We start from the raw sequence: 72,089 nt of genomic DNA, 5'->3' as shown, positions 1-72,089 counted from the left end.
TTGGTCAATTAATTTAAATTTAAATGCAGAAAATCCAGATGATTTCTACAGCGAATAATTAAACATGTAATTAAACGTGTACTTTGGAGACATGTAACCTTCAACAAGTCATCTGAGATTTACTTTGCCCTACTGTTTTATGGGTATGGGGTGGGGATGATGTCAACTGTTATTTTTTTATTATTTTTAATTACAGAAGAAGTATGTACTGCTGCAAAAATTTAACATGACATTGCAGTTTATAAGGGAAAAAGTGAAAATCTCCACCTGTTCCCTAAAAACTCTTGGTGGCAGTAGGGGAGTGGGGGGACTTAAGTAAAACTTGGGCATTAAAAGAAAGTGAGAGAAGAAGAGAGATTCAGGTGATGGCAGATACAAATTTCATTCTACAAACTCAAGTATACAAAAAATGGTAATCTTCTTTTTCTACAACCAGTTAACTCATAGTAGGAGCTCCCATACTGCTGAATAAGTTCTTCCCCTCAATCACACCCTACCTCTTTCCTCAGCTGGGCCCAAGGTTGTGAGCTTACAAAATGCCAAGGCTTCGGGCAGAGCACTGGTGACATCTTGTCCTCATCCTAATTGAACTTTGCAGTGTGGCTGCTATTGAGAAGATTTTTGTCTAACATGGTGCTGGGTGGTGGATTCATACAGGTCCCACCCAGCAGAACCTCTGAAAGTCAGATGGGTCCTGGTATTAAGTTCATCTGTCACTGAACTGATAAGAAGTCCTGTGATCTTCCTTTAGAAGTACAGGAATTCTCCTCCAACGCTTGCACCATCCTGGATGTCCTGACATTGTGAACTTGACTCAGAGCTACCTGCCCAGACACACTACACAGACATGTCTCTGGACAAGAACCCTGTCTTCATGCCTTTCAGATCTCCAAATCCAGCTACAGACTGTCATTGTCCTACTTTGCTCTTAATCTGGCTTTGCCCTGGGATGGCTGAAGGATGGGATTCTGAGTCTCTATCCCATAAACCTGATTCTATCAAGACCTTACTGCTTACCTTCTAACTCTCTTCCCCATTTGATGAAGGACGTGATCTGCATGGTGTCTTCTAACTTCACTGTCTCTTCTTCCAAATCTCTTCTCCATGTCCTGAGTTATTTCCATTTCTTCCTTCATGTTAAACTTGTGAAATTCAAAATTGACTACTTTCTCTTCTCTTGGTTGTGTCATCTCTTATGTGAGGCAGAAAGGAAAAGAGATTAGCTGATTAGAGGAAGAGTTAAGGCTTTTAAGAAATTCTGATGTGGCATAAACAGTTGCTAAATCAAAAATTTAATATGACTTATGAATTAATTATTAAATATATGAATAAATAATTATTAAACACTAGTTATTAAATATTTCAAAATATGACTTATGAATTAATTTAATATGACTTATGAGTTAATTATTAAATACACACACACATACATACACCATGCCCCTGCCACATAAACAGTAGATTTCTATTTCTTACACACACAAAAACATCATTTAAAATGATAGGTAGAATTCTGCAACTTACTGTAACTCCCTTGAACAGTATAGACAAAGATGTCTATAATTCATATGAATCAGTGTAATTCATACAAGTAAGCCCCAAATTTAAAAGCAGCTGCCTAAAATGACATATCTATGGCTGAAATCAAGATAGTATACAGCAGTATTCTAGTTCCAATTATTTATAGTTCATGTCCATTCTGATTAATCCATTCTATTTATTCAGCACCAGTATTATACTGTTGTTTATTTCTGTTAGTGTTTACTCTTCTTACTATCATTCCTCGTTGTACCTTAACTTGACCAAATAGATACTCAGGTTGTTTCTAAGTATTTGCTGTTTAAACAACATTGCTGTGAACATCTGTGTGTATCTCCACAGTATTTCTATAGCATAGGTGTCTAAAAAGTAGAATAATTGGGCTAAACTGTATGCACATTTAAAATCTTCCAAAGTTTTTACCAATTACACATCCACCAAAAGAATGGATATATCCCCTTCTCCATGCTCCTGTTAGCACTAAATATTATAACCTTTAAAAATATTTGCTAAATTTTAGGTGAAGAATATTAGCTCACTATTACTTAAATTTTTACTCATATTGCTAGTATGACATGGCTTTATTTTCTAGACACTTGTACACTTCTTCTCAAATTTACCTCTTTATTCTGTTTGTTTGACTTTTGTTATTGATTTACAGATGCTCTCTGTTAGTGATTCTAAATTTTTGGTACTTCAATGTGAGAATATTTTTCCCAAGTCTATCAATTACTTCTGTGTTTGCCTTATACAAAACTTTTATATGTCTGAAAGGTCATATCTATCTATTGTTTCCTATTTAACTATTGTATTTTCTGTGTTAAGTTAAAAAAAAATCTTTCATTATGAAACTATTTTAGAATATTTGGCTCTAAGTTTGGCTCTTTAAATCTTTACAGATTTTTTTTGGACATGATGTGAAGTGAATGCTAACATGTTTTCCCAAAGTTATCCCAACAGCTTTTCAAATCTTACACTATTTTCACAACTGATTTGAAATAATAATTAGCATGTTCTTCCAAATGAATCTATTTCTGTATTTAAGAAAAACACCAAACTGCTTGAATTACTTCTTTATAATTATTTCTTATACTCTGATATGTGTTAGGGCAAGTCAGAATTTATTACTTATTCCAAATATGCTTGGCAATTCTAGAGTATACTTGACCCTTGACCCACAAAGTTTTGAACTGTGCAGATCCACTTATACAAGGATTTTTTCTTCAATAAATCTAGTATCTGCATTTTCATTTTACACATCTTTAAGTTACAAAGCATGGGGAAAAGTTTGTGTTCAAGTAGAGACTACAATATGTGGAATCAAAAGAACTAGGGTTTGAATCCTGATTCTATCCAAACTGTTCCAGCTTCCTGCCCTTGGGTGAGTCATGTATTAACTCTTTGTTTCTGAGGCAGAGCTAGCAGTATGTGGATTTTCGACCATCTGGGGAGTAGGCACCCCTAAACTCCACGTTGTTCAAGGATCAACTGTATTTCCTTTGAGATTTGAACTTGAGAATCAGCTTCTCAGTGTTAAAGTCATAGAATGAATTTTTGGAGCGTCTATGTTTCTTCAAATGTTTGAGAGAAGCGTAAGTAACACAATTAACTGCTCCTTGAAGACCGGGGTAAAACAGCATAAAACCACTGGTGTCGAGTGCCTTTGGAGATGGAGGATATCTATGTGTTGTTTGTTTTCTCCTACGTATTCTGTGGTTGCTGAGCTGTTTGAGTCCTCTCACTCTTTTGAATCAAATACATCCTTCACAGTTTTGAAGAATACTGTCCCTTTAGTTCATAGTCTTAAATGCATCAGTAAAAGATTGCATATGCTTTTCTCTTACTACTTATTAATTTTATTTCTATGATTATCTTATTTTTATCTCTAATGTCATTTGTATTTTCTCTCTTCTTTATCACTCAGGCATGCAAGAAGCTTGCCAATTTCACCAGCATTTTCAAAACAGCAGTTCTTGTCATTTTCTGTATAAGTTTTGTAATTTCTGATTTATTCACTTCTGCTTTTGTTTCTAGTATCATTCTTATAGTTTCTTTTTGGCTTGTTTAAGAAAATAGTTTCTCATACTCAACACTTAGAGTGTTTTCAGGCTTTTTCTTTTCACAATACTAGATTAAAATGGAGGTTTATATTTAATAAAACGTACAAGGGGAAAGAGAAACCACCATCTAGAAGATTTCAATCTGGACAACAAAAAATGAGACTGCATAGTAACTAAAGACCTCATGAGAATAAAATAATACTATTTAAAATTATGAAAGTATATAAAGAAGAAACAATACGCACAAGAAAACTTGTTCAACATAGCATAGTAAACAGGGAAAATGCAAATTAAGACAAAAATGTACCCATCAAGTTGGCAAAAAATAAAAATGTCTTGAAAACACTGACTTAAGGGTTTGAGGAGCTGGGACTGCACTGCTGCACGTATCTTAGCAATTTCACAATAGCTAGCAAAGTGGAGGAAGGTTCTCTTCATTACCCTGTAATTACACTTCTAGATACAGATTCACTCTTCCAGTACAAGAAATACCTAAATAATGCCAATTCTTAAGTATAAATCGACTTTTAGGTATAGAGAAATTCTTTCACGAGTAAACAAAGAGATCAGTACAATGATCATTTTCTTGATGTTGTCTCTTATCAAAAACAGTAAGACTACCTAGAAGATTAAGCGTAGGAAAATGGATTAAATAAACAAAATGGGATATTGCATGGCAGTTAAAATGAGCGCATGTGATCTCTGTGCACGTATCAGAATGGGCTGATCCTGATGACACAACGTTAAGCGTAAAAGCAAGTTGAATTTTGTTACACAAAAGGTTTCTTATAGAAGTTTTACAGGTCTTTAAGGTTTTAAAGGTTTCTTATCATACAAATAATTATTAAGAGTATAAAAATAAGTACTTTAAACACATCAAATTTGTGATAGGGGGTAATGGACCTTAGAGGGAACTGGGAGGAAATTCAATTTTATCTGAAGTTGTTCATTTATCATAAAAAGATCTAAAGTGAATACCACAAAGTATCAACATTAGTCCAAATGTCAGTATATTTTATCTTATATATTTGAATACATTTATTTTAATTTAAAAATCCTCATGTGATACACTAAGTGTTCTAAATACCACATTTTTCCATCCAGTAGAATTTGCTTATACACTCCATACATTCAGCTTTGTGATTTTATCTTTAAAATTTATTAAGAAGTTACTTTGTGCCTTTTCCAAGTGATTAGGTAACTTTCACTGTACCATCTAGTTATTTTAGATGGTTTCCACACAATGTAGCTTTAATAGAGTCTAGTTTTAGCAGTTTATGGGGATTTTCTTTGACTCCAGCATATGACAAACTTCTGTAAGTGCCATGAATGCATCAGCAAATGATATGCGGTCCTTACTTACTGGGTCCAATGTTGTATGTGAGTATGTGTGTGTTCATATGTGTCTGTGTGTGTGTCCCTATGTGTCTGTGTGTGCACGCATGAGTATTTCCAGGATAGGTTACAGCTTTCTAGAATTAGTTATTTCAGCTTCCCCTTGTATTTCTGTCAGTCTGTCATATTTATGTTGATCTTATATTCAGTGTGTATGAGTTTATATGCCAGGAGTATTTAATGGATTGGCTTTTAATCACTATAAACTATTCCTTTTAATTAAAAATAAATTTTCCTCAAGTCCCATTTGTAAAACTTTCATATTTCTATCCTGAATTTGTTTGTTGGCATTTGTCTGTTAGGTTGTTTTCCATTTTTCTCTTTTCAATACATCTTTGTGTTTTGCCATACTATTTTTTTTAACTTCTAAAGTCAGATACACATAAAATTCCAAAAAGAGAGTGATGTTAACTTGCCAAAGTTGTTTGTCGTACACTCTCTCTGTCCATTTCCTATTGAATTTCATGAAACCCCATAACAATTAGTATTTATTTAATACCAAATCTAAACTAGCAGTATTTATTTGTGATACAGGATGTGACATAGAATAGAGGAAGGCAGTGGAGTAGGTGAGTCAACTAAAGTGTACAGTATGACCCTTGATTTTAAGGGGCACATCTCCTAGAGAAACAGAAAAACAAATAAATGCCAATAGTATGAAATTTATAATTGGTGTGATATTCAAAGAAGGAAGACAATGCTTACTGGAGTCACTGGAGCAAACTTCATGGACCTTTTTAGTTAATGAATGAAAAGAAGACCACTTTAGGTTTTTTCAATAGGGAAATAGCATAAATGAAAACATTCATTCAATCATTCATTCAATACAACAAATACTGACTGAGCAACTACTTTTTAAAGAATCGAGATAGGTGTTGGAAGTACAATCGTGTAACAATGGCCCCGTAAAATGAAGCTTAGAGTCTATCAGGAGATTATATCATCCAAGTAGGTATAAAATGAAGTTCTGTACCCAAGAAATGAAGCGCTGGATCATCAACAGGAGGGGAAATCCAGTTAGGGAGACTGAGGAAGTCTTTTCCAAAGTACAAATATTAAACTGATGTCAAAAGAAAGAATGGGTTACAACCATGCAAAAGAGGTGGGAGGGAGTTTATTAGGCAGAGGAACAGTGTGGGCAAAGGCTCAAAGGCAGAGGGAACCTGACCTGTTCTCCCTCTCTTTGAAGCTAGAATGAAAAGAGAAAAGGGTCTCATGTCATGGGAAGCAGTGAAAAGTATACCAGAGCCAGTTGTCGTAGGCATTTTAGGTTACGTTAAAGATTTTGATCATTGTCTTTAAAATGATAGGAAACCACTACTGAAATATTTAAATAGAGTAAGGATTTGAGGGTAGAATGAAGATGATTGACTTGATCAATATTTGTATTACAGGGGGGTCCCTCTAGCTGGAGAAATCTCCCTGCCTCTCCCTCCATGGAGAATGAGTTGGAGGCATAGAAGAAGCCATGGGGGAAGGGGCTTCTGCAAAAGTGCGCCTAAGAGAGAGCTCATAGTGGTTGCATTGAAATGGAAAGAACACTTTGTAATGAAACAGTATTTGAGAGGTAAAATCAATAGGGCTTTAAGATGGATTGGATATGGAATAAGAAAGAGATGGATGTGTCAAGGAAGGACTCCAGGGTCTCTGGCCTCTTCCACAGGTTGGGGAGAGCGGGGAGCAAGAGGAGGAGATCATGAGGTGTGTTCAGGACATGATCACAGTCGTTGAGAATGGAGTGTACGTGCAGGTGACGGCAATGATAACCAACGTGGCAGCAGCTGAAAATGCCTACTGGAGGTTAGTGCAAGAAAAATGAAAATTAAATGGGTTGGGAGGAGGCAGAAAAAAGGTAACTGAAATTCAGGCAGTGATGTTTATATTCATACAAAACCGCTACTTACTGGGTGATTCTTTCAGATACACAACTACTTCTCAGAGTCTTGGTTTTCTCATTTTAACAGTATCAAATTGTATCCATTCGTAGGGTTCTTGTGAGGGTTAAATGAGATAATATGGGTTAACTGTCTAGTTCAATAGTGCTTAATAACGTTTATTTTTAAGAGCACAGGGAGAGAAAAATGAGGTCCCATTTTCAACTTGAACTGCAACCTTATGTACTGCTTATTGCAGCCTCTATTTGAGATGTTTGGAAAAAGAAAGGAGATTAGATGATTTGTCTCCAGTCAAAAACTTCCATTAGTTAGGGCTGTTCTCTGAGTACTGGTGCAGCAGGCAAGCAGGCATTTTCCTAGCACGTGCTACAGTAACATAAATTTTGAGACTGAGATGAAAAAAATTGTTGACCTATTTTAAGAAAGTTGTCCAGATTGTCTTCCAACAAAACATACTTGTCGTTTTGACAATATACCCAAATATATGGCTCATGGGCTGCATGAAGGTTTCCAGGCTGTGGCAAATTGGTTTATGCCAAAGAGAGAGTCAGCTGCTTGGCTATCCCATGACAAAATACTCAGGAAAGCAAGCACTAACCAAACTAAGGCAATAAGGCCTGAATATAGTGGCTGTAATGTGACCATTCTGGGCTCTGGCTTGTCACAGAAAATCAGGAGATCTGACAACACCAGATCTGCCTTCTGCTCTCTAATTCACAAAGTTCCCAACATTTCCTGTTTGATACCTTCCAAGTGGTCCTTTGTGTTCACATGTATGACCTGTCTGGACCTTGCATTTATCCAAGTGTGTCATTCAAACTTTTCTTTCACTAACATCTGGGTTCAAATCCTGACTTATTATCTGACCATAGACAAGCTACTTAACCTCTCTAACTGTAGATTTTTCATCTGTAACATCAGGACATTAGTAATTAATTTAAAAGTTGTCATGTGGATTAAAAACACACATATCAAGTCCATAGGACAGTACATAGCAACAGATTAGTGTTCATGGCTGGGTACTGAGGAAGGGAGTGAGATTTTTCTTAAGAGTTCTTGTGAAGGTTCATACAAATGGATGTTTTCAGAGGTCCAAGTGTTCTCAGAAAGACGCTCCAGGTAAACACCACTCACTTTCTTGAGCTTCCCTTAACCACAGTTTATCAATACTCAGCTATACCTTATCAGCACATCTAGATTTCAGCACTTGCAACTCATGTTTTCTATTTTTTCCTCCAGAGGATGGCTCAAATCTTGGCTCTGTAGAAGCCCAGATAGGGTCCATTTTAGTGATTCTAGAAAAAGAAGCCAGCACTTTGATGTAATTTTTGTATTCTGAGAAGATATTAATACCAGCCACCTTCCTAGCTTATTCATCCCATTTAATGTATTTTACTCCTACTGTTATGTTCCTTAAGACTAAACTTTGTTCCTTGTTTGTTAATCCTTATAAATTATCATAGTATGAATAAATTCATTGGAATTTTAAACATTGCTTTGTTAAGGAAGAACTGTATTGACATAAAAATTCAAGCATCACCTAAAACAAAGAAACAGAAGATCTTTCTTCCTCATCCAGTCCTTCATTCCTCCTCACAACATAACCACTTTGTCAGTTTTATGTTATGTTCTTCCAAAAAAAAAAAGTTGGTTTACTCAACTGTACATGTGTGCGCACTTTTAATTACAAATGGAATTATACCACTCATCTCTTTCTGTAAAACTTTACATGTAAATATATACATACCAACATTTTAATGGCTGAACTGTATTCTATTAAATGAGATATGCATATATGATTTGTGTGACAAATCCTCTATTTTTGGATATTACAAATAATGTTACAGTGTGTGTATATATGTTCATGCATCTGTATTTTTTATTTAAGACATCCTGGAGACCTGAACTAAGTCAGTGACAGTGGAGAAAGCAAGATGGAGGATACACAAAAGGGCAATTTCCAGATTTCTTTCTTGGATAAACAATTATATGGGATGATGCTCACCAAAATAAGGAATGCCAGAGTAGAAAGGGTTTTCATAGTGGGAAATAATGGCTTTGGTTTTTTACAGGTTAAGTTTCAGTTGTCCAAGGAGCATCCAAGTTGAGCTTTCCAGTAAGCAATTAGATATAATTGCCTAAAATTCAAGAAATAGTTCTTGGCTGCCAAGTTTGTTCTGCAGCAGACTATAAAAGTGGACAGTGTCAGAAATTGGTAGCCTGGTCCAAGAATTACTTAAAGAGAATTCTGGATGAGTTACAAAGGAAGAAGGTGGCTCTACTATGGTTGACTAATAATACTTACAAAATAAAAGGAGACTATTTCAAACTTGAAAAGATTTACTGCTATATAGTATTCATGTATTTCACTTATTAAGGCTAAATTCATATCTTCTGATACTTACATTCTTTTATTTTTAAATTATGGAATGGTCATACTTTTAATTCTTCAATTTGGTCAGAAAACCACATATTAATTTCCAGGAAAATTAGCATATTCTTATGCCATGTGTTTTGTTGTTTGATCCACATTACCAGTTGGAGGGAAACTCTCCAAGCAGGGAAAAAGAGCCAAGTACTGAAACTGCAAATTCAAAGTTACAAAATTCTCATAGAAACATGTCAGCCAGAAACAGACCCAGCGTCTGCTATAGAAGTTTTACAAGAGATTCTGGCTTTTTAGGAGGAGTCCCTTAGGTGCTTTCCAACTCTAACTCTGATTCTGACTGACATGAAGGAGAATCCAAGTTTTTATTTAATCAGGAAACCAGGGCTTATTCCAAAACCAGCCCTGAAAGCAAAGGAATCCTCCACTTACTCCCAGGAATCCTCCATCCAGTGGGCTTCATGAACCTGTCCATCAAGAATGAGTCACCTGTGTCTGCACCTCACCAGTCACCTGGGGCCAGAGCTCTCTAATTGCAGTGAGAAGGGAAAGCAGCAGTCATTCTGACACTGCCTGGGGACACTCCTCCCCATTTCTTGAATGGCAAATGTACAGTGTAGAAAGTGAACATTTCTCCCAAATTCAGATTTAGCTAAGAACAGAAAATAGAGTATACTCGAATTACTGTAAAATACTGGTTGTGGTGGAGCATATCAGAACACATGATATGGATCTGGTTTTTAACTCTCGCCTTCTCTTTCTATACTACATAACAATTGGACAAATTTCTCTTACTAGAAAGGGACAGAGGGCAGTTAATGTAATCTAGTTGTTTCCAGCCCAGCATCACAAACTTGGGGGACAGCAAGGAGTATTTGGTGATAATAATGGTGATGAAGGCACTGATAAGTTAGTACACTCTTCCTAACCTTGAAAAGAAAAGGGTTCTATACATTTATAAATCCAATAGATGATTTCGCTAAATGAATCTTTGTGACAATACATGGTGTCACATATGGGTTAGAAGAGGTTTCTGAGGCCAAGATAATGCCAATTCTAGTTGAGACAAGAATCCTATTTGTTTAAATGAAAATGTGGAAGGAGAATAAGGGAGCACAGGATTTGTTCATGAATGCTGATAATTTTAAGTCAAAATATATTTTATGAGGTTAGAAATGAGATTATTCTTATACTTTCAAAGTATTGGTGTATTAATATTTATTTAATTAAACAATACTTTTTGGTTGAATGAGGCTAAAAATACATAGCAATTGGGAAGAAAGCATATCACATCTCCCAGGGGTGTTTGATAATTGTTAAGGTATGATATGAATTGTGTACAATTAACACTTTGTATTTATGGTCAAAATCTATTGTAAAAAAAAGTCCTCTCTGTGGGACACTGGACAGGTCTTAATTAAAATCTTGTTTTCTTGAGCCCTCACTTGAAATATGCTGACAAAAACTCCAGGTTACGAGGAAAGAAATCAAAGTGAAGAACATATTCAGACAAGTTTCCAGTGGACACCCATCAAAGTTTCTCCCCGTCAGGTTTCTCCTGGCTACTATTACATAAGACAAGACATTTCAATGGCCCATGTGCTACTATATTACAAGATCAGCTTCATTCTAACAGAAAATGCTTTGGAAGACTGAGCTGATATATGATCATCAGAATATAACAGACATCTACAATCAAATTCCATCTAGAGAATTTCCTAGGCATAATACAAAGTGTGGACCCCTCCCCTAAAAAAATTAAACCATCTATACACCTATCTCTGAGAATCAGAATTCATCACCGAATGCAACATCGAAAGGGCCACTAAAGCAAAGATCTTAGAGAAGCAATCACAGTGACAAAATCAGTGTCTGAGTTCATGATTTCTCTGGGTCTCCTAGCAGTAAATTTTATCATGGCTCATTTGGGTTCCATCATTTTTTTTATTCAAACTGACATATTTATAACAAAAAATAGGTGAGTAAGGAGGAAGAACATAAAAGAAAATAAAAAGTGAATGCTGTAATTTATAATATGCCAGAGGAAGCTTTTAAGTTGCTGTTTTTCTCTTTTAATGCATATGAGTTATGAGAAAAAAAGAGAGAGGAACTTCAGTAGAAAATGAGAAACAGATTTCACGTTACCAACAAAACAAGTCAGAGTGGATTACAAGGACCTTCCAACAATTATTGCCTGAAAGATGCATTACCTAAAAGACTCATTCTAACTCCTGAAAGAATAAGCCTTGTTAAGTAAAATGTCGTGGTATTAGTCAAACTCTATCCAAGAAAGTGAAAGCCACTCTAGGTCTTTAATCCAGAAGTATTTAATATAGGAAATCATTGCACTGATGATGCAGCTGTTGAGGAACAAACAGAGGTAAGCAAGGCAACAGCAGGCAGCCAGTAGTACCTTGAGGGCAGGAGGGACAACGGCAGGTAGTGTCATCCATCAGGTGGGAGCCAGGGTCACAGTGGAAACGTCCTGGTCAGAGCTGTAACCTCGGGGGACGGGCTTCCGGGGGGAACTGGGGTTATGGGGCAGCAGTCACTGATAGAGACAGCACAAGAATCAGAAAGGGGCAGAAACAGACTTCCCTCCTCCCTCTGCCTCTAATCCGTGGCCAGCGCCTGCCTGTATCAGTCTGCTTGGGCTGCCTTCACAAAATACCTTGGACTGGGTGGCTTAAAAAACAAATTTATTTTCTCACACTTTTAAAGGCTAGAAATACAAATCAAGGTTTCCAGTGAGATCGCTCCTCCTGCCTTGTAGACCACCTTCTTGCTATGTCCCCACATGTCCTTTCCTCAGGGCATGGACAGTGTGAGAGAAAGAGGGAGAGAGAAAGAGAACAAGCTCTCTGGTGTCTTCTGATTATAAAGACATCAGGGCCCCATACTTACGACCTCACTTAACCTTCCTTCGACACCCTATCTCCAAATACAGTGACATTAGAGGTTCTGGCTTCAACGTGTGAATTGGGGGTGGGGACACAAATATTCAGTCCATAATACTGCCTTTAGCTGCATCTTCTGAGATGCCAGTGGGCAGGGGACCCTGGGAAATGCCTAAGATACAGAAACAGGGGAGAGGCAGAGTAGATCTGAGGGTGTTAATTTGTGCAATTGCCCTCAGAATTATTTTAATTAGATTTTTAATGGAACTTGGATTAAAACAAATAGTAGCATTAAGTGGACTTAATATAACTTGGTGAAATATGCGTTCCTTAATTACTAGAAATGGCAGATCAGTATACATACTCATAGATTTGATAGTTGTGATCAAAATCTTGGCTACAGAAAATGGCTAATTTATCACCAAAAATAATTCCCCCTAAACTTGAAAGTTTATGATTACTGGAGCATTATAGAAATTTTTGTTTCTAGACAACAAAGATTTGCCTGCCTGAAGAAAAGAAAGAAACTGTTATAGGAATAAAATGAAAATAGGATTCTCTTCTAAGACACTGGAAAACACATAAAAACAGGTTGATTTCGATATTCCTTATTAGTCCCCCAAACTGCCCACTCATATGGTTGCAGTTACAGTTGACAAATATAGAAAAGCAATATTCCTCATTTAAAGAGGACCAAAAAACAAGAAAGTCTTGTTTTTTGTTTGCACAAGAGGTCTCTCATTCCAGTCAGTACCCTAAATTTTGTAAGTCACACAAAATCCAGATATGAATGCACAAACCTCAATTCCAGTTATTATGCTGGCTTTGCAGACCTTCATAGGAGGAGCTACAATTGCTTTGTAGATCAATCAAGACAGTTTTGGGGGGAAGGGTATGGCTTAGTGGTAGAGCATGTTCTTAGCATGGACGAGGTCCTGGGTTCAATTCCCAGTACTGCCATTAAAAAATAAATAAATAAAAACCTAATTACCTCTCCCCCTAAAAAAATTTTTTTAAAGACAGTTTTAGACTAAACTCAACAGATATACTGTTTCAGGTAACAGATGAGGAAATGTGTGTGGCTAATCAAAATCAACAACAATCAATCCATATGAAAACTACAGTGGCCCTTTAAGTGGGGTCTTCTAGAAAACCCTTCCATTTAACTTTGATCTCAATGAATGATCCAAGTCCTGATGAGCGCTCCCTCTCTCTCTCTCTCTCTCTCTCTCTCTCTATCTATCTATCTATATATATATATATGTATACACACAAGAATTTTAGAAGTTCATATATTTTGATTCATTGATTTCATTTCTGGTAATCTAAGGAAATAAAAAGTCTGGATAATCTTTATACATAAAGATGTTCATTAAGTCATTATTCATGACATTACAAATTAGAAATAGTTTAACAGTTTTGACAGTAAGAGAATGCTTAAGGAAGCCATGATACAGAGATAAAATGAATGGTTATCTAATCAACAAATGCTGTAATTATAAAGAGAATTTACAATATGATGCCACACAAATATAAAGCTCTACTAGAGTAATGTTATATGAAAAAACAGGGTGAATGCATCAAGTGTTAATATTTAGGACATGATGATACAAAAGTTAATAGTGGGTTTTCTTTGAGTTTTAGGATTATGGATGTCTTTTTCCCCCTTTTGCTTTTCTCTGTGGTGCCTATTTTTCACACTGACGATCTAACACTTCCAAAGAAAAAAAAGGCCATAAAAAATTAATCACTGCTAGTACCCCACACCTTTGATCTTCTTTGGTATCTCCCCAGTCTCCTTGACTTAGCACAGTAGTTTTGGAGGCCAGAGCTCTGAGAGCTCAGCTTACCCATTTGGCCAGATACTCACTGCTTCTCAATGCTTTCTCAGCCTCTTCAACTCAATTTACAAATGCTGAGCATCGTGTCAATGCAATAGGAAATCCAAAGAGGCAGCCATGTGTCTCTGATTTAAACCTACAGTTTGACTAGGGACACAAGTAATATACTTGAAATAAAAATTAGAGAGCAAAATAGCATTTAATCTGATACTTTGGGCCATATACTGAATAGTGATTGATAGCAGAAGAGAAGTTATTCTATGAAAAAGTTATATTTTCTTTCATTAATTCAGAGGAATTTTTGAAATTATTCAAAAAGCATAAATATCAGAATCTGATAAGGTCATTATTACTGCTTTTTTCAAATGTATTTTTTGATTTAGCCATATTAAAACTCCTCTCCCCGCAGAGCAAGAAATTGTTAAAGTACACAAAACTTTTTAATTTAAAAAATTAAAGAAAAACTTTTACTAAACTCTGACTTACTTCTCTGAGTATTGCTAACTTTTTTTGCACAGAATATGTTTTACTGTATAATGAGTCAAATGTACTATTAAAATCTGAACATTTTACTTAGAAATTATGTGGGATAGTTAATGTTTATTTCCAAAATAATTAAGAATTTATACAGAAAAAGAAAAAAGGAAAGTGTACATTACTCTACAAGAAAAATTGTACAAGAGTTGCCAAAATCTAATTTGTTGTGAAAAATTGATTATCAAAGGTATTGTATATAATTGCCCACTAAATTACACTTGACATTACATCAAGAGGAAACAGAAATACTTTAAATCATCCCGTTTAAACTCTGGAAGAATATAGTAGATGAGAACTTTGTAACATTATAATTTATTATTGCTTAAAAGAGGGGAGCAAGGTTGAACTATGTTTCAAATTCTCTTAACTCAGTAATGACTTTTTTTTGGACATTCCTCTTCTCTTAGAATAAATAGTGAGTCTTTTCACTCATTCCTTAAACTAAATTTCTCTATTGCAACACTGTCTTACAGTTAATATCTGATCCCCCTACCCCAGCTTTCATTACTAGATAATATGCAGAGTTCAGATCTCCAAATGCTTCTGTGTGGGAGGTGGGGGATTGCCTTGTGTATGTTTAGCATCAAAAAAAAAAAAAAAAAAAAAAAAAAAAGACTGCAGAAAAATAGGCAGACCATTAAATCAAGTGGGATTTGATCAAACTGTCTGATAAACACATTCTGTTTGATGGCTATTTAATATTGTTCATAAGGAAAAATTAATCTAGGTAAGGCCATTCTCTGTCTTATTTTTAATCATAACATGTTATGATTCATCCTTCGATAACATAAAACAATTAAAATGAGACACTGCACTGATTGCAATGCCTTATTCACACCACCCCCCAATAAAACAAAACAAAGCAAAATGCTGCTGACAGTGTCTGTGAGAAAATGTTGGTACAGAGAAAAAAAGTGACAGCAAGATCAGGTAGATGACAAGCAGCATCAGGGGTAAAGAATGCTCTGCCCAGCAATGGATGAAGCTGGGAACCCAGTGTGTGTTAATCTAAGCCACCCATCCACTTTTAGGGTCATTGACCTTGAAGAGATGGATGAATTTGTTTCCTGGTCAAATACTTTCTGAACAGGTGCTCTCAGTTTAATCAATTTTCGGGCCCTCACTCAGGTCCAGATTAATTTGTGTGGCTCAAAAGTTAATTAAACCCCTTCTTCCAACAAAACAGATTCGTTCCAAGCCATTTCATGCTAGCTTAGGACCATTTCTCAAAAATGCTTCTGAAGAACACCCACTGGTGGTAACAGAAACTGAGAAAACTAGGGAGCCCTGGAGCTGTTGCTCACTCAGGCTCCAGAATGCTGTCCTGTGGCTTTTACGTAGGACTGCTAACAAGTGTCGGTGACACATAAGTGTTCTACTGACCTCGGTCAGAATCCGATCCAGCAGTCTCAAAAGCAAGGTTATTGATTTTATGGAAACTGAAAAATCACAAATTAATTCCTCTGTGATTTTTCCTTTCACTTCCAGTTACCATAATATTTCCCAAACCAGAAGACTAAAAAGGAAACAAAAGAAATAATTAATTATTTAAAGATGTTACATAAGAAGAAAAAGTAGTTTGAAGTCTGAGTGTTCCTGGAGGTTTAAAATGTTCTTGCATATTTTTAAAGCTTCCTAGCAGCTAATCCAGCTGCAGTGCTTGAGGGGGAAATAAATGAACTATGCGAGAGTCATTCAGTATAATGTGATTGTCTTCTGGCTGTAAATCCAACTGGCTTCAGCAATCGTTGAGAAAGCAGTAGTGTTATGCATGTAGCTGGTTAGTTTTTCATAGCTATTACATGTAGAATACATTAGGTGTTTAAAAGAAGTGGGTGACCCCTAAAAATATCTTCTTCAAGAAAGAACTGAAAAAAGCAACTCTTCCCCATGACTTTGGCAGAAGCAGAAGGCTAGAGAACCAACTCTCGCCCTAATACTGCTTGTCTATTCAGCAGAGCTCTCACCTAAAGCAAACACTGAGGGGCTAGAAGCCCCAAAAGGGGAAGAGAGGATGACTCACACATACTGTGTCATCTTTAATGGGCTAAAACATAGCCTCAATAACCAAGGGACAAAATAACTGCCGTCTTCTTTACCTTTCTGTGCAACTGTAACTTGAATCAGTGCTTCTGTCCCTGATTTTATCTGAATAGTCGCCACTTACAGGCACCACTTACAGTTTGAGGACTGTCATTTATTAGCTGAAAGACTTTGACACATGACACACCTCATGCCTACCTCTGATGTGTTAAATCAAAGTAAAATAACAGTAAGCTCAGCAGAAAAAAATCTGGAACAATGCTTGAAGCCTAAGACCAGAAAGGGTAAGGTAGGTTATTAACCGAGACTAGGCAACCTTAGGATTAATAACGTTGGTAAAAACTGTCCTAGTAAAATAGAACGATCCTTAATGTATCAAGATTTTTAAATATTGTTCGTCTTTATAATCATAAATGGTTTAACTTCTATACAAAAATATTAGAGTAACTGATGAGAATTTAGATTTAAATAAGTACATTTCATTTATAAAATATTAATGGTTAAGTAGATCAGTGGGGGTCTTATATCAAGATAATGTAACTATCTTCAGCTGAGCTCTCTATGTCCCAGGTCTAAGCAGTTTATTGATATATTCAAATGCATGAAGCAAGGGTCATATGAGGTCAATGGATACTTAAAGACTCACATGGTCTGTGACTCTCTGGAAATACAAACTAGATTTATTATGTATCTATGTATCTATGTACCTATCTACCTACCTACCTTTCATCTATATGTTAAGGGAAAGAGGTCTCCAGTTTTCATAAGAATCTCAAGAGAATACAATTACCCCAACACTTTATGAATCACACGTACAGTCAATTGTTAATGCTATTTATTTCAGTGTCCAATCATGATGCTACAACAGCAGATAGTATCATAAACACTATCACTAAGAGACCCTTTCCTTAAAGTAATAATTATAATTTTTAGCAAGTTTTCACTATAATATTTAAACATCATTTTTCCCTACAGAAAAACTCAGATTAAAATTGGCTGTTCATTTTTAAAATAATGCCCCTAGTAGATTTTTAGAAGTCATGTGCTTTAGCATTTAAAGTATGTAAAAAATTTCTCAAACCTCAGTAATCTATATTGCTTTCTCTCATAGAATTACATATTTAATGGTTCCAATCCAAAACTTGTCACTCAAGGCTGAGGCAAGGCTTCTCATACTGTGAAAACCTAATGATTCACATAATTCCAGTGACTGGAGTTTCCACTTGTAGTATAAATGCGTGCAAAGAAGTTCCTATAAAATTTCTTATAAACAGGGCATACTCTTACATCTGTTAGTATCTCACTCTCCTGGTAAGGATACAATTTACATATGTTGTGATGACTTAAAAAGTAATATTAAGTGATTGTTACCTTTTTATATTTGAAATCTGGGTAAAACTTGAAAAATTACATAATTGTGAGGGGAAAGTGAGTGAATATATGTCAAAGCCTTTGGATGAGAAAAGCAAATGTATTTTATAAATGCAAGATATTTTAGAAATAATATGGGCGGAAAAATTTTAAACTTCAAAGTTTATTCAATATTTTATGATGTTAAAAGATTGCTGAGTTTCAAAAAGAAGTAGGCAGCATATAAAATGAAGTCATTCTATGAAACAGAAGGCATAAAAAAATTCTAGCTTTCTCTAGATATGTACCAGCAGTAGGCAAATAAAGAAAACTAGTATCATTTTTTTTCATTTATGAAGCCTGAGATTAATTTTGTTCTGGGATTTTAACTAATGCTGCTGCCTCCATTTTCGTGAGGTAATTGATACTGCAGAATGGCACTGCCAAGATGATGTAACTATCATCTACTAAATTAAGACAAAATTCACCATATTCTCTTTTAAAGTTACTTTTCTGGTTACTTAACAAATTTATATATGCCCATCACTTTTTGTCAAATTAACTCCAAACCTATAAGAAATAAAAATTCTACAAAGTTAATCATAGTTTTCTTTATAATGGACAAAAATCACATTAAAAGCTCTCCAATTCACTAAGAGTCCACAGAAAGTCACAGGACTTACGTTTGTTATACCTGTATGACGTACCAACAAATAAGGTGGGAGAAACAGGGCATTCAAAAGAAAAAGATGCTCTGACTTCCTCAAACGAACCTTGTGCCAACAAATCTTTGCTTGCATATTTTTGATGTTTTCTCAAAAAAAATACATAGCAATGATTTAAACTCTTTTTCATGCTAAAATCCTTGCAATATAAAAAGAAAAACAACTTTTCCGTTTAAGCTTTTAATTGGTGATGAGTGGACACTCCAGGAGGTGTTTGATGACCATTGTGTTTGGCGTTTTTTAACATTATTATCCTATTGGTTATATGAGATAAGGTATGTGGGCACTCTGTGCAGCAGGGCAAGGATTACTTGAATCTAAAAATATATATACCTAAACCACAGTAGCTATGCTCATTAGGAAGAAGAAAATGATGACTGGAAAAGACTATTGCCTACCTGCATGGAACTTGACTTCTTCAAATACAGACAGTGTTCTCTCATACCAAAGGACAGGCACGTTGCCTTTCTTGTTTAAAAGTAGTCAATTTACAAACTCCAGTTGATCACCATCTATGCCTCATCAAACTTTTTTCCAAATGTAATTTTCTGCTTCCCCAGACTCACTGAAGCTGCTTCTTCTTCTTCTTCTTTTTTTTAAACTAGAATCAATTGTCAGCTGGTTACCCAGACTACCATTTTCACTAGCCTCCCGGTTAACATTGGAAAACCTCGCCTTTTCTTTGCCAATTTCCTACACTACTAAAATCCTTTACATGTTAATCATCTCTAATTCATTTTTTTGGTCCACCATTGGAATTTTGTAAAAGAGAATTTTATAATGGAATATTTCTTTAGATCATCCTGGAAATATAGAGACCTTGCTCACTTCACATTCATGCTGCCTGGTTTCAGCGAGGGCCTCTCTAGAGGAAGTAATCCTTTTGATCATCTTTGACTCTGCAATGAATGCATGTCTTATTTTTTTCTTTTTATAATCCCAAACCCCTCTTTAATTAGAAAGCAAGAACAAAAGACATAAAAAGGAAAAACAGAGACAAAAACCTCCGGGGTCATTCATTCAACAAACATTTATCATGTCCTCTAAGTGCCAGGCATTGTTCTAGGTGCAAGAGTTTTTCAATAACAAATCAGAAAAAATCCCTGTCTTCCAAAAATAATTTTCTAGCTGAGACAGGCAATAAACAAGTATACAGTATGTAAGGTGGTGATAAAAACTATGGAGAAAAACAAAGCACAGTATGAAATACAGGTAGAACCATGTGGATTTGCTGTTTTCTAAGTCAAAAATAGTTTAATACCTTCAAATTCATATGATTCAATCAATATAAAGGATGCAATCTTTTTTTAAGTTCCAAATATCCCAAACTTTTGCACATCTTTTCCTCCTCCTCATCTTGCTCTGAACAGATACCCATCTTTGTTTCCAAGGCTAACTTCTAACTTTGTTAATTTCCTTTCTCCTTCATCTTTTCTTGAACTTGTCTTCTTAGCTAACTTTTATTAATTGTTCCCCTGCCCTTTCGTCTGTTCACCTAACCTATTCAATGCACTTCTTCCAGAAGTTTCATCTTAAGATTTTTTTTCTTTAACTTTTACAGCTCAAAATCCTTTAGATTTTCTCATCATTCCAACCCATCATGACCTCTTATCTTCTGTCTTTAATTTCCTAGTGGAGGTATCCTTCATTACTTTTATGGATATTTATTTAGTCCACATTGGCTTATTATTAACTTTTCATGTGCATATTCCTTGTCATCTCAATTATACTATGTGAAAACATGAATTTTCAATAAAATTTACTTTGATTTATGTCTTCAGAGTATTTGCTATCTTATAACAGAAAAATACCATCACAATGAAGGATACTATATTCAAACATTTTGAGTTGGCTCCATCAGCCAAGAGGACTAATTGCTCTGAATTGTCCAACTTTATAGAGTTTTGTTTCAATCTCTTAAGATGACACAGACTTAACCCCAAGGGTGTGCATGACAATAAAGAAGTTAAAACATTCAAGATGGAAACAAAATGGACACCAGATCTAGGTTTACAAGAATGCTAGTAATAAATATAACTTTGAAGATTACAATACAGATTAAACCTACATAAACATAATGTAGATAAAATGATTTCCATTTAAGTTTTTTTTTTCACTAATGGTTCTCTTCTTAGAATGGTAAAGAAGAACTGGGACGTACAATGTTAGATTTAACTTGTAGCACTGGATTTCTTATACAAATAGCTTTAGGATCAGGGAGAGCCATTAGTGAAGAAACTCATGTTAAGTTAGCACAAAATCTTAATCTATATTTAGTACTAACCATTGTTAGCAAAATAAAAACATATAGAAACCAGTGCTCTGTGCTTGATGGAAATTTTGTTTTTTGTACTTTAAATATCTCAGCTTTATGTGTTTTCAAGACATGGAGGCTATGAAATTGAGCAAGTATCAATTAGAAAAACAATCTAAAAATTCTAAATCTCAAATGCTCATTAATGGCAACGAAGATAGACTAGATGGAGCTAATGTGAGATGGCTGTGTTTATAGAGCTTTCAATTTTAATGGAATAATGTAATGGACAAGTCATTATTCATATTTTATCTTCACTCTCACTATTAATATTAAAAATAAACTAATTTAGAATTAGACCTTATGTTATCTACTATACAAAACTGGTGAAATCTAAGGAAATTTAGGGCATCGAGATGAGCTAAGGGTTTTTTTTTTCTTTGTAACACCATGACTGATTAGAATAATTAATGCTAAGGGAAGATGAGATAGTAAAGTAGAATGACTCAGAAGAAGCCAATCTCATATTACTAAACTCAAATAGAATGTAATAGGAGAAGTATTGATCATAGTTACTCACCATGCTTTGTAACATTTTAAATAATATAAATTTTTAGACCAAGGCTTAGGGCACTATTTGTCAGGCTAAACTATCCTATTTTCAGGTATAGCTATGTCACTTTTCACATGTGTAGCATAACTGAAAACTTACATGTAAATGGCATATGTGTATTCTGTATCATTTCCCCACAGACTTAATATGTGATCTCAGATAAATGTTTCTCTTTAGGTGTGGCAGGTAAGTGAATGGAGAAGCAGGTTTCACGAATCAAGATTTTAACATTTATTTCTATGAGAATCATGCCTTTAGCAATTTCCTGCTCACTACATTTACTCTTTCCTGAATGCATGTATCAATAGGCACCAAATCCAAATGCATTATCCACACTCACTGAAACCCAGTAGTTTGATTTTCAAGTGTAGTTCTCAGTGATCCTATGGAACCTGAATGTTTAAGCAGTCACAGTGTTTCATATATTCTTCTTTTAAATTGTGGTGCCTGCTATACTTTCGAATTATATTTTAATATTGTTTGCAGTTTATGTACATTCATTTCTTTGGTTTTTAAAATACTAATCATTCTCTGTTCAAGTTTCTCTTGAACTTTCATAAGCATAATCATAACATCTACAAATGATGACATTCATTTATTTCTTTCTAATCCTTATGAATTTACTTTGTATACCTCATTGATTTAGCAGAGACTCCAGTACAATGATGAATAGAGAAGGCTTGAAGTCTTGTTCCTGACTTTAAAGTTACTTTCAATATTTTATTATGAAGTTTCTTATTTCATGTAGGAAATATTTGGTGGCTAACTTTTAAACATAGTAAATTAAGGTCTCTTCTGTTTCTATTTTCAAACAGTTTATTTCATAAGCGGGCCCTGAGTTTAAAGATTTTCCTGCAAGGATTAGCTATCATCTGTTTTAGAAACTTTAATCTATTATTGTGATAAATTATGCTAAAAAATAGTTTAACATTGTTATATCTACACTCTTCAGAAAACAATTCTCCTTTGTTGTAATTTACATATGCAAACTTTTTCTTTGTTATATTTGGTAATATTATATATAATTAGGATTTTTGCATCTGTGTTTATAGAAGCTAAAGGTCTGAAATTTTTTTTTATTAATTGTCCTTGTCAGGTTGTATCAAGTTACAGTAAATGTTGCATTTGCTTTATCAAAACATAAAATTATTGGGGGTAGGGTGTAGCTCAAGCAGTAGAGCACTTGCTTAGCAAGCACGAGATCCAGGGTTCAATCTCCGGCACCTCCTTAAATAAACAAACAAACAAACAAACAAACAAACAAACAAACCTAATTTCCTCCCTCCATTAAAAAAACAAAACATAAAATTATTGAGGAGCTTTTTTTTTTTTCTTCTTTAGAACCATGTGAATAAAATATAGGCTATCTAACCACTGATTATTTGGTGAAATTATCCTGTAAATATCTACTTGGAATTGCGTTATTTTTGTTTGTTTGGTGATTTTTGTTTATGTTTTATTGTTGTTTTTGTTGTTGCTGTTTCTCCCAAAGGTCAAATTGTTTACTACTAATTTAAATTCACTTTTTAAACAGAATTAGCCAAATTTTATATTTCTTTCTGAATCTATTATGTAGACTTTATTTTTCAAAGAAATTTATATTTTGAAAATTATTGACAAACTGTTCTTTTAAAATTGTGGTCTAATTTTCATTAAAGCTTCTCTCTTTTTCTTGCTAAATCTGCTAGAATTTGCCTATTAGTATTAGTTTAACTTCTCTAAAAAAAAAAATAACTCTGGATACTGTTTGCCCTCTCTATTGCTGCTTTATTTTCTTTATTAAAGAATTTCTGTTCTTATCCTTACTTTTTCCCTTCCATTTACTTTTTTTGGATGACTTCATTATTGTTTTTCTATCTGTGTAAATTGGAAGCTGTGTTGATTGATTTCTAGCCTTTTTTCTTTTCTAATATATGCTTTAAGGCTTTGCATTCTAATTGCAATTTCTGCTAAATTCCACACATTTTGATTTATAGTGTTTGCATTATCCAGGTCTAAGTATTTTCTAATTTTCATTTCCATTTCTTCTTGAAGTGCTCTATGAGTTATTAAAATCCAGGAGTTAATTATATATATTTTAGAATTCCCAAACATATATAGGGATTTTTTTTCACTGTTTTCCTAATTTCTAATTGTGTTGCATTGTAAACACATACATAAACTGTATGCTTTATTTTATGCCTAAATATGTTGTCATTTGTTAATAGTTTCATATATGTTTGAAAAAAAATTTATATTTTAATTCTTGGGTACAGGTTTCTGTATTTGTCAACCTTGTAACATTTTTTCACATCTTATATATACTTAATGTAAATATACAATGAATATATATACATAATTATGCATATATAGAGTGTACATATGTATATAGTTTTTATAAATAAATCTGAACATTCCACAAAAAAGTATGTTGAAATATACCATGATGTTATAGATCTGATTTTTAGTTTTTGTAAATCTGTCCACTTTAGCTTCATACACTGGGGTAACACCGTTGAATACACACTGTGAATTTCTCTTATTATTTTGCTACAATCTCTTTTTCCTTAAGAATGCTTTTGGCTTTAAAGTCTACTTTGTTTGATGTTATTATAGTGACATCAGCTTTCTTTGTTTAGTATTTAACACAAACATAATTTTCCATTTCTTTACATTCATATTTTTGTGTCTTTATGTTTTAAGCAGGTTGTCTCACAAATAAAACACAGGCAGATGGATTATTTCTTAATCTACTCTAAGAATTCTTGTCATTTAACTTGCAAATTTAGTCAATTTACTTTGGATTTACATCTACCATTCTTTTAACTTTAAATTTTGTTAACTGTTTAAGGTTTTTTTTTTAAATTCATTTTGTGATTATTGTAGATTGATATGTAATACACATCCTTGACTCAGTTTCCCCCAATAGTAATATCTAACATAACTATAACACAGTATCACAACCAGGAAACTGACAATGATACAAACTACTAACCTGAGTCAGTTTTCACCAGTCTTACATATGCTCATGTGTGTGTGTGTGTGTGTGTGTGTGTGTGTGTGTGTGTGTATTTATATCTATGCAGTTTTGTTACAGGTGTGAATTTATGTAACTGTCACAGAACAGTCTCATTACAAAGATTCCTCTTGCCACCCATACCCATCTCCTTCTATCCCCTTCTTCCCAATTCTTGAAAATCATTCATTTAATCTCTATTATTTTGCCATTTCAAGAATAGTATATAAATGAAATCACGGAGTATGTATAATTTTGAGATTGGCATCTTTCACTCAACGTAATTCTGATCTTAAGAACCATATAAGTTGTTGCATGTTATCAATAGTTGTTTTGTTTTGTTCCATGGCATGAAGACAATAGATCCTCTCATTCAAAAAGAGAAGAAAACAGTAAGCCCACGGCAGTCACCACTATACAGCAATTGTCTTCAATTCTTTCGCTCCATTCTCTCTTGAAGCCAGTTCCAACTTAGCTTTCTCCATAGTATCTCTACAAAATCTACTACTGTTAAGGACCTCCATGCTGCTAAATATAATGGTCATTTCTCAGGGCTTATCTTACCTGACCTACGAGCAGCATTAAATACATTTGATCACTTTCCTCACTTGGTCCCCAGGACAAGACATTCTCCCATTTCTCTGCTTATTTCACTAACTGCTCTTCTCAGACAGTATCTGTTTCCAATCATTGCTGTAACAAACTACTACAAACTTAGTGATCTAAAGCAATACAAATTTGCTGCCCTACAGTTCTGGAGGTCAAAAAGTCCGAAATGGATTCCACTGACCTGATATCAGGGTGTCACGCTTCTGGAGGCTCCAGGGGGAAACCGGTTTCCTTGTCTTTTCCAGATTCTAGGGATGTTCTTCATCCCTTGGCCTGTGGCCCCTCATGACAATCATAACACTCTGACCTCTGTTTCTGCCACCACATCTCTTTTTCTGATTCTAACCTTCCTGCTTCCCTCTTTTAAGAACTCTTGTGATTATTTGGGGCCCATCTGGACAATCCAGGAAATATCTCCCCATTTCCCCATCTCAAGATTCTTGTATCTACAAAATCCCTTCTGTCAGGGAAGGTAACACATTCTCAGGTTTGGGGGGATTAGGACATGGGTATCTTTGGGAGGCCATTATTCTGCCTACAACATTTTTCCTTGCTGGTTCTCCTGCATCTGACTAACCTAAGCATTGACATGCTCCAAGGGCTCAATTCTAAGATCATTTTTCCTTATGAATCTATTCTTATTTCTTAGGTTAAGTGATACAGTGGTTCATACAGTTCATATATGACACCATGGTTTACAAACTTCAGATACACTCTGATGATATTCAAATGTACCTACCCAGTCTGGACTTCTCTGCTAAACTCCAACTGTATATCTGACAGTCTCCACTAGTATTTCCAGTGGGCATCTCAAATTCAATATACCTCAAATGGAATTTCTCATTTGTCTTGTATCCAAAAGTGTATTCTCTGAAAGAGCTTCTCATCTCATTAAGTTAAAACTCTATATTGGCTTATTCAGGACAAAACCTGTAGTCCCTCCTTTGACATCTGTCTTTTTCTACAACTTATATCCAATATACCAGAAAACCATATTAGTTCTACACTCAAGACATATTCATAAATAAATGATATATCATCACCTCCACCAGTAGACTAATCCAAGCCACCGTGATCTCCTGCCTGGATTACTGTAATATCCTCTGTATCCATCTCCCTGTTTGCCTCCTTTCTCCCTATGGTTTATTCTTAACTCAACAACGTGAGTAAAAGCATTAGTTAGATCATTTAGCCTCTAGTGACTTCTCCTCACTCTCAGAGAAAAAAGCCAAGAAAATTTATGAAGGCTGCAAGGCCCTACATCACCCTCTCACCGTCTCCCATGTCTCCTCTTTTGTTACTTCTGTGACTCCTATTACTTTCTCCTTGGCTCCCTCTGTTTCTGCTCCACCAACTTCCCTTCTTCCTTGAACACAACAGGCACACTCTCCCTGTAGGAATTCTGTGCTTTCCCTCTTCTTTTCCTGACGTGCTCTTCCCCAGATATCCCCTTGGCATGCTCCCTTCCTTCCCCTGGGTCTTTGTTTAAATTTGGTTGTCTTCTCAGCGAGGTCTTCTGTGACCACTCAAGGGATGGGAAGCTGTGACCTCTCCATCTGCCCCAGCACTTCTGAGCCTTCTCCCCAGTTTTGTTTTGTTTTGTTTTGTTTTTTTATCTCCACAGGACTCATTCTATTGTGATATACTCAGAAGCCCTTTACTTCATGAGTTCTTTCCAAGGCCCTGTACCTTGTTTTATATCCTTTCTCTTAAAGATTGCCCCTCAAATTAGTTAAGCTTCAGGTGCTGAAAATTTGGATCTGCCTTACTTGTTTATTGTCTGTATCTCCCCACAAGAGTGTAAGCTCCATGAAGACAGTGATTTTTGTCTTTTTGGATTCTGCTACATCCATAGCACATAAAGGAGTACCTGGCATATAGTGTATAGTAAGTTTTTTTTGAGTCAACTAATAAAATCAGTAAAGATCACAAAGAAACTTGTAGATATAGCCAATGGATATGACTCTATAAAAGTACTAACTTCTTTATATTTTTTAAAAGTACGATAAACAGAATTATGTGGCAATCAGCAGTATAGGAAAACATTTGCCATGATTTTGACAGATAAAAGTTGAAGTTAACATATAACACAAAACAAAAAGCACACACATACACACAAACACACACAAAACCCAAAACAAACAAAAAGCCAAAATAACAACCAAAAAACATGCAAATGAACAAGGCAAATTCTAAGTATACTATAGGAAAATATGTAAGCAATTATTTACCAGCTTTAATGATGTCTTTATGATCTTGGAATAAAGATTCAAGTAATTTTGATAGAAGAAGCTAACAAGTGATAATTAAATTATTTTGCTTAGTACTTATTCTTAGCTAATATTCTTATGTTGGCTATGTTCCAGGATGTCTGCAGCAGACTGAGACACTATGGACTGCTCTCATAAAACAGAAGCAGTCACATGGCTTTGGACTTTGGATTTTTCAAGGAGTACAAAAATACATTTTCTTATTCTTAATACAATAGTAATTTTAGGAGTACGTATTAATGTTGAATAAGAAAATGATTGGTTATGAATCACAAGCCACAAAACTAGGGGGCTGCTTTTGTACTGCTGTCTATTTATAAGCAACATCCATACACTTTTTCTAATACAGGCCCTTATTCCAGTAGAATTGTTAGTAAGCTCATTTATTTATAGCAAATGCTCTTTCAACGATTACCTAGAATGATTAAACATTCTTAAATGGCTGTGTGTATTGTTACTGCAGAACTTCTTTTTTGTTTTATTTTGTAAACAACACTTGTTTAATTTTTTTCTGATTTTAAAAAATAATTTCTATTAATTCATTGCTAAATAAACTACAATACACAGATAAACACAAAGAAGAAAGTTTTTCCTATTCTCACCACAGAAACAGTTTCTATTTTTATAAACTTAGTCTACAGTAAGTTTTAAACTATATTTTAGCAAAGCCAGGATTTGACTCAGTATTATTTTGCTTCTCAAGTTTGTAATTCAGTTTCATACTCTGAACATTTTCTTACATCATATGTTGTCCAACAATATAAAAACTCATAGTTTTAACATTATAAATGCACTGTATTTTATTTGTATGTTAAAACTGATCATGTACCCCTATTTTTATACAGACCTAAGTGGAACTGATTAAAGTTTAACACAATAGTCTGTAAGTAACCAGAATCAAAGGTTTCATTTGAAAGAAACCAGATCTAAGGACCACTTTCATTAAAGTGTTTTGCCTGTGGTACAAGGAGTGAGTTGCGTAAACTGCATCAGCCCACTGCTCTCCTTGGTAATTCTGGTTCAGACTTGGATGATGGTTTATTGAAGGCTGTGAACTAGTCAGCCTCCCAAATACAGTGAGATAGTGTAGCTCAACTAATGGGTATCCTTTTAATGATGGAATCACACACTTCTGGCACTGGCCTTGGATGGTCCATCTGAATGAGCCAAGACTATTTGTGACTTTTCTAACATCTGCAAGATATTAAAAAGCCCACATCCTTTCCAATGTCTTCTGGTTTTTTAAACTTTTTAAAAAATTTCTTAGTTAAATAGTCAATTTTATAGAAAGGCCAAATTTACATATTAAGAAACTAAGACCATAAATAATACTACATCAGTGCTTTTCAAAAAAGTCTGGAATTCCTCCTACCTGGGGCAGTATGCAATTATAACTGACTAAGTATTTAAGACTTCCTCCTCATTCCCAAGGACTAGCATTGCCCTCTCCTGAGCAGGGTTCTGAACATGGCTGGCCTAAAACATTTAAAAAATATACTTCTGATTTGTAAACATCAACAGTTGGTCTGAGGAAAATGTCATATTATAACCTTTCATTGTTTACAAAGGTGGATTCAAAGCTTGAAGGTAGAAATGTATTTTTAGAGTTAGGAAGGACCCCCCGGGGTGAAGTGGGAAAGAAGAAAGAATATTTTTTAAGCTGTAAAAGCTTGTGGATAGACAGATTGTTAAATTTGAATCTCTCGCTATTTAATCTTCAAGTCTCATTCTAGTATCATCACATGTCTAATTCATTTGTTTATATACAAATCCAGACCCAGGGCCTTATAATGATGAGATTTTTCTTTTTGAATTACTTGCACATGTTTCTTTTAGTGGTTCTTGTCATGACTTCACCTTTCATTTTTGTGGCAGCTATGAAGATCAATTCTTAAAAAAAATCTTTCTACCCTGTTAGCATTCCTAACTCAGATGCCACCATTTATCAACTCTAATTAAAAAGGGTGCTTTTTTCATTTTTTGTATCGTTTTTAAAATAAAAAAGGAAAAGGTTGCTTTAGACTTCTCATACAGCTTATTCCAAGAGAGAAATCATTTTAAAAATTTCTGGCTTTTTTTTCTCCCACTCTTTAAGAATTCATTATTTTTAGAACAGTCACAGAATGTATAGATTTGTCCAAAATATATAATGAAGTTTATACTTTTAAACAATCAAAATCAATTGAAAGCAGTATTCAGATGCTATTATGAGATATTAGAAGTCTCAAAAATGACTATATTGAAACTCTGAATAAAACACTCAGCATTCACTCATATACAAGCTGTGTTAGCCAAGACAAATGAAATTGCTCAGAAAACGACATTTTCCTACAATGCACTTGTCTTTAAAGACTAAAGCTGCTCACCAAATTTTGCAACTAAATTCTATCCATTGATATTTTGAGTATTAGGGATTGCAACAAATGAGGTTCTACTTCAGATGGAGTCAATAAAGGCCAACCATTACAGTTTTATAACTGAAATTTGTACAACTTATCTCTAAAAAATGCAGTTTATTGTCTAACCGTCAACAGATGAAATCAATGTCCAAATAGAACATAAATGTACATATTTTATATATATCCACATCTACTAAATAGAATATGGATTTTGCTTTGGAAGACAGCAATTAAAATGTAATAAGTGTATTCTGTACATCAATGGAGAGGACATTTAACTACCCCACAACGCCCTGAGGCAGATATGTCTTCTCCACTCTGCTGTCTGCCCCAGGAGACTGACCTGCAGGAATGGCATCAATAGATTCCTGGGCCCTTGGGCTTCTGTGTGGTTTTGGCCAATGGACAGCTCAGATAGGATATGAGATGGAAGGTAAGGGGTCAAAGTGTGTGTTTCTCAGTTCCCCCTCCATGAGATTGCCTTGAACTGGCCATATCCTCAAACAGGTCACTTCCTTCAAGGCAGCCTGAGCTATGTAACTCTCCTTCTGGGCTCTGGTAAACTTTCCCTCCTCTGCTCCTTAACTGTCTACAGATGGGGCTAGCCCAGCTTTGTCCACATTTACAGTTGACCCTTGAACAACGTGGGGGCTAGTAAGTGTATAGTCAGTCTTCTGTATTTGTATTCGTGGTTCCTCCTGCATATAGGTGGACCTGCCCAGTTCAGATTCCTCTTATTCAAGGGTCAACTGTAAACACTTTTTTTAGAAACCTTTCTTGAATTATCCTAATTTGAGAGGGTCTGACTGTTATATAGCTTCTTTTAAAGAATTGCTCTTCTCCTGGGAGATAGCCCCATTCCCATCCCCGCATTAGTACATGATCTCACCCACTGCCACGGCCAATTGGGTACAGAACAAACACTAGACCAAAGATGAGCAGAGTCTTGTCCAAGAAAGTTGGAAACAGGGAAGGTGGTCTGTTACCTTGAACAGAAGAAATGTCAGCTGCAAGCTTTTGGTGAGTACTATAAGATCTCAGACTCCAGAGATGAGAAGAAAGCCAATTTGTAGATGAGAGGTGCCGGATCTTTAGTTTTCAAAGCCCTGATTCTGGTAGCTCCTGAAGCCAAGCTTCATTCTCACCCTTGGCTTCTGGGAGACTCGCCAAGGTGCTCTCACAATTCCCTCCCTTTGACTTAACCTTGTTTAAGCTGGGCTTATGCAACTTGGAACAAAAGATCCCGCCTCCAGCCAGCACTGTGCTTAATGCTTTCACATTAAATTCTCATTTGCAGGTCATGATTTCACAGAAGCCCTGCAGGGGAGACATCACTATTTCCTTTTATAAGACAAAGACTGAGACTCAAAGAAGTTAAGTAACATATTTCAGATCACACAGCTAGTAAGTGACAAAGCCAAGATTTGCACCAAAAATTATAAACCCAAGGTACATGGAATAAATTCTTTTCAGCAAAATTTTATGGTTTTGGAGAGGTAAAGAATACATTTCCACCACATTTAACCAAAAGGTGAGTTAACCCACTGATATGCAAATTCATCATGCCACTGTCTTCTCTGCTTAAGAATATTTCAATGACTGCTACTGAAAGACTGGCATGATCCAGCCCACTTGCCTCTCCAGCTTCCTCTCATACATCTTCATCCCACTCAACTCTACATTCCAGCCAACCTGAAAAGGTACCAATTCTTTAAAAGCACCAAGAGCTCTCTCACTGTCACACCCTCGCAGATACAGTTCTTTCTTTCCCTGGATAACTTTTTCTGATCTCATAGTAACCTTCATTTCCTAAAGGAAAAAGTTGCCCCTCCAACCCCTCACCAAGTCTGGGTCAGGTACCACTTCTGTGTGCTCCTATAGTACCCTGAGCTTCCCATGTCAAATCTGTAATTCACTGAAATGTATCCTAGGCTCCTGTAGGAAAGGCCACATATCCTTGTTGTAACTGCTGTACTACTGAGCCAGAGCTTGGTATTCAATAAGTATTTATTAAATGAATGAATGAAATTACCATATTAATCTTTGAATGTATTACCTTTCCATTTAAAAAATATATATATATATTTAAATATTTTTCAATCACTCTCTAGAATTTAAAATATCTTAGTGTTAAACTATGTAATCAATACATGATTTTTACCATATTTTTCTCTCCATCTCCCACCTATGTTTTATTCAAACGATCTGGAATTTTAATTGAGATTACAGTTGTCCCTCAGTATCTGAAGGGAATTAGTTCCAGGACCTGCTGCAGAAACCAAAATGGGCAGATGCTTAAGTCCCATAGTCAGCCCTCTGTGTCCACACATGCAGAATCCAAGGATATGGAGGGCTGACAGTATATTTACTGGAAAAAATTCACTGTTCAAGGGTCAAACATATTGTCAGTGGTTTTACACTGTCTGTATATTTTTAGAAATCCTTTTTTAACAAGAGAATTACCACCCCCACCAAATTTTAATCTAGGTATTGAATTTAAACTACAAATTTTGCAGGTTTTGTTTCATCATCACCGCTTTTTGTCTTCCTCTTTCCCTTTTTCTCTAATGAGTTTGATTGATTGATCAATCGATTGACTTGGTCTTGCAAAATTTTTCCTAAAACGTGATGCATGTTTGAAAAGGTCTCTGTTGTACCCTCACTTTTGGGTACTATTTATATGAATATCAAGTTCTAGTTTCAAATGCATTTCCATTCAGAACTTAGATTTTGCCCTACGTTGTCTCCTAGTATCCCAAGTTGTTTATGAGACTAAAACCACGCTGATTCTCATTTTTGTAAATAATCTATTGCTTCACTACAAAAACTTTTAGGAATTTGTTCTTCTTTCCCCTTGAAGTTCACAGTTTTTACCAAGTTGTATTCAGGTTTGGAACATTTTCCTTTATAAGTGCTTGGCACATTATATGACCACATCTGAAGATGTGTGTGTGTGTGTGTGTTTACAGTTCAAGGAAACGTTTTTCTATTATTTATTTGCTTTTCCAATTTTTGTTCTTAACCATTTTCCCATACTTTTTTCCCCTGTACTCTGGGAGATTTCCTTAACTTCTTCTTTCTGATCACCAGTAGTCTTCAGCTCTGTCCAGTCCATCATTCAGCCTTTCTTGTACTTTATTTCAGCAATTATCTGGGGTTCTTTAATACTCTTTCTGGCTCTCTGATGACCTGTTTTTCATGGCAGTTGGTTCTTTATGAATGCAGTACCTTCCTGAATTTCTCTTGTGAATGAAAATACTGCAACCATATCAGTAAACAAAGAATGCTGAAACCAAGTCATCAGCGGCTGCCACCACCCCCCAGTGAAGACAAGTCTGCAGCCCAGCCTCTGCAGCCACTCACAATGGTGCACTCTGAGCGGACTCAGAATAATAAAGGACAAAATAATGGCCCTAGACAGCTAGATTCTTGTCAAAGGAATGAATTCAATGAGCCCAAATGTTTGCTTCCTCCCATACATAGAAAAGCACTAAATTCTTTAACTTGAGATGCCTGGTTTTCTTTAGATAACAAGTAATCTTTTCTTGTTCTAACTACCTGGTCTTTGTTGTAAAGCTCATATATATCCTAGCTCCTCCCCTACCTCTTCTGAGCAGTCCCTCAGAGCCATCTGAGGGACTGTCATCCCGGCTCGAGTCCTCCTGCCAAATAAAACATAACTCTTAACTTTCAGGCTGCACATTAATTTTAGTTACACTCCCAATTTACTAATTTTTGAAAACTGTCTTTTATTTTTTGTGTTATCTTTGCTTCTATTATAGTTATTTGGCTTGTTTATTATGTTTTCCCTCTTTCAGAATGTTAATTTTTTCCAAACATTTTAAGATCTGTGGTTGTTGCTTAATATTTGTAAATCAGTCAAATAAGCTAATTGGTTTGACTAATTAGTATTTTCCCTCAGCATTTGTCTACAGCATTTTTACAAAAGGCCTGTCCCTAGCATAAGAGGGTCAACTGTAGGCTCTGGGATTTGCGGATAAATGGGGAAAGCGTCGCACAATCAGATGGATTCCCTGTAGGGTATGTGGTAGGAACAAGCCAGAACGAGGACCCTTTGAGTGTCCAATACAGAAGCCTCTACTCAGGGTGAATGGTTACAGGCCTAACTACTCTTACTGTTTTCTTTTTCCTTCCTGCCTTTCTTCCTTCTATGCTTCTTCATGGTTTTTGCTTATTTTCTCTCATTATATTTTTTGCTCCTTGGTATTATCCTGACTTGGACCAGCATATGCTGGTCATTTACTCCAGATACAGCTCATCTTTTCCGCTTTTCTGCACAGCTGTTATTCAGTGCACGCCACACTGCCCCTCCCAATGATGGCAACCAGACATCAGTTCCTTGGCTTGGAATTCCTTCTGACATGAGCCACATTCTCTTCCTAACACACACTGCATGGTCTAGCCCTCCACGTCTGTAACATGGTCACCTGTCACGGTGACCCTTTTTCTGGCAGGCTTATGGGTACGCTCTTAGCTAATCCTAACACCCACTGTAGGATCAGTACAAGGCAGGGGAAATTTGGTTTCTCCTGCCCGCTCCTACTTAGACATGGGGCTGCTTTGTTGCACAACTCCGAGGGGTACCAGTCACACTATGTTTTACTGTAAATAATGACTGGATAACATGGCACCAGCTCCATTTCCCCTTCCATTCTTTTGGTTTGGTGTAACTCCGTAGAGCCGTACTTTTCAAAGTTTCACTTGAAAGCAACACACAAGCTATCCCCTTCCTCTTGAAACTTTCTGTTACTAGCATGATTTTAATGCTGAGTCCAGAGAGACATAAAAACTTTGGAGTCAGAATTAAAGTGGATATCACTTAAGAATCAAAGTGGATATCATTTAAACATGAGGACCAAGCAAGAAAAAGATTATTTGAATCTAATCAAATGGCACAGCTGCTTTTATGGAAGCTTTCAACTTAACTCAGATTTGATACTTAATTAATGCATGATTTGAGTCCAGCAGATGGGGGCTATGCAATAATTCTGTTTGAGGGTCATGGCCTATGCTACACGAGGTCCCTACGTGTAACCCATCGTCAGAAAAATCACCCAAGATACCTAATACCCCAAATTTCCTGTCTAGCCAAAAAAAAACAAAAACAAAAACAAAAAAATCTCTCATTACCATGCAACCGCCACCAGCTAAGAATTTACCTCCAAATTTACCTAAGATGGTAACCCCAAGTATTTGGGTTAGTTTAATTATGTTTATGGTGCATACCTTACCCTTGAAGAGCTTTCGAATTCAACAGCAGCAGTTGTCAGGCGTTAGCATGCATCAGAAGCACCTGGAGGGCTTATTAAAACACAAACCGCTGGGCCTCAAGACTGAGTTTCAGATTCAGGATGTCTGGGGTGGGGGCTGAGAATCTGGATTTCTGACATGTTCCTAGGTGGTGGCAATGCCTCTGGTTACTGGGACCACATTTGAGAACTAAAAAATAGAAGTGGAAGTAAAAATAAAACTCATAATATTAATATTTTGCGTTAGATTTGGGGGTAGTCACCGTGCATTCACTGTTTTAATTGCTTTTAATCTTTAAGAGAATTTACAATATGAGAGCACCTAAAATCAGCCTTATGTTTCCAATTTAAATGTATAATTGAGTCATTGATTTAGACCTACAGTTTTAGGTTGAAAGTGTAAGAGTGTTTGACCAAGTGTGAAAACAGTGCTGGAATATTTAAGAGATTTTTTATTTGTTATAATTACTAAGATATGTATATGTTTCGTTCATTAGATGTGCAAGATATGCTCTGGTACTTGGGAAGGTTTGCTTGTTAGACAAAGTACTTAAAGAGAAATTTGAATACATTAAATTTGTAAATGCATTTTAAAGTTCTTATAAGAATTTAATTAACCAAATTGTTAAAATCTCCCTTAAAAGCGATGTTAAAACTTGCTACCTTAATTAAGAAACATATAAATAAATAAAATTACAAGATTTTAAATTTGGACTTCAAAGTATAAGAGCTATGATTTAATATGAGATTATCAATGAACAAGTAATCATTTAAAAAAAGAAGTCTCTGGATAATTTTTTGTGTGCACAAAAGCCACCATCAAGGATGTCAAAACCGCACAGAAACCTCCCAAATTACATGGGAAATTCTTTTGTGTTCACCTCTATTCCAACACTATGTATGGGGATGCAGAAGATGGTATGTTAGAATGCCATTTTCCTTCCAGCAATTTCCCCCATCCCTAGTTCAGGGATCAGAGAGAGAAGTACTAGTTCTAGTTTATATCACCTGTCAATCTTGGCTTCCTGACACCCGAAATGTTACAAAGAGCTCAGAATGCTGGAGAATTTGGATCTTTGTATGCTGGTCTGTGTCTAGTGTTCTGTTAGCTCCCCTGGGGCAACTCATAAGGTCTGAGTTGTAGGAAAGTTGAAGTGTTAAAGGTCTATGCAGGGCAGTTAATATCACATACCAGCACCCTGTACTGTAATCATATTTAGTATGCCCCAGGTTTCGTCAGTTTAATACCAGTAAGATCATATTTGTATTAGTCCTTCGAAATCTTGTTTCCCCTATCCCTTGCTTGACTGATCGAAATTCCAGTATTTTCTTAAGATTTCCATTTTCGACTATTTCTGAGAATACATGCCTGTAAATCATTCCTAGCCACCCTCAGTGCTCATTGGGAGAGCAGGAACTTAGGTACCCCTCCAGGCTGGGCTCCAAAACAATCGCTCAGTAATAACTGCAGGGGAACCTGATCGGCACAGCTAACTGCTGGGGATAGCCCTGCAGGCCCTTTCAGTCAGGGAGAACGCTCCCTTCCCCTGTGCTGTGGTCAGTCAAGGAGGGTCCGTCAGCCAAGCTGCACAGTTCCATACACAAACAAAAGCACGTGAGGATGCGCGCACACATGCCGTCTCTCCCAGGGCGCCCACCGTGTAGTCAGATCGACTAAGGGGGATCCCGGTCACGGCTTTCTGTGGAATCATGAAGCACGGTTCCCTTCCGATCCTTAAGCTTTGTCTCTCAATCTGCACACACAGGTTCAGACTCCTTACTCCTATGTAGAAGTTCCACTGTCCTTGCAATCTACATAACACACAGATGATGTATATTTATATGTAAAACTTAGGCAAGTTGAGGTCAGATTTCCAGTCCTTTTTTGGCCCCAAGGAGACGTTATCAGTCTTACGTGTAACTTACTGGATGCAAAGGCCTTTTGAGGGGAAGGACAGTACAAATATACTATGCCCACTAATAGTATGCAAACACCAAATGCAAATAGATGTTTTAAGGAAAGGTGACATTTACCTTATTCAGAGCCAACAGAGGCTGCGCCCTAGGAGTGTATCTCACAGCTAAAATGAGTGTCCCATATACTTGTGAATATTTGTATAAAACTTTTCAGTTCACTATTTCATGGGAAAATTAAATCTCATCCTTAAAACTACAGACTAGAAATGTTTATTACTTTGTTATTTAACCAGTTTTGTTTCCTGAATTTATTTTCAAATATGCACACTTCTATGTATTTATTAACCAATAAGTTATTTTTCATAGTCACTAATACCAAAGACACAAGGGTTTTAGAAATTAATCCTGAAATGGTTTTCAATATGTAATTGTAAAATATTGATCATTCTTTCCTAGACACTAAATTTATTATCAGTGAGAAATGATATGGACTAATAGTTCATTATAATTTTACTTGATAATAGCAGCAAACTGAGAAACATTACTCCAAATTCTCCTTTTTCTGATGGCAAGAGCGTGTATCTTGGAAAAATAAAATCACAGGTTGGTGTATCAATTACAAAGCTTTTACCTGCAAGCAACAAAAAATACAACCTACCTAACAAACAAGGATATTGACTGTCACATAACAAAAGATCCAGAGGCAGGGCAGCCTTCAGGATTAGTTAACTGATGGCTCATTTTGTTATTACGATCTCTGGTTCATTTTCTTTTTCTGCTCACACAAATACATACTGACTTCATCCTAAGGCTAATTACCCTTGCTTTTGTGAGATGACTGCCACCAACAACTGGGGCTAGATGTCTCCTTATTCAGAAAAAACAGTAGGAGAAAAAATCCTCTCTCAAAAATGTTGAAATGAAGGAACTCCCCATCAGTTAGCTTGGACCAATAAGTCGCCAGCCCACAATGGACCAATTATAAGCCCCCAAGTTTTCCACAAACAAGCCTAAATCAGTGTTTATGACTTCATAAACTTCTCTAATGGTAGGAGAGACTTGCAGTATTCAGTAAAAATACAGATTTGAGACCCCAACTCTGACCTACAGATTTAGAATTTAAATGGAAGAGCTTGATCATCCATACATGTGACAAGGTTCTGTGGTGAGCCTTACAATTGGGGGACTTTAGGAAGCCTGCAGATGGATCAGAATCCATGACTAGAGGTGGGATGAGGTCAGCTCTCATACACTGGTCATACAAGTGTGGATACCTCAATAGACTGGAGTTCTGTTAGGACAGAGGGAGACAGATGTAACAACTAGAGAAGCAGCTGTCACCTCCTTAGTTCTGGGCTCCCAGCTCTTCCCTCTTGCCTTTCCCACGGCCTCCACAGGCCCTCCTTCCTGGGCTATTGGCAAGGCATGGCTTTCTCATACCTAATTCCAATTTTGAGTGCCAGGCTGGGAGCATCTATTGAAAATATTGGAGCCTATGTGCCATGATTTTGGACTTCTCTACACTCTGAAAATATTAGCACATAGGTTGTGACCTATTTGGCCTTCCCGGAAGGCCAGTTCTCCCAGTGACATACAACCCTGCCATGGAGAGCTTTGACAGATTTGTATTAATTCTTCCCGCACTCTACATTAATAATGAAATAATGATAAAATATGTAAAGTCTCCTGAGGTTGATCATGTATCTTACGTAAAATGCATTGATTTGAAGATTCACCCAGGAGACACAGGAAAAAGAGCCCCTCCACAACCAGAAATGAGAAACATCCTTGTACTCTCTGACACTGACACTGTGAAGAGCATTTTTCAGCAGAGCAGATGCTGACTGCAGTCACTGGGTGGATGTTTCACACATAACTAATAGTGAGCTCACAGAAGGAATGGTTATTAAGCCTGGGCTAATTTTCTACACGTGGCTCAGAGTATGAAAGCAGATGACAAAACCAACCCCTATTGACTCTCCTGTCATCCATGTCATAGCTTCTCACTGTTTCACATCATTATTCCTCGTCATACTCACACTCGACACATACCATGGCTGCAACAAACTCTCCTCGCCTTATTTGCTGTGAGGAGCCTCTCACCTGGCCTCCCGAATAGGCAGCTGGACAACACAAAGGGCCAGCAAAGGTCAACAAGAAAGAGAGAATCCAATGTTCCTAATAAACCACTAACCCTCTTCAACATTTTTCCATAAAAGCATAAGAAATGATCCAGCCTTTCTGTGAAAATTGCCACTTGACCCCCAGGAATGGCTGCATGCTTAGTATCAACAGATAGGAGCATGTGTTTCATTGTTCATCGCCACATGGTTCTTGTACAATTCACTGTATGGCCACATTATTCATCCTTGTGCAAAATTAATTCTCTGACTTAGGCTCCAGACCATTCCCACAGCAATATTTTCTTATGTATGATTATTTTATACATACTACATTGAGCAGCAAACACACTGTAACATATGTTTATAGTTTAAAAAATGAGTCAGTGTGTAACTGAGGAAACTTTCTCTAATTAATACCATGTTTTTTACACCATCCTGGACCAGCCCCAAGGGATTTCTGTGCATTGAAGTAGGCATTTTCTAGAGTCCCTCCTCCCCCAACTTAATTTATTTTCCTTTCTTTACTAATAGGTAATCTATGTCATAGAACATTTGTATTTAAATTTTTCCTAGAATGAAAACTCTTCAAGAAGGGATTTTTGTCTGTTTTGTTCACCGCGTATCTCCTTGTATCTAGAAGAGCATACAGTCCAAAACAGGTGCTCCAATCATGTAGAACTAAGCCAGTCAATTCTATCTCCTAACCAACCCACTGTCTTTACCTTAGCGCAGTAATGGTCTACAAAATGGGTCCGCAAAACACAACCAGTGGTCCAAATCCAGCTCACTGCCTGATTTCATAAATACGGTTGTACCAAAACAGAGCCACACAAATTTGTTCACATGTGATTTACGGATGCTTTCACACTACAACAGAAGAGTTGAATCATTGTGACGAAGACAATGTCTAGACCAAAAAAACCTGAAAAATTTACTATCTGGCTTTTTATAGAAAATGTTTGCCAACCCCTGGTCAATTGCAATAGTTTATGATCATCTCCCTTTACCCAGTAATACTACCTCCCTTCTTGCACACACACTCCCACTCCTGTCCCTTCTTCACTAGCCCCAAAGAAATCATTCTTAAATACAAACATGATCGCGTCAATTTCCTGACTTCTTGGGAATATTTATCAGCTGGCCCCCTTTTGATATATGTATATAATGTCTTCTCAATCTTTACAGAAAAAACAACTTTCATAATGAGGTTTCAAGCCTACTCTCCTATACACCACAAACACACCTCTCCAACCGTATTGTAATTGTACACTCTGTCTATATAGAAACTCTTGGGCTGGTACTGCTAGGACAAGGGAAGGATTAAAAGAATAAAAAGGAAAGGGCTGCAAGAGAGTTTCTGAAAATAAGACACAAGAAATAGAGTAGGAAGGGTATCCAAAGAGATATCCCTTGATATCCATGGAGGTCTATGTATTAAGGTCTTTCGCATTCATGTGGTGAAAAGGGATCATTGTTACTAAATTAGGAGTGTCATCTGTTACCCCCAAATCCCCTATTCCATACAACATTGACCCCATGTGGTAGGCAGAATTCTAAGATGACCCCCCTTATGTCCACACCATGTATAATCCCCTGCCTTTGAGTGTGTATGGAGCTTGTAAATATGATGGGATAGTTAGTCTCCTGACTAAATTATGTTACGTGGCAAATGATGGTAGGATAGTCATTTGGCGACTACCTTGAATTCCATAAGGCTCCATAGCAGACTGGAAAGAGACTGGAAGCATGAGAGCACCTAAGAAGGGGATCCTTGGCAAGGACCTTGTCAGTTCTAAGAGCTGACAAGACAACAGGACCCCAATCGTACAACTGCAAGGAAATTAATTCTGCCAACAAACTGAAGGAGTTTGGAAGCTTGTCTTTCCCTGGAGCCTCCAGATGAGGACACAGATGGCCAACACATTCAGCTCAGCCTTGTGAGATTCTGAGCAGAAGACACAGCTAAAACATGCCAGAACCTTGACCCTGTGAGGGTCAGGACAATGGCAGCCAGAGGGCAGGGTTCCACCATGGCCAGGCCTAAGCCCAGTGTCACTGAGGTGGGAGAAGAGGTAGACTCTTCCCCGCATGCTCACCAGCCTTTCTCGGGAAGATCCGCGGCCCCACTGTGACATCCGCTCCTTCTGTCATGTGCCTGTGACTCAGAAAGCAGGCAGGTGCCACTGTCTCACCAGGCGGGACAGCCTCCTAGAATGGCCTGGAATGCCACCGCTACCCTGTGAGATAAGAAAGTTGGGTTGTTCTAAGCCTCGAAGTTTGTGGTAATCTATTATGCAGCAACGGAAAACTAGTATACCTTATGATAAGAAAAAAAAAAAAAAGAGGATTATTTAAACTTTTCCTTAGGGTTATAAAGACGTTTATTTGGAATGACAGTACTTATCTTTGGTCACTGTAATTGTAATATGTTGTATGCACAGTTCTCGTGTTACCAAGCATCAGAGCCCTTATGTTGAGAATATTCTGAGAGAGAAGTTCATGGTCATGCTCTGTAAGTGCAGAGTAGTCAAATGGTTTTTTGATCCAGGGAAGTGAGGATGAATTAGTGTGTGTGTAGCCTAGATTAGCTGGCTCTCCATGCTTGAGGAGTTGAAGTTTTCTTCAGAATCAGCTGGACAATCAAGCAAGCAGTTCAGATAGGTTCATAAGCCCAATTTAAATTCTCATAAGGCCAAGGTTAAAAATAGTATTAAGTGAAACAGTAAACCTAAGAGAGGAAGAAAATTCTGACACTGAATTGTAAATTTAGAGATTGTGGTATGAGTCATGAAAATATAGGTTATATCATAGTAACGAACAGGCTCCAAATCATAGAGGCTTACAAAAATGAAAGTTTAATTCTTGTACACACTATATGTTTATCATGGTTTGCTCTAACGGCTCCATTTCTTTGCTTTCCCACTTTCTGAGGCAGGAAAATGTGAATGTGGCAAAGCATGCACTGGATCTTGAAGCTTATGCTTAGAACTGACACATGTTATTTCTCTTCATGTTTCCTGGGCTAAAACAATTCATGTTCACCTGTGTTAGTCCGTGGTCTCTACAGAACAGAACCAGTAGAGTGTGTGTGTGTGTGTGTGTGTGTGTGTGTGTGTGTGTGTGTGTGTGTGTGTGTGTACTCTTTATTTTAAGGAGCTGCCTCACATGACTGTGGAGGCTAGCATTTCACAATCTGCACAGTAGGCTGTCAGGCTGGAGAGCCAGGGAAGAGCTAATGTTGCAATTAGAGCCGAAAGGCAGTCTGCTGGCAGAATTCCCTCTTCTTCTGGGAAGGTAAGTCTTCTATCTTTTAAGACCTTCAATCGTTTGGATGAGACCCACTACATTAGGAAGGGTAATCTATCTTACTTGAAGTCAATTGATTTAAATCTCATCTGAAAAATACCTTCAAAGAAACAGCTAGAAAAATAGTGTTTGAACAAATATCTGGCTACGGTGGCCTAGCCAAATTGACATATAATGTTATTCACTGCATGGCCATACCTACCTTCTAAGGAAGTAAGGAAGGACAATGCTACCATAGGTTTGGTAGGTAGAGAGCCAGAAACATTGATGACCATCACTAAAACAAACTGCACCCAGCCAAACAGATTAGAGAGATTTGTTTTTCCATGTGTCTATTAAAGACTATTAAGCTGATTGTTGGGATGACAAGATAAATTACGTTTAATTAAGTTGTTATACATCAAACCATAAGGACAGATGTGACCTTGAACTTTATGATTATCCAGCACAAGATCTGTTTAAAGAGCTCAAGAAGATGATTTTATAAGGGAGAGAGAGGGCAAACAAATTGGGATTCACACGAATATAGAATACTTAGTATCAAAGGGTCTGCCTACCTTCACATCTCTAGTCTAACTGGTAAAACCCTGTCAGCAAACTCAGTGGCTGCCAACATCTTTCCTTAAGAAATTATAAACATCCTCAACTAAAGAGGTTAGTCTGCTTTGAAATGCAAACAAATGCCCTCTTAAATATTTTTCAGGAGGAAAATAATGTCTTAGGTCTTAAAATATCAAAAAATTTTTGAATGTATTTTTCTTAGTGAAAAGTTTGAAGATAATAAACTTAAGCATTTCAAAAATCTTATGGGTTTCAAAAATCTTAATTAAAGAAAAATGTGTATAATCCTTATAAATTATTTGTGAAATTTATAAAAGTACTGTAATAATGTTTATGTTATTTCATGGTAAAATTTAAAATATAGTACATGTTTAATATAATTTATATGTTATAAATATATATGAAAATATATTGCATATTTAATGTTATTAAATATTATATATATATATATTCCAAAGGGTAAAAATAAGTTCAGAATCATAGTTTCTCATTTAGTTGGAAGACACAGGGCTTAGAAATTATGATTTCCCACTGCAAGGTTGTTTTGAAATAAATAACCATATTTATACCAATATGAATGTGTAAAAGCAATACAACAAAATCTGCAAGTGTTAAAGGCACAGAATTCAACCTGTTGGACCAAAGTATCGTATCCAAAAGTAAAGATGCTGTCTCAACAGCCTCAGAAAGGGTTGTCACCTTTCAAATAAGAACCAGCAGTGAACCATGAGAAGTCGAGATCACCCCATGTAAGTTCTTTTAGATCATTACGAGCAGCTAGGAGATGGCCTGTCAGCATTAAGCAGTCATGAGAGACTTTGTTGGTGGTAAAGGGAAGAAGAAGAGCCAAGTTAAGGTCATTACACTGTAAGAGTTATGTGAGGGGCAGTTAACAAACGGACTTTGCAGGACATGAGGCAGCTGACTGAGAAATGTTGAGTGTGATGAGAATTCAGGAGACCTTCTATTGCATGAGGTACAAAAATGGCTAAAGGGGATTTCACAGTGATTCTAGCTGGTTTTAACAAAAAAGTAGTGACTGTAATAGCTATAAGGCAAGGGCATATTCCTATGCTACAGGGTCCACTTACTGAATATAATATTCCATGAGTCAGTGGTGGTCCCTGTGTTTTGGGATGAGTACCCCAAAGGCATTCCCTTCCTTTTCATGTAGAAAGAGGAAAGAGTGGATCTGATAACTACAGTGCCCAAAGGCAGGTGGGTATATCAAACTCTACTTTAAGACTTGGAAGGCTATGTTGTCTGATTCTTCCCATAAAATTAAGTCAGAGTTCTTATCATTGAGTAAAACATACAGAAGTTTGTCCATAGGAGAGAAATTTGGAATCCAATTTTAGCAATAACCAACTACTCCCAGAAAACCTTCCAACTGATGCCTTGTTTCAGGCTTTGGAAAACTTAGGACACCATGAAGTCTACTTGGATTTAGTTGTGGCCCTTGTTCTGACATCAGATGCCCTAAATATCAAATGTGGTTTTAGGCAAACTGCAATTCTCCTTTGGTGACCTTATATACCTTTAAAGTTAAAACCTTTAGCAAGTAGATGCTTGGAAGGAGAGCAAAGAAGCAAATCATCCACATATTACAACAAAGTAGAACCTCTAGGGAACTTTACATCATCCAGATCAGACTTTCAGGATTTATGAGAAATAAAGACTTATGGTAAAACCCTGAGGCATTACTGTCCAGATGAATTATTTTTCTTCCCAAGGCAAAAAGGTATTGGCCATGTTCATCAACTGTAATACTAAAGAATGCACAGCATAAATCAGTTACAGTAAAGAATTTACTTCTGGTAAGAATGGATGTTTATACCACATGAGGCTTAGGAACAATATGGTTTCAAGGAATAACAGTGTTGTTTATTGCTTGGAAGTGCTGGACAAACCTTCATGGAGTGTTACAGGGGCTAGTACAAGGGATAATGAAGACTTGAGCCTTGTAGTCTTCTATCATGGGCCTTATGCCTTGAACAACTTCTTTCCTATAGGGTATAGATTAATTCTGGGAAAAGGTTTTGAATTCTATTTGAATTTTGATGGGAGGTGTGCTGTGAATTTTGCCAACATCAGTTGGAGATTTTGCCCATAAGGAAGGTGGTAACTGATTTAATAGGAACAAATGATCTGTGTTTCCAGAATCTGCCCTAGTACAGTCAGATAAGGAACAAATAAAGGATGTCAGAGTGTCATTTGATTCATTTTATCAGTTACTTTGAAAACTACTGTCAATTTCTATTATCCCCTTCTGGGAGGAAGAAATTCCAACATGATACTTCTCCAAGAAGTATCAGCCTAACAAATGGACAGCAGTAGAGCAACTAAGGGAAAAAAACAGTGGGCATCTCTTTAAAGAGCCCAAGCAAAAGGGAACAGGTTCAGAGACAAAAATTTCCTGAGGTTCATTAGAGATCCCCAGTATCTGAACTATTCTAGTACTTGAAGGTAGGGGCTGCTTTATAGTAGTGGGATGAAACACTGTGACTCTAACAGTCATTTAGGACTGGAAGAGATTTATCCCGAAACTGGAGAAATGTTGCTCCAAGCTGATTAACAGGGAGAATTGGGAAGAGCCCTGTAGTTGCTTAAAGTCCTGTCGTTGAGCACAGGGAGGACATTGGGAAGGCTGGTTACAGGGCTGGAGGCACCTAAAGTGCTTAAATTTTAACAATCTCTTTTCCAATGTCCTGGCTTTTTACAATAATGGCAGAAGCTAGAGGGTCTTGGTTTTGTTTAGGAGCTTTCATTTGCTGGAGTTGAAGATTAAGAAGTGTGATGATCTTCTTTGTAGGATAAGAGAGAGCTGCTTTGCCAAATTAACTAAATCTGGAGTGGACATAGTTTTCATTCCATCCTGGTCCTTTTTAACTAGAAGGGAAAGGCCCTGGTCCAGCCCACTAATAAACACAAGAGTTAAAAGCTACTCGAGTGAGACCAACAGCTGAAGGAAGACCAGAATTTCCTTTAGAAATGATCTGAAGTTGATTATAATGATCATGAATAGGCTTTTTATATTTTTGTGTGTAAGCCTGAATTTTGTTCTAATCAACAAACTATTGAAAAGCCCTAAGAATTGCTTGATAAAGTCACCTAGTGATTACCCAAACCTGATTGTATAGTAAGTTAACAAGCTGGTCTCCTAGTTATAATTTTAGAGATCTTTCAGAATTTTTCCAATTAGTGGTTTTCATCCAATGCTGGGCTTGGCCTTTGCTGACAAGCATATGAACTAGCTGATATAAATCAGAGAAACCAGGCTATAAGGTTAAATGACTCTGTTAAATTATTCAGCAAATCTATGAGGTTCTTCAGTCACTTTGGAAAAATCTTTGACTATGGCTCAAAGTTCAACTTTAGTCCCAGGAATATAAGAAATTAAAGATGTAGCCTCCGGATCCTCAGAAAGGTTAATGTTAAAGGGAAGTGTTCTGACAAGCTCAGAGGAAAAGGGGGTGGAAAGAGTGCAGAGAAAAGGGAAAGTCTGGGGAGAGAATTAGCATGGGGGAACTGAGGGTTTAGTGGAGGCACAGATGGTATAGAAGGGAAGGGGGAAGATGGTGCAGAGGCAGAGCCTGGGACAAAGCAGCCAAGGATGAAGAACCTGAGGTTTCCAGAGCCACTTACTCTTTTAAAACTGTTCATCTGCCGCAGTTAATCTTAAAAACTTATTTTGCACAGAGGCAATTTTTGACTCCTGATAATGTTGGAAACCCTCTAAATACCAACTGAAATAAGTATTCCATGCAGTTCTGGAAATTTCTGAACTATGGAGTCATATTCAGTCTTAAGGAAATTAAGCTTGGGATTTGAAATGTTCCCCATAATGGCCACTGATATTCTAAATGGCCTTTGGTCAGGTTGTTAGGCAGTTAGATAGAAATGAGCACAGGGCAGGTAGAGAGGAAGGGGAAAGGAGCAACCCAGAAAATAGCAGCAAGCCTGAACTCTGGATAACGGGCTCCAAAAACTTTCTCTAAATGAGGGCCAACAAAGAAGCCACCTAGGATCCAGCGCTGCTGCAGCCGTGCAATAGAAAGACCTGGCTTAGCCTGACCCAATGCTCCTTATAATGTAATTAACATTACAGTTTGAGCCCCCTCCTGTAGGTTTCTCTGTGTGCTTCATGGGTAAGAACCTGCCCAAAAGGGGATGGGTCTGCCTGAGCACAAGGAACCTGAGCTGTCAGTCAGCCTGAGCACTCAAAGAACCTGAACCATGAATTAATCAATCAATCACGAAAAACGCCCTTAAGCCAGGATATAAGAACAGGAAAAACAAGGGAGTGGTGTCATTTTTGCTTTCTTGGGTTGGCCCACTCCCAATTCTTGGGAGTGTACTATATTTTACTACCTTTTACTTTACTAATAAAATCTTGTTTATATCACACTTTCTGTCTCTCGTTAAAAATTCTTTTTTTTCAGGTGACTAAGAACCAAGGTAATTCTTATTTCCCTTTTCCGGTAACAAGGTTTGTTTATGTAGTCAGAAATGCACATGAGGAAGAACCACAGTTTTTAAACATGAAAGTGGCTAGAATCCCTTTAGGGGGATGCCCTTGAAATACTTAGATAACTGGGATCCCATTTCTCAGAGTTGTTTGTTTTTTTTTCCCCCTCTAGAGTAAAGAACAACTTTCAAACAGCTTAAAACAGCTTATAGCACAAACAGCTTAATTCGAACAGCTTGGAAGCCAATCCTAGCCAGTCCCAAGAAGACAGATTGGTCCCAGAGGATTCAGGCTGAAGGCTTTTTCAGTCATACTCCAGAGGAAAGCCCTTCCAAAGGAATAGGCTGAAGGCTGGAAAACTAGCACAGTTTCAGAGAAGCAGCCCCTTCCCAATGGAACTGGGCCAAAGGCACTTTCAGCCAGCTTTGGTTGATTTTGAGATCAGACTGACATGCCAAACAAGTATGCATATAGAACAAGGCCCTAACCAAAGACAAAACCTTTAAATAGATGGTGAAAAAAGCCTGGAGAGTTTCAAACACAAAGAAGGCATGAGCTCAGATCCAGGAGAAAGACATACCTTCAAACTCCAGGAGTGACAGGGGGCTCAATTAGGGGTCTTCTCTGGTCTTCATAAAGGGCCACCAAAATATTGACCTCAAACACCTAGACCATCAGGTATTTATTTCTACAGCAAAAAAGGGTTTATTCAGGATGAGCAGAGAAATGCAATTCAGGGCCTTCTTTCATCCTTTAATACTTCCTGGTGTTAGTAATTTAGTTCATCCTGTTGGCATCACAGTATAAAATGTGTGTAGTAAAGTGGCCCGATGTGATTGGGGAATGATGTGATCAGCTGAGCCCCGAGTTTGGAGTCAGTGGATGAGGGTGTAGGCTTAGGGCTGCGGAGGTGTGTCTTTTCCTCTTACGTGCTTTTGGCTTAGGCAGCTCATCCCCCAGTCCCACCTCCCTGTATGTAAATTTCCACCTGGTACAGCAAGAACAAATCATCACTAGAGTATTCAGATCCAAAACTTATACATCCTAATGTATTATTCAAATATCAGCAAAGGATTGTAGCTCTCAAACTGGCTGTGTTGCAAACAAACACTGTACAAATTAGTGCCAGAAAAGACACAATTTGAGTCAGTTTTATATGGAGATTCTTATGCAGGTATTAGCAAATTAACAACTCTATGCATGTAGGCAGCAAGTAGAGCCAGCGTCCCTCAAGGCATGTGACAAACCTAACAGGAACCACGTTACCAAGGACCTAGTTCTGTTGAAGACATAATGTACTTTGTTCTGGTTAAGATTTTTCACTGTGGTCCCTGAGGAAATGTCCTGTAGCGCCGCATGAGGGGCTACTTTGACTCTTTCCCAGTAGACCTCAGGCACCACCTCAATTGTTTAAAAGCAAAAAACCCAGGGAATGGGGGTGGAGAAATGTCAGGACATCAAAGCGGAGAAACATGTGTTACGACAGTCAGTCCTCCTGGATTTCTAGGCTTGAGTTGTTCTAAGAAATACACCCTTGACTGGGAGTTAAGAGGTCAGAATTTTACCCCTGGCTTTGCAACTAAACCACAACTTGTTAGGTTTTCCTGTTCCTTCATTTGACTGAGACTGCAAAGGTCCTTTGTAACTCTAAAATCTAATTAGTCTGTGCTCTGGCTAATGAATTCATGGTTAATCCTGCCTTGATAGGCTCCTGGAAGTTCTGTAAAGACTTTCCACATATCAAGAATGGGCCATATGCCTGAAATCCTGACAGTGAGCCAAAGGCCTGACACCAAACTAAACGCTTTCCTGCCAGTCCTAGCTGTGACCCAGGGAGGCCAGTACACCTCTGCTTTGCAGTCGAGGAGGCTAAGGCTCAGGAGAAACTTGCATAGGAAAGTCTGACTCTGAGGCAGCTTCTCTCTCCTTATTCCTTCTACACCATACAGCCTCTCATATGTAACTCGCTAGTTTTTATGACCACTAGAGCCTTGAGGAGCCAAATGTAAAAATACCACTACCATTTATTTGGATTACTACATGAGTCAGAGAATATGGAACTAATTCGGGATTAGTTCCACATGGAATATGGAACCTATTTCAACCCCTAATTTCATGGATGTGGAAAATGACACCAAGGGAAGAAGTTTAACAAACTACGAAGTAACAAAGCAAAGACTGGAGCCATATTTCCTTTCCTTCCTTTCTCTCTCCCTCCCTTCCTCTCTTTCTTCTTCCCTTCCTTCCACCTTCCTACTTTCCATTCATTCCACAATTCCCAGAGTAACTGTATGATATGACATGTAGATTGGAAGGCATTTTTATGTGCTATAAAGATTCCTTCCCACCCACGGCCACCCGATGGCCCTTTTTGAATGCTACTATAGCATGCCCTCTTTTTCTTTACTTATTTAGATACTACTATCAATCCTCAGTAGTCAAACCGGAAGAATATGGAGCATTTTTATGACAGGTGCTTTTAATTACACTGTCTTACTTCCAAAAATTCATCTCTTTGTACACATGGATAAAGGGAATAACTGAAATCTATAGCCTTAGAGGCATAAAAATTACAGTTTTAGCTACTATTTGAAAGTCGTGTTGAGTGACTTTTTATTTATATAATAAGTAAAAGTAAACACTTTTTTCTGCATCTTAAACAGCTCTGAACTTCTTAGAGACAGCAAATAAATTCAGTGGGTTGCTAATAATGAATACATTTTCCAATAATATTTGATGTCTGCTCTTTTAAAGAGAAGGAAATATATTGATACTTAAAAGCATTGAAAGTGAAACTCCCTTACAACAAAGTTAGTCAAATGAAATAAAAACAAAGCAGCTGACAAAATAGCAGTAATTGGAAGCCCAATTTCCGAGATGAGTTGGGCATGGGACAGATTTTAAATGAAATTTTAAAAGCAGCAAATTTTAAAAGCACACACTCACAATCTATTTATATGTGTGCATGTGTGTGTGTCTGTGTATACACCTGCTGCAAACTCCTACCCTGTCTTACTAAGTTGATGATCTTATTGATCGTCATGGGATAAATATAACACTGTATATTTAAATCTGCTCAGAAACCAAAATAACTGGAAGGAGATCTTTATAGGGTCACACATCCTCCTGTCTTCTCATTGTCTCAGAAGTAAAATGGCTCCCTTTCAAGGATAGCCTTTTATCTTTTCTCTTTCAAATGCACATCTTTACTTTTTAGTCTCTGGAATAAAGTGCCAGAGCCAAATGCTATCAGGTAATGATCAGTACATTCATTTTTCTTTTGCTTTCTCCAAATTAGAATTCTGAGCCAGGACTGTCAACAGTGAAATGTTTAGGGGGAGAGAAGGACAGAAATTTCTTTTTTTTTTCTCTCAGAATTTGTTTTTGTATATATATATTTTTATTGAAGTATAGTCAGTTTACAACATTGTGTCAATTTCTGAGAAATTTATTTCTTAAAGTTTGTTCAGCACTCTAAACCTGAGCTAGTTGTTTAACATGATTACTATTATTATTATTATTATTATTATTATTATTATTATCTAAAGGATTCCAGGCCTAGGTGGGAACAGAGGGCATCACCTTGAGCATTCAGGGGATAAGCAAATATGCAACTGTTAGGAGGCCCGGATCTAAATATATGGCCCCCAGAGACCTGGCCACTGATACTTGTGGACATAAAGTGCTGTGTCCAAGCAGAAGTTCAATTATATTAAATAAATGTGGAGGGGCATATTGACCTGGGCCCTGGGCCTTGTTAGCAATGATGAATCTAACAGTTTCTAAGCTGGGAGTGGAGGCTTGAGCAAGTGGAATAAGGCATACACCTTCCTGCCTCCCCTTGGGTTGCTTTCACCGCCTGGAATGTTCTCCCGTTTCTATTCCTCCAAGCCCAATAGATCCCACATCCACTACAAGCCACCACTGCCTATTCCAGCTTCCACTCACATTTCGTTTCTAAAGCTCACAAAGTCCAGAGGAGTGCATTAGCACTTTACCAACTTGTTTTTGTCTTTTACTTTCCTCTGTTGCTTTGTGTTTTCCTTTTTTTTAAAAGCTTATTTTGCTTATCTGGGTGTGTGGTGACTTTAGTAAAGATCGCACTTCAACCAGACCCTGTACAACACTCAACACATACTGGATATTCAACAATTAATGATTAACTTGCTACCGGATAGATTTTTAAGAAACAGCACAATAATGGAGTAAAATCTAAGTATGCTTCACACTTTATATTCTGAGATATGAATAATTACAGATGCCCTTCCAGGTCTCAGGCCATAAAACCTCTTCAATACTTTCTGCCATCACTGGGGGCATAGCTTTTCCTTTGGATGCTCCTGAGCACTCCCCCAAAATCCAACAGCAAGACAGGAAAGAAGAATAAAGTTCGCAGCAGAGTCGAAAGGAAGGGAATAGAGTCAAGCCCTATAAAATAATAGGCATTATTATTTAATTCCATTCTAACAAAAACCTTGCCGAGTGTATATTTCTTATCCCTACTTCAGAGGGAGAATCTCAGAGGGGTTTTGCTGAAAGGTAAGGCAGAACTGGGACATATACACCAGCTGTATGGCTCCTTCCCTCAGAACTCCAGGAGGTTAGTTCTCTCTGACCAGCAGGCAAGAGGGAAAGAGAGAACCAGAGTGAGCAAAAGACTTGGATGTATTGGGAGGGAAGCTTGCAGGGCACTTGGAGCTCTGATGATCCTTGTTCACTCTTGGTACAGAAGATGGAAGGACTGTTCTTGTTGGAGAAAGAGAAAAGAAATCTACTAGAGAATTTTGGGGGAGAAAAACACTGCCTCTTTCAGTAGACTAGAGAAATTTCAAAACTATACAATCAAGTATCAGTGCTTTTTAGGTTCCCTGAAAATTTCTCATTCCCTTTCATGCAGTTCCCCTACTTAACTACAAAGAGAAAGACTTACAAATGAACTACCCAATTAAACTTGCCCTTAGTTCAAACCTACTACTTTAAGACTAATTGTCTTCTGCTTATTTAAGATGAGGGTTCACTGCTTTGCTGTCACATCAGTTTAGCACAAAGTTTCTCTGCATGCTTAGAAGTGATCCAGATCTCCTAAAAATCTAGCATGTGTGGAACACTGAATACTGAATTTAGAGCTTTGTACCAAAAAAAATCAAAATCCTCCTTTAAGGCGTAGCATGATATTTTGACTTTGACATTGATTCCTTAGAAAGTAAAAATTCCCAGAATCAAGAAATTTTATCATGGTATGGAAGTAGCTATTTGCTTCCATATGACAAGATACAAGGTACTATTTCCCCACATCGAGTGGACTTTAAATAGATTAATTTGCCATTGAAATTTGTATACATATACATATATTTTTGTAATGAAGTAGGCAACATTGACACTGGTGACCCATTGTAGGTTTTTAGTTTGATATGAATGGGCTCACTTCTCTCAAGTTCTTCGAAGCCTGTGATCATATCTTACTCATTTTTCGTGTACCTCACAATGTCCTGGGACGTTGCCATGCTTAAACTGTACATTCAATAACTAGTTTCCAAACTGATTTGAAAATAAAGAGATTTTTAAAAATATAAAACAAAAATGTCTTCAAAAGAGACGTAAGATAGCAGTCTGTCAGATAGCTAGACAGGGTGCGCAGATATGTTTTGTTTGGATGAGATGTTATTCTTTAGATTTTTGCAAAGAGTTTATTTTAAAAATCAAGAGATGCTTAAAAAAAAGGTTCAAATTTTTGTCTTGCCTTGAAAAACTGGAAGATCTGGCAAGATGAGACATTAATTTCAATATGGCAGCAATGAACTGGAGTGAGTGGTGAATGGCTCCTTCGAACAGGACACTCTCCCCAATTACTGCAGTCCACAGCCCCCTGTTGTCCTGCACACAGCCTGCTTCACTCACTTATGTTACCTGCCTGATTAAGAATACTTGCTTTAGATAGCCCGATCTGCTTTCAATATTTCCCCCCAAAAAGGCCTATAAGGACGAAGTTTTGCAGAGAAATAGAACGTCTTAATATTTCATTTGGTCACAGTAATTAATTTGCTACCTCTTGACACAATCAGTTCCACAAGTAATGAAGATCTTGTACACAGGGAATTTCCACAGGAAATCAACACTATTTCTAGGAGAGAAAAAGAAAAAAAGAAAACAACTCATCAAATTTTAAATATTTTTTCCACAAAAATGTCCTGGAATTTTACAAATGAAGGAATAGAAAGGGGTGCTTGTTATCTATATTCTCCCATAATCTTTTCAAAGTTCTCCTGGTGAGAATTCAAAACTTCTGTGCTCAATTCCATATATCTTACCCTATTTTTTCTTAATATTCATCTACTTCAACTCTTTTAATCCATCATACTACATCAAAAACCAAAGCCCATCAAAATACATTCTGTATCTTCTTCCCAATGAGTCTGAATATTTTCCTGTCTTATGAAGAATCGCAGTCCATTTGATTTTTCTGCCACTCATCAGGGGCCCATGTTAGCTCTGGACACGTGTTTTGGTGGTTTCCTCTTCCCATTGATACTGTGGAGCTTCTCACTTGTAAACTGGAGGCTTTACTGAACAATCAATTAGGGAACAAATTTATTCTTAGGTAGACATGTTATCATGACACTTTCTACGAATTAATTTAAAACAGACCAATTAACTTTTAGGAGGCAACACAGAAAGCCAACGATAACCTTGGAAACATACCATAGTTTAGTTCCTTCAATCCCAATGTAAACTGCTTTTCTAACAATATACTGTTTGGGTTGCTTTCAGGTACTAATTTAGCTCATGGCATAAAACAATTCCCAATCTAATTCAAGCTTATGCTTCTAGATAATTAGCTGTGGTTAATTTTTAAAACACACTCAAGACCAATGAAATAACATTTCTCATTTAGAAAACTAAACATTAAATGTGGGTATTTTAAAATAGAAATATCTAATATGCTTCTATATAACCTTCTTAGGTATAAGTGTGTGTGTGTGTGTGTGTGTGTTTGATCGTTACATATTTCTGTAAACTCAGCAGAGAGACCCTCTCTATACTATGTGGACACCAAGAAACTGGTTTCCTTAGCAATGGTTACTAAGCATTTGGAAGATATTACAATTTCCTTCTCTGTTATTATAATATGTACTGTACTTTTTTTCCCAGAGACTTCATTATTTTTGCAAGGTAAAATTATTTCATTCAAATTTGCTTCAAAGTAAGGGACAGTATCTAGTTTATAAATTTGCTACTGAAATAATCTGAAAATTTGAACCAGTTTCTTACATGTGGTAAAATATAGATAGCTACAGGAATCAATTTCAAAATTAGTTCTTTAAAGATTCCTATACTTGCAATATGTATATTATATTTTCGGTGCTTTTAACAGGAAAAGATTTTTTGTTAGATTAAAAAGAAAATTCAGCTTGATCCATGTAAAGTTCATAAAACTCTATCAGTGGTCAGTCAGTTAGAAATTGGGAGTGACTCCCAATTTCTAACTGACTGACCACTGATAGATTTTTCAGTCTGTCACACACATATTATGCATAATTTTGTCCTACAGTGAGTAAAATTAAAGTTTCATTTGAACTTATATAAAACTTTATTTTTTCTATCATTTCAGATTTGTCTGATTTTTACATTTATTATTCAGACCTCAATGTCACACTTTAGTTATACACCTAGTAAAATATAAGGAAATTGAAGCAAATAACTGCAGAGGGAAAATGTACTCTGTTGCTCAGTAAAAATGATCTGGCCCTGAAATAGGTGGTTAATGTCAAGGAGGGCAGGACTAGGGAGGAAACTGATTCTATTAAGAGACCACCCCTAGCTTACCGGGTTCTTCATTAGTCATGTTGAGAATCACTTCAGTTTGTTTAGAAGACGCTCAGTCTTGGCTATTAGCACTGCTTGTTTCTAGATATTTACTGCACTACATTGAATTTTTACTTTTTTGCCATTAGGTTTATGGCATTATTTTCCTGCACACCACAGTCCCACTGGGGTAAAATGATTATAAAGTCCTTTGTGTAACTGTATGTTTCTGTCAAGAAAAGAATTCTCACAGGTAACAGTATAAATACAGGATGACTGTCTGGATCAATATTCAATACTGGTTTCAAGTAGGTGCTTATAAAATTTAGATGCTTGTTCAATTCCTAAAATTAACATCTTCCTAGACATTTCTAAGGCTAACTGGGCTCCTGTGTGTCCTAGTTAATCTATTTTTTCCTGTCATGTTCCAAACACCTAACTGCCACTTTCAGATCATATGTTCCATCTCACTCCATTTGCTTCATAACTCATTGCAATCCAGTACCTCTGCTCTGAAACTTTAAATCTTTTTTTTTTTTTTTAATTTGGCCTCACTTCTTTAAAAGAGTCTCTTCTGGGTTCTGTGAACCAGCTCTGCCCTGACTCCCCTGCTGCTTCTCTGAACAGTCTTCAACTCTCCCGCTAGACCTTTTTCCTCTCTTTGGACCCTTGAGTGTAGTAATTCTCCACAATTTTGTCACATCTCTTCTCGCAATCCGGTCCCCCGATGGTCTCATTGTCACGCACTGGTTCAAATTCTATAAGAATATAGATGAATCTCACCTTTATATCTAGTGTCACTCAAATTCCAGATTCCATATTTTCAGTTTTATATTGCAAACAAAGAAACCTGAATTCCACAGACAAGATATCCATAATTGTATCTTCCTGGCACCCAAGAGGATGACACTTCCGTATTCTCTTAAAGTTAGGCATGGTTATGTGACATAATGAAAAAAAACCTGTGTTCCTCTGAGTGACTGAAACTCTGGGACTGTTTGTTATTAAGATATAAATGAGTCCACTCTGACTGCTATATAATTTCTCAGATATGATACTTGATGTCACTGAATTAATCAGGAATAAGCTTAGGTGTATATAACACAATAATTTTAAATGTGAGTGACAGATGCTTTATTTCTGTGACAGGTCAAAGGTGTCCAGAAGCAAGCACCCTTGGGCTGCCCTGCAGTCAACAACTCAGGCTCCTGCTCACCTGCTCCTCACCAGCAGGGGCGTCATCTGCAGCAGGTGGCTTCCACTTCGTAGCACCGGATGGTTTGCAGTGCTATAACACATTCTGTCCACACCTCGCTACCTGGAAAAAAGAAATGGGAGAAGGAAACACTTCTCTTTAATGAGAATTTCTAGAAGTTACACTTATGCCTCACAGGCTCAAATTTAATCCCATAGCCACATTCAGCTATGGAAGCCCTAAAATATAATTTCTTAGCTGGGTGGTAATGTACCCACCTAAAATTCTGGGCAGTATTACTCCACAAGAAAGGGGAAAAATATTTAAAGGTAACCAGCAGTCTCAGCCACAGTCATGTTTGATTTTAACATTTACCTCACCCTTCACATCATCAAATTTATTAATCCCACTTTCAAAATGTCTCTCAATTCTGATTCGTGTTATTCTCCCCAATAATACTACGGAAATAGTTTTCTCTAGGACTGTTGCAATCAGTTGATAACTGCTTTTCCTACACTTTTCTCCTCCTTTCCTTTGAAAATTGGAACTTCTCAATGTACAATGCTTCAGGCAGCCATAAGCACTATATAATCACTATTTTATTAATCCTTTACTCTGTTACTGTACATTCTTCAATGTTTCCCCATTAACCATAAAATGGAGTTTAAATTTTTGAGCATAAGACTCAACATGGTCCACTATAAATTGGGTCATAATATATCTTTACACCATCACGTCCCACTATATGATGCATACTCACACATATTCCTCCTTTGTGGCATCACTCTTTCTACTTCCTGGGGGAAGGCAGGACTATCACCTCCACTTATCACCATTGTTCTCATTTTTCAAGCACCAGTTGAAATATTACTCCCTTTGCGGAGACTTTTCACACCTCCCAGAGCATTCACATTGTTTTTCCTTCCTTCCTCTACCAGAATTTTATTTATATTTCTTTTTAGTACTAAGACTTAAATCATGTATGTTTGTATCTTCCACTGAATCATAAGATCTTTGAATGTAAGAGCCATGTCTTTCTTAATTTTGTACCTTTAAGGTTCATATGCATAATGCATATTCAGGAAATGATTGTTGAATGAGTGTGTATTAGGAGATTCTGCCATAGAGATAATATTGTATTCTCACAATAAATATTAAGACATGAATATAAATGATGTCTCATTTAGCTCCTCTGTGGCATTAACTATAGTTAAGACATCAGCTCTAAATCAGAGTCCCTACTTCTTCCTACACCTGTCATCACTTATCTTAAATCTCCTTCATTACCTAATTGAGAGTCCTAATCAGAGTAAATGAAACAATGTTGTCATATTAACTGCTTTATTTGGAATACAAAGAAGCCTGATTACTGCCTAATCAGGTAGATTAGCACCAAATAAAATGTATTTCCCTAAAGGATCCTTGTAAGTACTGATTTTTAATTCCTCATCTGTACGTTAAATCAACCAATGGGTTCTTCTTAGAAAACCTAGGCTCACTTAGATTGTTTCCTATCTTTTTCAAAATAAGTACAGTAATACCACTGTCAAAAAATAAAAACACTATGTCATAGATTTGCTTGGTTATTCTGAGACAGAGGTACTGTACGTTCCTAGATGTGTATTAATCTAAAAGCAAAATTATTTGGTCATTACTAGAATCAAATTCATGGGTTAGTGATTTATTCAAAATAAACTTTGCTCATTTTTACTTAAAAAAAATCTTGGTGCACAGTCACATCAAAGGATAGAGGGGCCCTTTTAGTATCTCCTTTCCGTGGGCTGCTACCAGGAATATCCTCACCCCAGGGCCTAGGGGTGAGTCCTAGACAGCCACAAGTCACTCAGTGAGGTCAGGACCCACTAGAACACTTCCGAGACCCTGAGAGAACATGGCCAACAAGCCAAGGAGGAATTGCCAAAAGAATTCCAGAAAGATTGAACAGAAGCCTGATTAATCTGTGCCTGTGGTTTGCCAACACTCTGAACCTTGCAGCACGTGCACAAACAAATTCTCTCCACTGTTTGAGCCAGTTGGACTTGGTTTGGATCTAATGAATTACCCAAATCAGAGGCCCAGGGTCGCAGAGGCCAGTCTCATCTCTGCAATTGAGACTTCATCATAAATTCAAGCACTGAAAGGAGAAATCATGTGCTTTTAAAACGTAATCTAAGTGATACTTCTTTAAAAAGTCAATTCACCAGTGGGAAAACACATTGTTTAAATCTTGGTATTTAGAAACTTTTAAAGGTGAATGCTGTTGGAAAACTTGTGTACACTCTAGAAGAGAAGCAGTGATTGGGAATAACGTACCTGGAATTTAAGGGGTCTACGAAGCTACCCTATTTGACCACTTGGCTATTATTGATCCAGCTTTCTCAGTCCAAAGAATCTGAGCAAATTATGCCTGCAAAAGACTTATTTTCTCTTCACAGCTACTGTTCTTTATATTAATATCACAAACTGTGTGTTCCAGAAACACTGAAGTAGGAGGTTATTTCCTAGCAATAATCTCTTAAAGGCTGAAAAGCTGGCATTTACTAAAAAAAAATACAGTAAGTTATTAACTCCATTATTTACCCTTCTGAGAGCATTGCCTCTGTATAATATAATAAGAATAATGCTTTGAAAATTAGCTTGTAAATGAAAAGTCAACATACCAAAGCATATCACCTAGTAACTTCATGTCACAGAATAAAAAATATATTATCCTTGGATTTTTTAAAATGTATTTCATTTTGGGGAGGAGGGAGGTAATTTGGTTTATTTATTTATTTTTGGAGGGGGGTACTGGGGATGGAACCCAGGACCTTGTGCATACTAAGCATGCTCTATACCACTTGAGCTATACCCTCCCCCTATCCCTGGATTTGAATCATTCTGAGACTCTAAATAATAATACAGATTTCATTTGGCACCAAAGACAATAGCAAAAATAATAAAAGAAGTGATTCAAATATTTACAAGTTCTATTAATAAATTATACTCTTTGCTAAAAAAATACAGTCCATTTTAATATTAAGTTCAAATATTTACTCTCTAAAAATGTTTAAGAAAAAGAAATAGCTATAGTTAATATATTTTTCAAGTACTGTATACTTAAAAGTGCTGAGAGTAGATCTTAAATGTTCTCACCACACACACACACACATACAAACACACACGAAGTTAACTGTGTGAGGTGATGGATGTGTTAATTATCTTGATCCCGGAAATCATTCCACAGTGTATATGTACATCAAATCATCATGTTGAGGTTGCTCGCTCTCTCTTGCCTTCCAAGATGTCCCGTGCACTTTCTATGGAGTGTGTATCTACCTTTACTTTAACCTTTACTGCAAGCCCCCTCCACCCACTGTGTACATCTCTCTAAATAAATCCACTTCTACTAAAAAAAAATCATATTGAATACTTTAAATATACATATTTGTCAATTATTCCTTAATAAACTAGGTTAAAAAAAAAGAAAAAATAATTCATATGCATCTTCTTTGTTTGGGTCTTGACCTCTCTGCCATTAATGCATTTGCTCTGTGTGTATATGAATGTCTGCTTTAATTGTCAGTCACTGCATTCTTTGCTAGGGCTGCCATAACAAAATCGCACTCTCAGTGGTATAAATAACAGAAATTCATTTTCTCCCAGTTCTGGAGGCTGGGAGTCCAAGATCAAGGTGCCAGCAGGATTGGATTCCACTGAGGCCTGTCCTTGGCTTCCAGAGGCTGCCCTTTTGTTGCCTCTTCACATGGTTGTCCCTCTGTATTGAGCATTCCTGATGGCTATTCCTCTTCTTATAAGGACATCAATCATATGGGAGTAGATCCACCCTAATGGCCTCATTTTAACTTAATCAGATCTTTAAAGAGCTTATCTTCAAATTATGTTTATTTGAAGAAGTACTGGGGGTTGAAACTTCAACATATGAATTGGGGAAGGGGACATAATTCAGCCGTTAACAGTCGCTTTTCTTTCTTTTTGGACATAGAATGTTTGGATATAAAATTACAAATATGATCATACTCATCATCTGTATTGGTTGTTACAACAGGGCAGGGAGCATGTTCTAATGTATGTTCCTGCCAGGAAGAAAGTGTCTGACATGGAAAGGGCATTTAATCAATATTTGTTGAATAAACAAATGAATAAGTAGATTGAATACATAGATATATTTAGTAAATTAATATGTACATGTTCCACAGTCTTCTCAAATGCAACCTCATCAAAATTAAACTCATCCCCTTCCTCTACAAATCCTTTCCTCCTTCTCCATCCACTGCTCCAGCCAGAATCCTTACCTTCTCCGTCTCCTGTCCTCTCCCTGCCAGTTAGTCATCAACTCTTGTAGATTCTATCTCATTGATATGTCTTTGACCCATGCATTCTTCTTTATTTATGTTACAGAGTTTATCTCCCATAATACTGCAACATTTGAACCAGCTATCTTAACAACAACAACAAAAAAATCATTCTCCATGTTGGAAGAGTCAACTTAATTTCTTTTCTGCTGAAATCATTCAGTTGCTTGTTCTCAGCATAAATCCCTACCTCCTTCCTTGCAAAGCCCTAAATGAACTCATCCCTTCTCATCCTCTTCATGCCTCACAGTTTTCCATTTCATAGCCCATTGCTTCATGACACTGAATGATGTCCTCAAGTCAACCATGTGCTCTGTCTCTTCTAACCATTATTGTTTGTTTCTTCCTTGATCTAAAACATTCTTATCACATTCCTCTCACCTTTACTTACAACTATCAAAATCCCACTTGAACCGGGGGACTCAGCTAAAGGGCACCTCCTGCTTGAAGCTTTTATAGAACACATAATCTGAGTGCTTCTTCTATATTTCTTTTACCAAAGGCTGATTAAAGAAAAACTTGGAAAATTTATAACTATTATAAATGTAAAGATAACTCAGTAAAGTGGCTGGGTTCAAAATTAAAATAGTCATATCAAGAATCACTAGGCTTTATACGCATAAACAAAAACCTGCTACAAGTGATAATGGAAGATGACATCACTTACAATAACAACTTCGATAAAACACCTAGGGTAACAGGAATTGCAAACAATCTCTGCAAAGAAAACTCTAAAAACCTAGTGAGAAATGAAGACATGAACAAAGAGAAAGAATAGAGGTATCCACACTTATAATTAAGTGGACTTGAAAATGTCACTTCTCCCTAAATCAATCTATAAATGTTTATTTGTTCAGTAAAAATGCCAGTAATATATTTTTAAATTTAATAAACAGATTCTAAAAGTCAAACATAAAACAAACAAGCAAGAATAGTCATAAAAATTGTAGGAAAAAATGAGTAATGCCTCGTTTCTAATATTATAATAAATATTAGATGGATCATAGATCTGAATTTAACATCGGAAGCCATAAAAATAGGAACATGGATACTTCATTTATACAATATTTGTTTAAAAAAATGACCTTTTAAAGTATGAAAAAAATCCAGAAACCAGTCAATGAAATATTGATAAACCAAGATTTTCTACATATACAATCCATTATAATCAATATCTCAGATAGAAAAGGATGGTGCACCCAAGTTGAATGATTTGTGGAATGCCGAATGAAAGGACTGTTTACAAAGCTAAGGATAGGATATAACGAAAACGCTAGAGTTAGTGCACAGTTTGAGGTACTAGCAGAGCACATTATCCCCTTTAGGCCTAAAGAAGTGAGAGAATAGCAGTTAGAACCAGGTCCTGCAGGATGGATGGAGGGGGCCAGGTTAAAGATATCTTGCCCTCACTCTCCTCCCTTTCTTTAATCTTCTGTATGAGCACTCCTGATTGGTGAAACTTAACTGGAATCCATTAGTCAGTCCATAGAGTTCATTCTTTTAAAGGCATACAAGCTAAAAGATACACTAAGAAAAATTAAGAGTTTAATAGATGGGTTTACTATATTGAGCACAGCAAAGAAAAGTGTAAACTAGACCCTAAGTCAATGCAAAATACCAGATTAAAAAACAGAGGAAAAAAGAGATGAAAATCATAAAGCAGTAAGAGATATACTGTACATCAGTAAAAGTTCTGAAAGAAAAATAGGCAAGGGAGTACAGGACAGAAGCAATATTTGAAGATATGCTGTTCAACATTTTCAAAAATTATTGACTCTTAACCGTAGTGTTCGGAAAATCGGACAACCTCATGCGAAAGAATGAAGTTGAAGCTTAGGCTTACACCATGTACAAAAATTAATTCAAACACAATTTGACATAGATTTGGCAACGATTTCCTGGTTACACCATGAAAAACACAAGCAACAAAAAGGAAAACAGATAAATTGGACTACGTCAAAATTCAAAACTTTTGTACATCAAAAGACACAATGAAAAGTTAACCTACAAAATGGGAGAAAATATTTGCAAATCATATATGTGATAAGGGGTTAATATCCAGAACAAAGTATTCCTACAACTCAACAAAAGAAAAACAAAGAAAAACAAAACAAAACAAAACCCTCAATTTAAAAATGAGCAAAAGACTTGAACAGATATTTCTCCAAAGAAGACATACAAGTGGTTAACAAGCACATGAAAAGGTAGCCCACATCGCTAATCATGAGGGAGATGCCAATTAAAACCACAGTGGGATACCACTTCATACCCATTAGGAGGGCTATTATCAAAAACACAGAAAGTAACAAGTCTTGGATAGGATGTGGAGAAACTGGAACCCCCACACACTGCTAGGGGGAAAAATGGTGCACCTGCTATGGAAAATGGAATGGCAGTTTTTAAAAAAAATTAAAAATAGAATTACCATATGATTCATAAGTTCTACTTTCAAAACAAGTGAAAGCAGTCTTGGATAGATATTTGTACACCCACATTTATAACAACATTATTCACAATAGTCCAAAGGAGGAAGCAATCCAAGTGTCCATTGACATATAAATAAATAAACAAAATACGGTATAGACATACAGTAGAATATTATTCACCCTTAAAAAGGAAGAAAATTCTGACACACGTCACAACATAGATGAACCCTGAGGATATTATCCGAAGTGGAATAAGCCAGTCATAAAAGGGCAAATACTATATAGTTCTACTTATATGAAATACACAGAGTAGTCAAATTTATAGAGAAGAAAACTGAATTGTGATTGTCAGGGGCTGAGGGAAGGGGGAGATGGGAACTCAGTGTTTAATAGATATGGAGTTTCAGATGGGAAGATGAAAAACATTCTGAGGATGGATGAGAGTGATGCTTGCATAAGAACATGAATGTACTTAACGCCACTAAACTGTACACTTAAAAAAGGGCTAAAATGGCAAATGTTTACTGTTTGAAAAATACAATTTTGTAAAGAAGTAAATTCTCCACAAATTGGTCTATGGATTCAATACAATCCCAGTCAAACATGTATGAAGTGATGCTCAGGTCAGAAGCAAGTCAAGCAAATGAGGCCAGGTGAACAGATGGGGGCGAGTGCATCCAAGAGGGGACAGAAATTAAATCTTATACTTTGAGAAAAATAAAACTCAGTTTTGCAATTTCCATTTTGATTGTATAATATACGGTTGGAACTTTGTAAGTCTTTTTTATAATTAAAAAGTTTTTCGGTTAATGTATTTTGATTGTCTTAATCAAAGGGACATGATGTTCGTGCGTCTCACTGACTCAACTTTCTTTTTTGTTCTAATTATTTTTATCTCCCAGGAAATAAAGATTGCCTACAAATAATAACACTAACACACACACACACACACACACGCACATACACACACACAACACAACAGAAAAATAGGCCAAGACTAACAATTCACAAGAGAAAAAGAGAATGACCAATAATCATAAGAAAATCATATCAACCTCAGATATAAAATTAAATGGCTTGAGTTTAAAATGTTCATTTATCTCTGCTGTCTTATGCAACTCTACTAAAATGACAGTAAGTAGATATCAATAGAAAGAAAGCAATAGTCAATAAAAGATGTCCATAAATATTTGCAAGATAGAAAGTGGACAAAGGCATGTTTATTGACCTGTGTAAAGAGAGTTTAAGCCTCAACACCAGGACAGAGATGTCTCTACAGAGCATACTAATTCACCAAGCAAAACCTTTATAAGGAAACAGCACCATTTACTTTCGAAGGAGATCGAAAACAGGATAAAAGCATAGCGGCAAATTTGATGGAGTTAAAACCAAGTTCTGCTCTGCTTTCCTACCAACCACATGTTTATTTTTCTCTGTGAGAAAACCAGAAGCTTTATTCTTGGGGAAAAAAATGAACTACAGAAGCAACAGATTCAGAGAAAACAGTCAGTTGAAAGTTGGGATGAGACATTGGAATAAAAATAAGAGGTTAAGTAAAATTTTACCCATTAGTGACATCTCCCACCCATCCAATCTTATTTCCCAGGTTATTTGAATAGAATTTTGACAGCCCGGCATTTATCAGCACATACTAAATCAGAAACTGAATGGATTTTTTTTGCAAAAGAAATTAAACAGCCCAGTGAAAAGCCCAACAAATAACTGGCATTTGGGTCCCCAATAAAATGCAGAGGCACTGCCCTGTCATCCAGAGTGAACTCACTAATGGACAAACCTCCCCCAAACACATAGAGGTTTCAGTTAGCTTTATAGACGCTAATTCTTACATTTTAATAGGTATTTGAAGATCACTAGATGTTTGAGAAGGGATAAATTTTAGAATCAGTTTGTCAACATCTACAAAAACTCCCCTGGGATTTTGACTGGGATTTAGTTGGATTCACCAACCAAATTGAGAAGAATTGACATCTTAACAGTATTGATCTTCTAATCTTTGGACCTGATACATCTTTCCATTTAAGTTTTTTAAATTATTATAATTATTATTTCTCTTGTCAATCTTTCATGACTTTCACCTTATAGGTACAGTACTTTTTTTCTTTACATTTATATTCACATGTTAAATTTGTTGGTGCTAACAGAAACAGTACTGTCTTTGTAACTGCATATTATAATTGTTACTTAATATATAGAAATACAATTTTTTTGGTGTTGACTTTGTATCTGCAACTTGGATTGCTCATTTATTAATTCTAGTAGCTTTCGTAGATTTTTAAAGATTTTCTAAACAGACAATCATGCTATTGAAAATAGAGTTTATTTCCTCTTTTCTTACCTCTATGCTTTTGATTTCTTTTTCTCAGCTTATTGCATTACCTAGATTTTATAGTACAACAGTAAATTGGAGCAGTGAAAAATGATACCCATGCCTTGTTACAGATCTTAGTGGGAAAGAATTCAGTCTTTCTCTAGTAAGTATGCTGTTACATGTAAGTTTTTGGAGATGCCCTTTATTAGGATGTTACCTCTATTTCTACTGTGCTGAGAGTTTATATCATAAATGGATGTTGAATTTTGTTGAAAAAGCATTGTTGAATATTTTTTCCTACATATAATGAAATGATTTTTCCATTTGCTCTGTTAATATCATATATTATATTGATTGATTTTATAATTAATCAACCTTCCTTCCTGGGATAAACCCTAATTGGTCATGATGTATTTTTTGGGTATACATTGCTGTATTTGCTAATTTTTCTGAGGATTTTTCTTGTGTCTCTGTGTTCTAGAGGACATGTAGTTGTCTTTCTTTGTAATATCTTTTTATGGTTTTGATATTAGGAAAATGCTGGCCTCAAATTGAGTTAGGATATATTCCTTCCTCTTATATTTTCTAGAAGGGATTTTGTTTAATTGGTATTATTTACATCTTAAATATTTTATAATATTCATCACTGAAGCCATTTGAGCCTGCTATGTGTGTACGTGTCTAAGATTTTTAACTATAAATTCTATTTATTTAATAGATACAAAACTATTCAGGTGATCTGGTTTTTTTCTTGAGTAAGTTTTGGTAATATTTCTCTTTCAGGGAATTGGTTCATTTCATCAACAGTATCAAATTTATGGGCACAGAATTGCTTTATTACCCTTTTATTGGATTAATTATCTATTGCTGGGTAAAAAATGACACTGAGAATTAAAGACAAGGACTTAAAATATTAAACATTTATTTTCTCAGTCTTTCTGCGGGTCAGGAGCCCATGGTTCAAAGCAGGAGCCTGCCTTATTTGGATATCTGTGGCTCATGATCTCTTATGTGGTTGCAGGTAAGCCATTGGCCAGGGCAGTGGGCTCATCTGAAACTGACCTGGAAGGGGAGATCAGCGGTGGTGGAAAATCCACTTCCAAGCTCACTCAGGTAGTTGTTAACAGGTCTCAGTCCTTTGCCATGTAGGCCTCTACAAAGCTGTCTCATAACATGGTACCTGGATTCCCTCAGGTCAAGCAGTGCAGGAAAAAGCAAGAGAGAGCATCCCGGATGGAAGTCACAGTCCTTTCACAATCCAATCTCAAGAGTGATATCCTTTCATTTCTAGAATACTTTACTAGATGCAAATCAGTTAAGTCCAGTCAACACTCAGAGGAAGAGAATTACATATGACCATTAATACCAGAAGGCACTAACCAAGACAGCCATTTGGGGGCTGCTTTATATACTAACCCTTTTAAGGTCTGGGAAACTTATTTTGTGTGTGATACTCATAATTTGTGTCTTCTTTCTTATTTTCTTAGATAGTGTAAGTAGAGAGTTAGCAACATTATTGATATTTTCAAAGATAATAACTTTAGTGTCACTGATTTTCTCTACTGTTTTTCTGTTTTGAATTACATTGATATTTGACTTTATTACTTTCTTCTGTTTATTTGGGTTTAGTTTGTTCTTTTTACTGGCTTATTCTGGTGGAATACTGGATATTATCTTTAGAATTTTCTTCTTTTCTAATGTAAGTTTTAACCCTATAATTTTTCCTCTAAGAACTGCTAATAGGTACAGTTTTGAGGTACGTTGTAGTTCTTATTTTCATTTAGTTCAAAATGTGTTTTAATTTCTCTTAATACTCTTCTATGACACATAGGTTTTATAAAAATATATTAATATCTGAATATTTGAGGATTTTTCAGATATTTTTCTGCTATTGAGTTCTACTTTAATTCTGTTATAGTCCAAAACATAATTTGCATGATTTCTTTTCTTTCAAATTTTATTTCATTTGTTGAGGTTTACTTTTTGGCTATTTATTCACCTTGGTGAATGTTCCATATACATTTGAAAATAAAGTATATGCTGCTTCTTTTGTTGAAGTATTCTCTCAATATTCATTAGTTGTAACTGGTTTATAGTGTTCAGATATTCTCTTTTCTTACTGACTTTCTATTTGTTCAATCAATTACTGAGGGAAGAGTGATGAAGTCTTCAGCTATAATGTTGGATTTGTTTATTTCTCCTTTCAGTTCCTTCAGTTTGAGTTCTATGTATTTTGAAGTTCTGTTATTAGGTACATACACTTAGAATTGTTTTGTCCTTTTGAAGAATTGGACTTTTTATCATTATATAATGGCCTTTTAATTTTTAATATTCTTGTTTTAAAGTCTACTTTGTCTGATAATTAATATACTTTAGCTTTCTATTGAATAGTGTTTGCATGGTATCTATTTCTCCATTCAATAATTTAAATCTATATATGTCTTTTTGTCTTTACATTTAAAATGAGCTTTGCATAGACATTTTATGATTTGGTCTTGCTTCTTTTTAATATAATAGGACAATCTCTGTATTTTAACTGGTGTGTTTAGCCTATTCACATTTATGTCATTACTGATATGGTTTCAATAAAATCTACCATCTTACTAGCTGTTTTTTGTTTATTCCATCTGGTCATTTCTTTTTTCATCTTTTTCTTTCTCTTATGCTAATCAAGAATTCTAAAGGATTTTATTTTGTCTCCTCTACTGATTTATTATTTATTTCTCTTAAAAATATTTTTTGTGGTTGCCCTAAGGCTTACAATATACATCTGTATCAGTTTCCTATTGCTGCTATGACATATTAAACCACAAATTTAGTAGTTCAAAAACAACACAAATTTGTTGTCTTACAGTTCTGCATGTCAGAAGTCTGAACTCTATTACTGGGTTAATGCCAAGACGTTAAAGAGGCTAGTTCCTCCTGGAGGCTCTGAGGTGAAAAGTCTATTTCCTTACATTTTCCAGCTTGCAGAGGCAAACTGCATTCCTTATTTCATTACCTCAGTCCATTTCCTGTTTTCATCATTTCTTTGCATAGATTCAGTTTTTCTCTTACATATTACTTCTGCCTAAACATAATTTCTTGTAGAGTAGGTCTACTAACGGTGAATTCCCTAGCTATTTGTTCGAGAAATTATTTATTTTCTTTAATTTTGAAAATTTCATTCACTGGATGTAGAATTCTAGTTTGGCAGGAGTTTTTTTGTTGTTATTGTTGTTGTTTTTTCCCTAGAACTTTAAAGATATCTCCTGCTTCCTGGTTTGCTTGATTTCTGATGAGTTTACCATAAATCTGATTTTTATTCCTCTGTAAATAATGTTAATTTTTTTCCCTGGCTGACTTCTATATTTTCTCTTTGTCTTTTGTATTCAGCAGTTTGAATATAATATGCCTTGGAATGTGTGTGTGTCTGTTGTTATAAATCCTGTTTGATGGTCTCTCAATTTCTGAATCTGTGCTTTCGTGTCTGTCATTAATTTTGGAAAATTTTACGCATTACACATTCAAATATTTCTTCTGCTCATTTTCTTCCTTGTTTTCTTCTGGGATTCTGGGGTTCCAATTACACTTATGTTAGAATGTTTAATAATGTCCCATAGCTCTTGAAAGTTCTGGTTCTGGTTCTGTTTATCTCTCTTTCTCTTTCTTTTTCTCTTTTGTTTTTCTCTTTGTATTTCAGTTTGGATCATTTCTATTGCCTTTCCCTCAAGTTCAATTATTATTTCATGGTGCTAAATCTACTGATGACTATTTTAAAGAAACTCTTCATCTCTATTACTACATTTTTTATTTCTAGCATTTCAATTTGATTTGTTTTTTATAAGTTTCATCTCCATGCTGAAATTATCCATCTGATTTTGTATGTTTTCAATCATTTTCATTAGCATCTTTAATATATGAACCATAGTTTTTTAATACTCCCTGTCAGTGACAACGTCTGTGTCATATCTGAATTTGATTCTACTGATGGCTGTGTCTCTTGTGAGTCTTTCCTGCCTTCTTATATGTCTTATAATTTTTTGTTGAAAGTTGGATGGCCAGCTAGGTGAGTGAGTGCTCATATGTCCCCTCTCTCTATAAGTCTGTTTATTTTGGGCCAATTTTTCACTGTTCATTCAATGGATATTAAAAAAAAAATTTGTGAAATTAAAGTTAATCTGGCTCTTTTTCCTTGAAATGCATCTTCCTGCTCTCTTCATCCTAAGACAGAACTGGAAATATTGTTTGACTCTTCAATCATGTGTTGATATGAGTTTAATTAAAAAAAGAAGACCCTTAAGGGTACAACTGTTCCTGAAATATAAATTAAAACAATAATTTCATACTCATCACATTGGCAAAAATTAAAAAGTGTTGCTTAGGATGTAAAGTCACAGGAGTTTTTTTTATTCACAGCAAATAAGTGTATAATTTGGTAGAATTACTCTAAAAAGCATTTAGTAGTATTCATTAAAATTGCAAAATATATATGCATCAATCCAGCAATTTAAATTTAGGGTAAATACTAGAGTATTTCTTCTGCATGAGCACAAGATGCATTTATTATGGCAGCCTTTTTTAAAATAGAAATCATTAATAATGCCCTTCAATGAGAAAACAGACAAATTAAGAGTGGTTTTTCTTCATACAATGGAATACTATACACATTAAAATTAATGAACTAGTCTACATGCATTAAAGCAAATAAATCTCAAAAACAAAGTTCATTTAAATTAGCAGATTACAAAAGGATACGTATAGTATGCCATTCATATAAAATAGGAAAATGTCTAAAACACTTTTTTAAAATCACTTATAGTTTTATACCTGTATTTAAAAGTATAAAAGTAGGGAGTGCACGGGCCAGCAGTAGAGTACATGCCTAGCATATACAAAATCCTGGGTTCAACTCCTGGAACCTCCATTAAAAATAAATAAACAAATAAATAACCTAATTACCACCCCCCTCAAAAAAAAAACACCCCAAAATAAAACAAACAAAAAGTATAAAGACATGCTTGGGGATGACTCTCAGTAGCCACAGAACAATGATAATCTCTGGTGGGAAAAAATGGAGAAAGGGAAAAATACAGAAGAGGTGACTTAGATGCATCTGTAATGTTTCCTTTTTTGGTAAATAGATATTATCTTATTCCATTTGGCTGCTATAACAAAATAGCACAGACTTGGTAGCTTCTAAACAGTAGAAATTAATTTCTCACAGTTCTGGAGGCTGGAATTCCAAGACCAAGTCTCCAGCGTGGCCATGTTTGGTAGGAGGCCTACTTCCTGGTTTATAGCTGGTGCCTTCTCACTGTATTCTGACATGATGGAAAGGATGAGGGGTTTCTGTAGAGTCTCTTTTATAAGAACATTAGTCCCATTTATGAGCGCTCCACTCTCATGACCTAAAAATCTCCCAAAAGCCTCATCTTCTAATACCAGCATCTTTGGGGATTAGGATTTTAACATATGAATTTTGGAGCAACACAAACTTCAAACCATAGCATATATATAAAGCAACATCGGGTAAATACGGGTTTTGACCATGTGGATGTCAGCTACACAGTTTTCTGCTCATTTGAAACATTTTATAATTAAACATCACTAAAGAAATCCAGTTTATGCTGCTCCTATGCAAATTGTTTCAGTCCACTCAGAGACGGTTTATTTCAAACCACTTGGACCTACCATAGATAAGAGCTGCTTATATCAACCGTCTTTTAAACAGTTTAGTAAGACATTAAGGGGAAAATTAAAAAGTCTCACTAGTATACAGAAGTCATCACTGGGGTGTATACCTCTCACCAGGTACAGATTAAACTAGATGACAGTGTTAGTCCTGAGTTGTTGTGAAGTTCACTGCCATCTGTCTCCTCTGTGAGTGGCAGAAGTTGTGCTCTACGTGGCAGGGTAATGGTTGTGGTTCCACATTACCTTCTGCTAGTGGTGCCCTTAGGCATCTGTAACCTTTATGTTGCTATTACATTCTGGTCAATTCAGAGATTTAGAGTGATAAAGACATCTCTATATGATTTATATTTAAAATATTTTATTTTTCAAACATCTCATCATAGTGTATGTACCTAACACTAGATGAGGTAGCAGTACATTTTGGGGTAAGATAAAAATGTAAAGATGAGACTATCTCTAAAGCTATTTTAAAATTTTTTTGCATAGGACTTTTAAGTAGCCTACAGAACAATAAGCAAATGCATACATTCTCTTCTACATTTGTAAACCTCACTTCTTGGTTTGTTTAAACTCTTAATCTCTTGCTGTATGTGTATATGTGAGTATTCATTTCAGTCATAAACAAGGTGTAATGCCCTAAATGCATCTCAGTAGGATATGTAGTTATAGGGATTTAACATGACAGTATAGAAATGTTGTAAAGTTAGTGCTGTGGCTAAGACTTAATTCCCATTAAAATCACTATAAACAATAGCAAGATAATTAGAACTAATATTAGCTACTTTCAAATGCATCAATCTGACAAATATATTTATAAATATACAATGTATTTTTGATACTATTAGCACAAAT

At 36.2% G+C, this 72,089-nt stretch overlaps 1 long non-coding RNA gene across 1 annotated transcript; it reads left to right on the top strand.

The window, feature by feature from the left end:
- The first annotated feature begins 42,305 nt into the window (after positions 1-42,305).
- LOC123612106 (uncharacterized) lies at positions 42,306-68,325 on the top strand. The gene is made up of 4 exons (XR_006719278.2): positions 42,306-42,412; positions 65,617-65,724; positions 66,583-66,674; positions 66,756-68,325. It is a non-coding gene; the product is annotated as an uncharacterized LOC123612106 (long non-coding RNA).
- The last annotated feature ends 3,764 nt before the right edge of the window (positions 68,326-72,089 follow it).

Source organism: Camelus bactrianus, chromosome 5 (genome assembly GCF_048773025.1).
Source record: "Camelus bactrianus isolate YW-2024 breed Bactrian camel chromosome 5, ASM4877302v1, whole genome shotgun sequence".
Lineage (NCBI taxonomy): Eukaryota > Metazoa > Chordata > Mammalia > Artiodactyla > Camelidae > Camelus > Camelus bactrianus.
The sequence above is the reverse complement of the archived record's forward strand: the minus strand, read 5'-3'. Positions and strand labels throughout refer to the sequence as shown.